The sequence below is a fragment of the Triticum urartu genome, chromosome 1 (assembly GCF_003073215.2).
Source record: "Triticum urartu cultivar G1812 chromosome 1, Tu2.1, whole genome shotgun sequence".
NCBI lineage: Eukaryota > Viridiplantae > Streptophyta > Magnoliopsida > Poales > Poaceae > Triticum > Triticum urartu.
In genome coordinates, this window is record NC_053022.1 from 526,351,838 (window position 1) to 526,423,158 (window position 71,321).

The 71,321-nt window shown below is 46.9% G+C and overlaps 5 protein-coding genes across 5 annotated transcripts; 2 read left to right on the forward strand and 3 right to left on the reverse strand.

The window, feature by feature from the left end:
- The first annotated feature begins 16,895 nt into the window (after positions 1-16,895).
- Positions 16,896-19,062, forward strand: LOC125525707 (anthocyanidin 5,3-O-glucosyltransferase-like). The gene has a single exon (XM_048690713.1). The coding sequence runs from the start codon at positions 17,518-17,520 to the stop codon at positions 18,973-18,975; it is 1,458 nt and encodes a 485-aa protein (XP_048546670.1). The 5' UTR covers positions 16,896-17,517; the 3' UTR covers positions 18,976-19,062.
- A 164-nt stretch (positions 19,063-19,226) lies between these two features.
- Positions 19,227-27,854, reverse strand: LOC125525699 (respiratory burst oxidase homolog protein A-like). The gene is made up of 14 exons (XM_048690702.1): positions 26,941-27,854; positions 26,696-26,855; positions 26,556-26,604; positions 25,741-25,854; positions 23,417-23,839; positions 21,958-22,341; positions 21,788-21,883; positions 21,597-21,712; positions 21,284-21,451; positions 21,047-21,206; positions 20,640-20,837; positions 20,429-20,557; positions 20,178-20,256; positions 19,227-19,979 (listed from the first exon to the last, which is right to left on the reverse strand). Exons 1-14 carry the CDS (start codon positions 27,638-27,640, stop codon positions 19,870-19,872), a joined length of 2,886 nt encoding a protein of 961 aa, XP_048546659.1. The 5' UTR covers positions 27,641-27,854; the 3' UTR covers positions 19,227-19,869.
- A 6,280-nt stretch (positions 27,855-34,134) lies between these two features.
- Positions 34,135-35,043, reverse strand: LOC125525724 (serine-aspartate repeat-containing protein I). The gene has a single exon (XM_048690731.1). It carries the CDS (start codon positions 34,913-34,915, stop codon positions 34,451-34,453), a length of 465 nt encoding a protein of 154 aa, XP_048546688.1. The 5' UTR covers positions 34,916-35,043; the 3' UTR covers positions 34,135-34,450.
- A 9-nt stretch (positions 35,044-35,052) lies between these two features.
- Positions 35,053-40,104, forward strand: LOC125525713 (probable DNA replication complex GINS protein PSF3). Its single transcript, XM_048690723.1, has 7 exons — positions 35,053-35,186; positions 35,850-35,935; positions 36,010-36,081; positions 36,441-36,544; positions 36,673-36,765; positions 39,480-39,619; positions 39,726-40,104. Exons 2-7 carry the CDS (start codon positions 35,891-35,893, stop codon positions 39,854-39,856), a joined length of 585 nt encoding a protein of 194 aa, XP_048546680.1. The 5' UTR covers positions 35,053-35,186; positions 35,850-35,890; the 3' UTR covers positions 39,857-40,104.
- Positions 40,105-40,824: 720 nt separating this feature from the next.
- On the reverse strand, positions 40,825-41,844 carry LOC125537543 (early nodulin-like protein 1). Its single transcript, XM_048700861.1, has 2 exons — positions 41,560-41,844; positions 40,825-41,439 (listed from the first exon to the last, which is right to left on the reverse strand). Exons 1-2 carry the CDS (start codon positions 41,741-41,743, stop codon positions 41,033-41,035), a joined length of 591 nt encoding a protein of 196 aa, XP_048556818.1. The 5' UTR covers positions 41,744-41,844; the 3' UTR covers positions 40,825-41,032.
- Between the last annotated feature and the right edge of the window lie 29,477 nt (positions 41,845-71,321).

Consider the following 71,321-nt stretch of genomic DNA (forward strand, 5'->3'; position numbering starts at 1 on the left):
TAGACATGACCGAGACACCTCTCCGGTCAATAACCAATAGCGGAACCTGGATTCCCATATTGGCTCCTACATATTCTACAAATATCTTTATCGGTCAAACCGTTATGACAACATACGCAATTCCCTTTGTCCATTGGTATGTTACTTGCCCGAGATTCGATCGTCGGTATCTTCATACCTAGTTCAATCTCGTTCAGGCAAGTCTCTTGACTCGTTCCGTGATACATCATCCTGTAACTAACTCATTAGTCACTTTGCTTGCAAGGCTTCTTATGATGTGTATTACCTAGAGGGCCCAGAGATACCTCTCCTATACTCAGAGTGACAAATCCTAATCTCAATCTATGCCGACTCAACAAACACCTTCGGATATACCTGTAGAGCATATTTATAATCATCCAGTTATGTTGTGACGTTTGATGGCACACAAGGTATTCCTCCGGTATCCGGGAGTTGCATAATCTCATAGTCGAAGGAATATGTATTTGGCATTAAGAAACCAATAGCAATAAACTGAACGGTCAATATGCTAAGCTAACGGATGGGTCTTGTCCATCACATCATTCTCCTAATGATGTGATCCCGTTATCAAATGACAACACATGTCTATGGTTAGGAAACCTTAATCATCTTTGATCAACGATCTAGTCTAGTAGAGGCTTACTAGGGACACGGTATTTGTTTATGTATTCACACATGTATTTTATTTTCCGATCAATACAATTATAGCATGAATAATAAACCTTTATCATGAAAAGGGGAATATAAAATAACAACTTTATTATTTCCTCTAGAGCATATTTCCTTCAGTCTCCCACTTGCACTAGAGTCAATTAGTTCACATCGCCATGTGATTAACACCCATAGTTCCATCGCCATGTGACTAACACCCAAAGAGTTTACTAGAGTCAATAATCTAGTTCACATCGCCATGTGATTAACACCCAAAGAGTACTAAGGTATGATCATGTTTTTCTTGTGAGAGAGGTTTAGTCAACGGGTCTGCCACATTCAGATCCATATGTATTTTGCAAGTTTCTACGTCTACAATGCTCTACATGGAGCTTCTCTAGCTAATTGCTCACACTTTTAATACGTATCCAGATTGAGACTCAGAGTCATCTGGATCGGTGTCAAAACTTGCATCGACGCAACCCTTTACGACGAACTCTTTATCACCTCCATAACCGAGAAATATTTTCTTACTCCTCTTAGGAAACTAAGGATAATTTTGTCCGTGTCCAGTGATCTACTCCTGGATCACCATTGTATCCCCTTGCCAAACTCATGGCAAGGTACACAATAGGTCTGGTACACAACATAGCATACTTTATATAACCTATGGCTGAGGCATAGGGAATGACTTTCATTCTCTCTCTATCTTCTACCGTGGTCGGGTTTTCTGTCTTACTCAACTTCACACCTTACAATACAGGCTAGAAGTCCTTCTTTGACTGATCCATTTTGAACTCCTTCAAAATGTTGTCAATGTATGTACTCATTGAAAATCTTATCAAGCGTCTTGATCTATCTCTATAGATCTTGATGCCTAATATGTAAGCAGCATCACCGAGGTCTTTCATTGAAAAATTCTTATTCAAGTATCTTTTATGCTATCCAGAAATTCTATATCATTTCCAATCAACAATATGTCATCCACATATTATATCAGAAATGCTACAGAGCTCCCACTCACTTTCTTGTAAATACAGACTTCACTGTAAGTCTGTATAAAACCATATGCTTTGATCACCTCATCAAATTGTATATTCCAATTCCGAGATGCTTGCACCAGTCCATAGATGGATCATTGGAGCTTGCACACTTTGTTAGCACCTTTAGGATCGACAAAATCTTTTCGTTGCATCATATACAACTCTTCTTTGAGAAATCCATTAAGGAATGCAGTTTTGACGTCCATTTGCCAGATTTCTTTATTACTCGGGTTTTTTGTGGGGGTATTTTTTGGACGTTGGATAAATGTAAAATATATACGGAAAAATACTGAAAAATATATGTGAAAATTATACTATTATATGATTACTTTTTGCATACTACAAAAAAATGCAATTTTTGTGCAAACTTATGTGCAAGTTCTCCTTTCTTTCTTTTTCAAGTGTAATACCAATGCCACTAATTAATTGTTTCATATAAGAATTATACTATTAATTTTTCTTATTAGGTGAAAGAAATTGAAAGGTTCAATTGAATATTCAATACACTATCTCATCTCCAAATAGTAGTAGCTACTTTGCATACAAATTAATAGTGTTGAGAATGTCTCAAAATCAAAGTCATATATCCGTAACCATTAAAGTATACTCTAACTCAGTGTTCTTATCAAGCTAATGACTGCCCCAAAATGCAAGCCTTGAAGTCAAGAACTAAACCAACGATAATAAACCCAAGATATAACATTAAACACACGTGCAACCAAGTCCATCACTTTTCAACAAGATAAAAGTGGAGCACAAAAGATTATAACAATTACACCCCACTTCTAATACTCTAACAGATTTACATGAAGCACAACAAAGAGTAATCAACCAAGCCAAGCAATCTCTCTCCAAAATGGTTCTAATGACTAGAGGTGATGGTTATATTTATTCAAAAGCCAAAAACTACGGATTGGAATTTTGAAAGGAGAATTGAGGATTGGAATGTTGCCCCTCGGCACCACCAAGCCCCACCACGTTGGCAACCGGAAGTCAAGGACGAGGCGACGAGGGGAAGGGTGTGCATTTAGGGCCTTTTTGATTCGTAGGATTTTGAAAACATAGGAATAGGAAAAAAATATAGGATTGGAGTGGCATGCCCACTTGAATCTTATAGGATTAGCAATGAGTGTTTGATGCCACAGAAAAATGCAAAGAGAATGTAAAAGAAGGTTGGAGTGGATGTTAGATTTCCTATAAAATGTAGACCAACATAGGAAAAAATCCCAAGTACTTCAATCCTGCAGAAATCCTATCAAATTCCTTTGAATCAAAGGAGCCCTTAACAATCATGCTATGGAATCGCAGCAACTCCTCGCGTCACGCCAGGATGTGGTAACGAGAGGCAGACGAGAATTGCGTGGGGAGGAAGAGGGAGCATAGAGGAAGGATTGTATTCCAGAGAATAATGTTTACAATTGTCAGTTGTCTTTCCTCCCTCCACACGCTAGCTATATAAAAGATCTATTACAGGCCACATCGGGCCGGCCCAACGGCCACTCACACACTTAGGGTACGGCAAGGCCCAGGTCGTTGCATACCCCTCCCCTTAAGCAATAGGACGCCCTCGGACTGTTCACTATCATGCTTGTGTCGTCCTTGCCACATCCGACGCCCATTCCCAAGTTGCCATGGACACAGGAAGACCTCTCCATGTAATCTTCAGTTGCTGTCGCGTGTGTCCACTGACCTGCACCAAACGGGATTGTAATACCTGCATCGGCGTCAGAGATGTTGACAGGAGCAGTGTATCAAGTGTCTCTGTCTGTACTGCAGTTTGGTCTGGAGGCTTGGCCGGCTTCAGCAGTGACACGTGAACTACAGGATGGATTTTGCTTGATGCTGGAAGATCCAGTCGGTAGGCCACAGTTCCAATCTTTTCCACGATCCGGTAGGGTCCAAAGTATTTGAACCCGAGCTTTTGGTTGGAGCGTCTCACCACTGATTGCTGGACATAGGGTTGCAGTTTCAGATAAACCCAATATCTCGCTGCAAACTGTCGGTCAGACCTGTGTTTATCCTCTTGCGCTTTCATCCGATGTTGTTCTCGAAGGAGGTGTTCCCGAATCAACCCTTGCATCATTGTACGTTCAGCCAACCAGCTGGAGAGATCTGAAGATAGGGAGCTCTGCAGATTGGAAATGCCCAAATGTCAGGGTTATATCCATATAACACCTGGAATGGTGTATGTCCCAGAGCTGAGTGGTAGTTTGTGTTATACCAGTACTCGGCTTGAGGCGGCCAGTACGCCCATTTCTTGGGGGCCGAGTGTACCATACACCTCAGGAATGTTTCCAGGCACTGATTGAGCTTCTCTGATTGGCCATCAGTTTCTGGGTGACTAGCAGAACTCATGTTCATCTTCGTATCAGAAAGCTTGCATAACTCTTGCCACAGCGTGCTAGTAAAGATAGGATCTCTGTCCGTTACCACTACTTGAGGAAGGCCATGTAGTTTATACACATGATCCATATATAGTTGAGCTACTTGGAGAGCAGTGAATGGATGGGACAATGGAATGAAGTGAGCATACTTGCTGAATTTATCAATGACAACTAGTACAGTGTCAAAGTTTTTGCTCTTGGGAAGACCACCAATGAAGTCCATGGTGACCATGTTCCAAGCTTCTTTTGGGACTGGCAAAGGGCTGAGCAGTCCAGGTTTTTTTACATGCTCAGCTTTGGCTTGTTGACATACAGTGCAGTCCTTAACATACTTCTGAATATCTTGTTTCATAGCTGGCCAAGCAAACAGTGCCTTAATTCTCTGATATGTTCCTTGAAATCCAGAATGACCCCCCACTCCACTAGAGTGGAGAGACAACAGAATAGCCTGATGAGCTTCAGTATTGTGACCAAGCCATACTCTGTCTTTGTATATGATGATCCCTTAGTATAGCACATAGCCTTTCTCATTGGAGCCAGTCAGGGCCAATTCTTGTAACAATTGCTTATCTTCTTGATGTTGATGATACCCTTCAGCTACCACACTCAACCATTTAGGTGTGCAGAATGATATGGTGTGCAGTTCAACAGGAGCAGGTGATCTGGACAATGCATCCGCAGCTGTATTATCCTGACCTTTTTTATATGTGATGGTGTATCTTAGTCCAAGCAGTTTTAAAAGAGCCTTCTGCTGCATGGGACTAGTGATTTTGTGATCTTGTAAGTGTTTCAGACTCCTGTGATCGGTTGACAGTGTAAAGGGGGCATGCTGTAAGTAGCTTCTCCACTTGTCCACTGCAAGGATGACAGCCAAGCATTCCTTCTCATATGTGGAAAGAGCCTGAGCTTTAGGGCCCAATGCCTTGCTCAAGTAGGAGATAGGGTGTCCTTCCTGCATGAGGACTGCTCCAATGCCATTGTTACTAGCATCTGTCTCAATCATGAATGTTTTCTTGAAATCAGGTAGAGCTAGAACAGGGGCTTGAGCTAGAGCAGTTTTAAGGCTTTGAAATGCAGCTTCTACAGTAGGTGTCCACTGGAATATCACATCCTTTTTCAATAAGTCAGAGAGAGTTCTGCTGATAATTCCATAGTTTTTTATGAACTTCCTGTAATAACCTGTGAGTCCCAAAAATCCTCGCACTTGCTTGACATTGGTTGGTACAGGCCAGTTCTGGACTGCTGCAATTTTAGCTGGGTCAGTCTGAACTCCAGCTCCACTTATGATATGTCCCAAGTACTCTAGTTTTTGTTGGACAAAAGAACACTTGCTGAGCTTCACATACAGTTGATTTTCTTGCATAATTGTAAAGACTTGCTCCAGATGTTGGAGGTGCTCCTCTAGGATTTTGCTGTAAATGAGTATGTCATCCATAAAGACTAACACACACCTCCTTAGTAACCCTGCAAACAGGATGTTCATTGCAGCTTGGAATGTTGCAGGTGCATTAGTTAGCCCAAAGGGCATAACCTTGAACTCATATAGGCCATGGTGAGTTTTAAATGTTGTCTTGTGCTCCTCACCTGCTACTAGTCTGATCTGGTGGTATCCTGATCTCAAATCCAGCTTTGTAAAGTATTTAGCTCCTGTTAATTCATCCAATAGTTCTTCTACTATAGGCATGGGATATTTGTGCTGGACTGTGACAGAATTTAACATCCTATAGTCCACACAGAACCTACAGGTTCCATCCTTCTTTCTGACCAACAGAACATGGGAGGCAAAAGAGCTGCAGCTATGCTGAACAACTCCTTGTTGAAGCATAGTAGCTACTTGTTGTTCAATCTCTTGTTTCTGCATGGGATTGTTGTTGGAAATATGCCCTAGAGGCAATAATAAAAGCATTATTATTATATTTCTTTGTTCATGATAATTGTCTTTATTCATGCTATAACTGTATTATCCGGAAATCGTAATACACGTGTGAATACATAGACCATAATATGTCCCTAGTAAGCCTCTAGTTGACTAGCTCGTTGATCAACAGATAGTCATGATTTCCTGGCTATGGACATTGGATGTCATTGATAACGGGATCACATCATTAGGAGAATGATGTGATGGACAAGACCCAATCCTAAGCATAGCACAAAGATCGTGTAGTTCGTTTGCTAGAGCTTTTCCAATGTCAAGTATCTTTTCCTTTGACCATGAGATCGTGTAACTCCCGGATACCGTAGGAGTGCTTTGGGTGTATCAAACGTCACAACGTAACTGGGTGACTATAAAGGTGCACTACAGGTATCTCCGAAAGTGTCTGTTGGGTTGACACGGATCGAGACTGGGATTTGTCACTCCATATAACGGAGAGGTATCACTGGGCCCACTCGGTAATGCATCATCATTATGAGCTCAAGGTGACCAAGTGGTTGATCACGGGATCATGCATTACGGTACGAGTAAAGTGACTTGCCGGTAACGAGATTGAACAAGGTATTGGGATACCGACGATCGAGTCTCGGGCAAGTAACATACCGATTGACAAAGGGAATTGTATACGGGGTTGATTAAGTCCTCGACATCGTGGTTCATCCGATGAGATCATCGTGGAGCATGTGGGAGCCAACATGGGTATCCAGATCCCGCTGTTGGTTATTGACCGGAGAGTCGTCTCGGTCATGTCTGCTTGTCTCCCGAACCCGTAGGGTCTACACACTTAAGGTTCGGTGACGCTAGTTGTGAAGATATGTATATGCAGTAACCCGAATGTTGTTCGGAGTCCCGGATGAGATCCCGGACGTCACGAGGTGTTCCGGAATGGTCCGGAGGTAAAGAATTATATATAGGAAGTGCTGTTTCGGCCATCGGGACAAGTTTCGGGGTTATCGGTATTGTACCGGGACCACCGGAGGGGTCCCGGGGGCCCACCGGGTGGGCCACCTGTCCCGGGGGCCACATGGGCTGTAGGGGTGCGCCTTGGCCTATATGGGCCAAGGGCACCAAGCCCCTAGGCCATGCGCCTAGGGTTTCCACCAGGAGAGTCCAAGTGGTGGAAGCACCCCCGAGTGCCTTGGGGGAGGGAAACCTCCCCTTGCCGCCGCACCTAGGAGATTAGATCTCCTAGGCTGCGCACCACCCCCCCCTTGGCCCTCCTATATATAGTTGAGGAGAGGGAGGACTTCATACCTCAGCCTTTGGTGCTTCCCTCTCTCCCTGTTACGTCTCTCTCTCGTAGTATAGGCGAAGCCCTGCTACTGTGACGCCCTGCATCCACCACCACGCCGTCGTGCTGCTGGATCTTCATCAACCTCTCTTCCCCCCTTGCTGGATCAAGAAAGGAGGAGACGTCATCCGTTCCGTACGTGTGTTGAACGCGGAGGCACCGTCCGTTCGGTGCTAAGATCATCGGTGACTTGGATCACGTCGTGTTCGACTACATCATCCCCGTTCTTTGAACGCTTCCACTCGCGATCTACAAGGTACGTAGATGCATCTAATCACTCATTGCTAGATGAACTCCTAGATGGATCTTGGTGAAACGAGTAGGAAAATTTTTGTTTTCTGCAACGTTCCCCGACAGTGGCATCATGAGCTAGGTCTATGCGTAGTTCTCTTGCACGAGTAGAACACAAAGTAGTTGTGGGCGTTGATTTTGTTCAATATGCTTGCCGTTACTAGTCCTATCTTGATTCGGCGGCATCGTGGGATGAAGCGGCCCGGACCGACCTTACACGTACTCTTATGTGAGACAGGTTCCACCGACTGACATGCACTAGTTGCATAAGGTGGCTAGCGGGTGTCTGTCTCTCCTACTTTAGTCGGATCGGATTCGATGAAAAGGGTCCTTATGAAGGGTAAATAGCAATTGGCATATCACGTTGTGGTCTTTGCGTAGGTAAGAAACGTTCTTGCTAGAAACCCATAGCAGCCATGTAAAACATGCAAACAACAATTAGAGGACGTCTAACTTGTTTTTGCAGGGTATGCTATGTGATGTGATATGGCTAAAAGGATGTGATGAATGATATATGTGATGTATGAGATTGATCATGTTCTTGTAATAGGAATCACGACTTACATGTCGATGAGTATGACGGAGACAGGATGATCATGGAGCCCCAAGATGGAGATCAAAGGAGCTATGTGATATTGGCCATATCATGTCACTATTATTGTTTGATTGCATGTGATGTTTATCATGTTTTGCATCTTGTTTACTTAAAACGACGGTAGTAAATAAGATGATCCCTTACAACAATTTCAAGAAGTGTTCTCCCCTAACTGTGCACCGTTGCTACAGTTCGTCGTTTCGAAGCACGCCGTGATGATCGGGTGTGATAGATCCTTACGTTCACATACAACGGGTGTAAGACAGTTTTACACATGCAAAAACTCTTAGGGTTAACTTGACGAGCCTAGCATGTACAGACATGGCCTCGGAACACAGAAGACCGAAAGGTCGAGCATGAGTCGTATAGAAGATACGATCAACATGAAGATGTTCACCGATGTTGACTAGTCCGTCTCACGTGATGATCGGACACGGTCTAGTTCACTCGGATCATGTAATACTTAGATGACTAGAGGGATGTCTAATCTGAGTGGGAGTTCATTAATAATTTGATTAGATGAACTTAACTATCATGAACTTAGTCTAAAATCTTTACAATATGTCCTGTAGATCAAATGGCCAACGTTGTATTCAATTTCAACGCGTTCCTAGAGAAAACCAAGCTGAAAGACGATGGCAGCAACTATACGGACTGGGTCCGGAACCTGAGGATCATCCTCATAGCTGCCAAGAAAGATTATGTCCTACAAGCACCGCTAGGTGATCCACCCGTCCCACAGAACCAAGACGCTATGAACGCTTGGCAGACACGTACTGATGACTACTCCCTCGTTCAGTGAGGCATGCTTTACAGCTTAGAGCCGGGGCTCCAAAAGCGTTTTGAGAGACATGGAGCATATGAGATGTTCGAAGAGCTGAAAATGGTTTTTCAAGCTCATGCCCGAATCGAGAGATATGAAGTCTCTGATAAGTTCTTCAGCTGTAAGATGGAGGAAAATAGTTCTGTCAGTGAGCACATACTCACTATGTCTGGGTTACATAACCGCTTGACTCAGCTGGGAGTTAATCTCCCGGATGACGCGGTCATTGACAGAATCCTCCAGTCGCTTCCACCAAGCTACAAGAGCTTTGTGATGAACTTCAATATGCAGGGGATGGTAAAGACCATTCCTGAAGTATTTGCTATGCTGAAATCAGCAGAGGTAGAAGTCAAGAAGGAACATCAAGTGTTGATGATGAATAAAACCACTAAGTTCAAGAAGGGCAAGGGTAAAAAGAACTTCAAGAAGGACGGCAAGGAAGTTGCTGCGCCCGGCAAGCAAGCTGCTGGGAAGAAGTCAAAGAATGGACCCAAGCCTGAGACAGAGTGCTTTTATTGCAAAGGGAAGGGTCACTGGAAGCGGAACTGCCCCAAATACTTAGCGGACAAGAAGGCCGGCAACACCAAAGGTATATTTGATATACATGTAATTGATGTGTACCTTACCAGTACTCGTAGTAACTCCTGGGTATTTGATACCGGTGCCGTTGCTCATATTTGTAACTCACCACAGGAGCTGCGGAATAAACGAAAACTGGAGAAGAACGAGGTGACGATGCGCGTCGGGAATGGTTCCAAGGTCGATGTGATCGCCGTCGGCACGCTACCTCTACATTTACCTACGGGATTAGTTATAAACCTCAATAATTGTTATTTAGTGCCATGTTTGAGCATGAACATTGTATCAGGATCTCGTTTAATACGAGATGGCTACTCATTTAAATCCGAGAATAATGGTTGTTCTATTTATATGAGAGATATGTTTTATGGTCATGCTCCGATAGTCAATGGTTTATTCTTAATGAATCTCGAGCGTATTACTACACATGTTCATAGTGTGAGTACCAAAAGATGTAAGGTTGATAATGATAGTCCCACATACTTGTGGCACTGCCGCCTTGGTCACATAGGTGTCAAACGCATGAAGAAGCTCCATGCAGATGGACTTTTAGAGTCTCTTGATTATGAATCATTTGACACGTGCGAACCATGCCTCATGGGAAAAATGACCAAGACTCCGTTCTCAGGAACAATGGAGCGAGCAACCAACTTATTGGAAATCATACATACTGATGTGTGCGGTCCAATGAGTGTTGAGGCTCGCGGTGGCTATCGTTATGTTCTCACCCTCACTGATGACTTGAGTAGATATGGGTATGTCTACTTAATGAAACACAAGTCTGAAACCTTTGAAAAGTTCAAGGAATTTCAGAGTGAGGTTGAAAATCAACGTGACAGGAAAATCAAGTTTCTACGATCAGATCGTGGAGGAGAATACTTGAATCACGAATTTGGCACACACTTAAGAAAATATGGAATAGTTTCACAACTCACGCCGCCTGGAACACCTCAGCGTAACGGTGTGTCCGAACGTCGTAATCGCACTCTATTAGATATGGTGCGATCTATGATGTCTCTTACCGATTTACCGTTATCTTTTTGGGGCTATGCTTTAGAGACTGCCGCATTCACTTTAAATAGGGCTCCGTCGAAATCCGTTGAGACGACACCGTATGAATTATGGTTTGGGAAGAAACCTAAGCTGTCGTTTCTAAAAGTTTGGGGATGCGATGCTTATGTCAAGAAACTTCAACCTGAAAAGCTCGAACCCAAGTCAGAAAAATGCGTCTTCATAGGATACCCTAAAGAAACTATTGGGTATACCTTCTACCTAAGATCCGAAGGCAAGATCTTTGTTGCCAAAGACGGACTCTTTCTGGAGAAAGAGTTTCTCTCGAAAGAAGTAAGTGGGAGGAAAGTAGAACTTGATGAAGTATTTCCTCTTGAACCGGAAAATGGCGCAACTCAAGAAAATGTTCCTGAGGTGCCTGCACCGACTAGAGAGGAAGTTAATGATAATGATCAAGATACTTCTGATCAAGCTCCTACTGAAATTCGAAGGTCCACAAGGACACGTTCCGCACCAGAGTGGTACGGCAATCCTGTCTTGGAAATCATGTTGTTAGACAACGGTGAACCTTCGAACTATGAAGAAGCGATGGCGGGTCCGGATTCCGACAAATGGCTGGAAGCCATGAAATCCGAGATAGGATCCATGTATGAAAACGAAGTATGGACTTTGACTGACTTGCCCGTTGAACGGCGAGCCATAGAAAATAAATGGATCTTTAAGAAGAAGACAGACGCGGATGGTAATGTGACCATCTATAAAGCTCGACTTGTTGCTAAGGGTTATCGACAAGTTCAAGGGGTTGACTACGATGAGACTTTCTCACCGGTAGCGAAGCTAAAGTCCGTCCGAATCATGTTAGCAATTGCCGCATTCTACGATTATGAAATATGGCAAATGGACGTCAAAACGGCATTCCTTAATGGTTTCCTTAAGGAAGAATTGTATATGATGCAGCCGGAAGGTTTTGTCGATCCTAAGAATGCTGACAAGGTGTGCAAGCTCCAACGCTCGATTTATGGGCTGGTGCAAGCATCTCGGAGTTGGAACATTCGCTTTGATGAGATGATCAAAGCGTTTGGGTTTACGCAGACTTATGGAGAAGCCTGCGTTTACAAGAAAGTGAGTGGGAGCTCTGTAGCATTTCTCATACTATATGTAGATGACATACTTTTGATGGGAAATGATATAGAACTCTTGGACAGCATCAAGGCCTACTTGAATAAGAGTTTTTCAATGAAGGACCTTGGAGAAGCTGCTTATATATTAGGCATCAAGATCTATAGAGATAGATCAAGACGCCTCATAGGTCTTTCACAAAGCACATACCTTGATAAGATTTTGAAGAAGTTCAAAATGGATCAGTCCAAGAAAGGGTTCTTGCCTGTTTTGCAAGGTGTGAGATTGAGCTCGGCTCAATGCCCGACCACGGCAGAAGATATAGAAGAGATGAGTGTCATCCCCTATGCCTCAGCCATAGGTTCTATTATGTATGCCATGCTGTGTACCAGACCTGATTTAAACCTTGCCGTAAGTTTGGTAGGAAGGTACCAAAGTGATCCCGGCAAGGAACACTGGTCAGCGGTCAAGAATATCCTGAAGTACCTAAAAAGGACTAAGGAAATGTTTCTCGTTTATGGAGGTGACGAAGAGCTCGTCGTAAAGGGTTACGTCGACGCTAGCTTCGACACAGATCTGGATGACTCTAAGTCACAAACCGGATACGTGTATATGTTGAATGGTGGAGCAGTGAGCTGGTGCAGCTGCAAGCAGAGCGTCGTGGCGGGATCTACATGTGAAGCGGAGTACATGGCAGCCTCGGAGGCAGCACATGAAGCAATATGGGTGAAGGAGTTCATCACCGACCTAGGAGTCATACCCAATGCGTCGGGGCCAATCAAACTCTTTTGTGACAACACTGGAGCTATTGCACTTGCCAAGGAGCCCAGGTTTCACAAGAAGACAAGGCACATAAAGCGTCGCTTCAACTCCATTCGTGAAAATGTTCAAAATGGAGACATAGAGATTTGTAAAGTACATACGGACCTGAATATAGCAGATCCGTTGACTAAACCTCTCCCTAGGGCAAAACATGATCAACACCAGAATGCCATGGGTGTTCGATTCATCACAATGTAACTAGATTATTGACTCTAGTGCAAGTGGGAGACTGTTGGAAATATGCCCTAGAGGCAATAATAAAAGCATTATTATTATATTTCTTTGTTCATGATAATTGTCTTTATTCATGCTATAACTGTATTATCCGGAAATCGTAATACACGTGTGAATACATAGACCATAATATGTCCCTAGTAAGCCTCTAGTTGACTAGCTCGTTGATCAACAGATAGTCATGATTTCCTGGCTATGGACATTGGATGTCATTGATAACGGGATCACATCATTAGGAGAATGATGTGATGGACAAGACCCAATCCTAAGCATAGCACAAAGATCGTGTAGTCCGTTTGCTAGAGCTTTTCCAATGTCAAGTATCTTTTCCTTTGACCATGAGATCGTGTAACTCCCGGATACCGTAGGAGTGCTTTGGGTGTATCAAACGTCACAACGTAACTGGGTGACTATAAAGGTGCACTACAGGTATCTCCGAAAGTGTCTGTTGGGTTGACACGGATCGAGACTGGGATTTGTCACTCCATATAACGGAGAGGTATCACTGGGCCCACTCGGTAATACATCATCATTATGAGCTCAAGGTGACCAAGTGGTTGATCACGGGATCATGCATTGTGGTACGAGTAAAGTGACTTGCCGGTAACGAGATTGAACAAGGTATTGGGATACCGACGATCGAGTCTCGGGCAAGTAACATACCGATTGACAAAGGGAATTGTATACGGGGTTGATTAGTCCTCGACATCGTGGTTCATCCGATGAGATCATCGTGGAGCATGTGGGAGCCAACATGGGTATCCAGATCCCGCTGTTGGTTATTGAATGGAGAGTCGTCTCGGTCATGTCTGCTTGTCTCCCGAACCCGTAGGGTCTACACACTTAAGGATCGGTGACGCTAGGGTTGTGAAGATATGTATATGCAGTAACCCGAATGTTGTTCGGAGTCCCGGATGATATCCCGGACGTCACGAGGAGTTCCGGAATGGTCCGGAGGTAAAGAATTATATATAGGAAGTGCTGTTTCGGCCATCGGGACAAGTTTCGGGGTTATCGGTATTGTACCGGGACCACCGGAGGGGTCCCGGGGGCCCACCGGGTGGGGCCACCTGTCCCGGGGGGCCACATGGGCTGTAGGGGGTGCGCCTTGGCCTATATGGGCCAAGGGCACCAACCCCTATAGGCCCATGCGCCTAGGGTTTCCATGTGGAGGAGTCCCACTAGTGGAAGGCACCCCTGAGTGCCTTGGGGGGGAGGGAAACCTCCCCTGGCCGCCGCACCTAGGAGATTGGATCTCCTAGGCTGGCGCACCCCCCCTTGGCCCTCCTATATATAGTTGAGGAGAGGGAGGACTTCATACCTCAGCCTTTGGTGCTTCCCTCTCTCCCTGTTACGTCTCTCTCTCGTAGTATAGGCGAAGCCCTGCTACTGTGACGCCCTGCATCCACCACCACGCCATCGTGCTGCTGGATCTTCATCAACCTCTCTTCCCCCCTTGCTGGATCAAGAAAGGAGGAGACGTCATCCGTTTCGTACGTGTGTTGAACGCGGAGGCACCGTCCGTTCGGTGCTAAGATCATCGGTGACTTGGATCACGTCGTGTTCGACTACATCATCCCCGTTCTTTAAATGCTTCCGCTCGCGATCTACAAGGTACGTAGATGCATCTAATCACTCGTTGCTAGATGAACTCCTAGATGGATCTTGGTGAAACGAGTAGGAAAATTTTTGTTTTCTGCAACGTTCCCCAACAATTGTATCTGTAAGGTTTTACATTCACAGCTTTTGTTCCAGGTATGAGAAGTATCTGGTGGTCAAATTCTCTATGAGGAGGCAGGGTAGTAGGGGTATTGAACAGCTGTTTGTGTTGGTTGATCAGAGGTTGCACTGTCGGTGGTATGTCAGTTTCTGACATAGGTCTTTCTGCCATGTGGCAGAGATGAATAACTTGCTCAACTGCTCCAGTGTTCAGCAGTCCTTGCAAGTGTTTCCCAGAGATGGCCTTACACACATTGAGTTGATCTTTAACACCTTGAAGTGTAATTCTTATTCCTTGATATTTGAACCTCGTGATTTTTTTTCCTCCAATTCACCCACATGGGGCTCAGAGTTTCAAGCCACTGCATTCCTAGTATGATGTCATAAGTGCCTAGTGGTAAAACCTTAAGCTGAGTGTTGAACGTTTGACCCTGACAGAACCACTGTAAATTGGGCACTTGGGTAGTGCAGGGCAGAGTGCCCCCATTGGCAACAGTAACAGTTGCTGCAGGAATATCTTCTGTTGAACATTTTAGTTCCTTGGTCAAATCTGCTCTAATAAAATTAGTGGAACTCCCAGAATCTACCAGGATCAGCAGTTGGCGTTTCCCCACCATGCCCTGCAATTTGATACTTTCCTTAGAAGATGTTCCAGTAGCTGCTTGCACAGATAGTTTCATACAATCATCACTCTCCTTGTCAGTTGGTTCAGTTGGTTGATGTTCACTGTCAGAGTCACTAACAGCGGAATCTTGTGACTGCAGGGCATCCCATAGCTCTTCCATTACATGTAGCTGCACTTTACTGGGACATTTGTGACCTGGTCCATATTTTTCTCCACACTTGAAGCATTCTCCTCTTGCTCTGCGCTGCGCCCTGAGATTGTCCACTTTATCTGATACCCTTCATTGCTCTTGAGGTCTATTGTCAGCTGGTGACGACCCCATTAAACCCTGATGTATATATGGCTTGGAACTGAACCGTGGTTCCCATTTCTTGCTGTACTTTGAGGTGTCCTCTGCAAGTAGTGCCTCTTGTGTTTGTGCTAATGAGTAAGCTATATCGACTGAAGTTGGTTGCTGTAACTTGACACGTGCTCGAATGGATGGTTTTAGCCCTTGTACAAAGCGATGGATGAAAAATGTTTCATCGTAGGCGTGATTGTACACCAGCAGCTTGTGCATCTGTTCCTCAAACACATGGGCATATTCATCCACAGTTTCTGTCTGCTTCAAGGCGAAGAACACATCAATGGCCCTCGTGTATTTGTTTCTGTTAAACTTTGCAAACACTGCTACACATAACGCTGCCCAACTGTCGATCGTGTGCATGGCTTCGTATGTCTAAAGCCAGAGAGCTGCATTGCCTACGAAGTGCATTGTGGCAAAGTCGACCCATGGTTCCTGTTGGACCTTATACATGCGAAAATACTTTTCACATTGCTGCTTCCACCATTTGGGGTCCTCCCCATCAAACTTGGGAAAATCAGAGTGAGGAATCCGTGGTTTGTATTGACTGTGATGTGCGCGGTGAGTATGAACTGGTTTGAATCCTCATCAGAGAAAACTTCAGCAGTATGGAACATGGACTGATTTTGCTCACCTCGTATTGCTGACTGTCGATTCTGACGAAGCCCTCTGTGCTCTGCAGTCGGAGGTACCTGGAGACTGCTCTGCCCTTCCGCACGAAGTGGAGGGAGGCGCTGCTGCGGCTGTGGCTGCTCTGGTCCTGATGGAGGTGCGTGCTCGAGTTGATCCACACGGCGCACGACACCGTCCAGTGCCTGCTTCATCTCGGCCATCGTTGTATCCAGCGAGGTGTTGGCGATGAGAACACGGCCGAGAGTCGCCTCCGTGCGCCCCAGCGAAGCGGTGGTCGTCTGCGCCAGCGCATCGAAGGCTTTGGCGGACGAGGCGACGTACTTGTCAAGCGAGTCCTGGAGCTCGCGTTCCGCCGTGGCCTTCCCGGCATCGGAGACCGCCTTGCTCTGCTGGATCGTGGCCTGCACCAGCTGATGCAGATCCGCCAGGGAGAGCTCTGTTGCTGCCATGCGAGCGGAGATCGTCGGTTTGTTGGATCGCGCCGTGGGATCCGATCGAATTACTCAACCAAACGCAGGTACACCGAGGTGTTTTGCGCGGAATCACCCGAGGGGATCCGCACCCTTGCCTGGAATTAGGAGCTGATCGATGGATTGATCGCGAGATCTGGATGAAAATTTTGGGGAAGAACAGGGGAAGCGGATCGATACAAGGCTCTGAATACCAGATGCTACAGAATCGCAGCAACTCCTTGCGTCACGCCAGGATGTGGTAACGAAAGGCAGACGAGAATTGCGTGGGGAGGAAGAAGGAGCACAGAGAAAGGATTGTATTCCAGAGAATAATGTTTACAATTGCCAGTTGTCTTTCCTCCCTCCACACGCTAGCTATATAACGGATCTATTACAGACCACATCGGGCCAGCCCAACGGCCATTCACACACTTAGGGTACGGCAAGGCCCAGCTCGTTGCAAATCAACACCACTTGTATTGACTTTTAGTGCCACATCAACGCTTACAAGCGGGTCCAACCACTCAGGATCGCGTTTAAAATGAACCGACCGTCCGTCCCACTAGTGTTTTTTGATAAAATTTACGCCCACCTTGGTGATGATCTGTAACCATCACTCAATGTGACGGTATTTGAAAGCCTTTGTTTTTAGGATCGATATTTGAATTTTGAAAGCCCTAACCCTAAATGTTGTGGGGTCCAACTAAAAAAAAAGTTGTGGTTTTACTCTGCTCACTCCAAAATATCCCGTCTCGTCTCTTGGAAATTTGCAGCCACCGGAATACAAGTTTCAGACCGCGTGCCGCCCGCCGCAAGACTCTGTTAGTTAGTTTAGTACAATCGGCGAACCTATTCTCGGTTCAAAAACACAATCTTGGATGGTGAAGATTTAAAGAGGGTTTACTGTTAGTATCTCACCGCGAATACCGATCGTGTCATCTGGCATACATGGAATCTGCACGGCGGCGTCCGGCCATGGGGGACACGGTGGTGCTCAACCCCGGGCTCGGCGTGGGCCACCTGGTGCCCATGGTGGAGCTGGCCAGGCCCTTCCTGCGCGGCGGCCTCGCCGTCACCGTCATCGTCAACGTCCCGCCGGGCAAGGCCACGGACACCTCGGCCGCCGTCGCGCGCGCCGCGGCGGCCAACCCGTCCGTCCGCTTCCACGTGCTGCCCACGCCGCCGGACGCCGACGCCGACGCGGTGGCCCCGGACGCCGCCGAGGCGCCCAACCCCTTCGTCCTCCTGCGCCGCATGAACGCGCCGCTCCGTGACTACCTCTGCTCGGTGCTGCCCTCCGTGCGCGCCCTCGTCCTCGACATGTTCTGCTTCTGCGCGGACGCCGTCGACGTCGCCGCCGACCTCGGCGTGCCGGTCTACGTCTTCTACACCGGCAGCGCCAGCAGCCTCGCGGTCAACCTCTACCTCCCGCGCATGCAGGCCCAGATCGGCGACGCCAACCTCGGCGAGATCGGCGACGCGCCGCTCTCCTTCCCCGGGAACCGCCCCTTCAAGCCCACCGACCTCCCCGGGCTCGCGCTCGACCGCCACAACGAGGTGTACAAGAGCTTCCTGCACGCGTTCCAGCGGATCCCGGAGTCCCGGGGCATCGTCATCAACACGTTCGAGTGGCTGGAGGGCAGGGCGCTGCGCGCGCTCCGGGACGGCGCGTGCGTCCCCGGCCGCGCCACGCCGCCGGTGTACTGCGTCGGGCCCATGATCTCAGCCGGCGGCGGTGGCGGTGGCGGTGAAGAGAAGAAGCACGAGTGCCTGGCGTGGCTGGACGCGCAGCCGGAGAAGAGCGTCGTGTTCCTCTGCTTCGGGAGCATGGGCACCTTCCCCAAGACGCAGCTGGAGGAGATCGCCGACGGGATGGAGCGGTCCGGGCAGAGATTCCTGTGGGTGGTGCAGAGCCCGCGCAGCGCGGACGGCGGGCCGGACCTGCTCGCGGACGCGCTCGCCGAGCCGGACCTCGCCGCGCTGCTGCCGGAGGGGTTCCTGGAGCGGACCGGCGGCCGCGGCCTGGTCGTCAAGTCGTGGGCGCCGCAGGCGGACGTGCTGCGCCACCGCGCGACGGGCGCCTTCGTGACGCACTGCGGGTGGAACTCGACGCTGGAGGCGATCGTGGCGGGCCAGCCGCTCATCTGCTGGCCGCTGTACGCGGAGCAGAGGCAGAACAAGGTGTTCGTGGTGGAGGAGATGGGCGCCGGCGTGGAGATGGCCGGGTACGACGGGGAGGTGGTGGCGGCGGCGGAGGTGGAGGCCAAGGTGCGGTGGGTGATGGAGTCCAAGGGCGGGGAGGCGCTGCGGGAGCGAGCCATGGCGGCCAAGGAGAAGGCGCTCGAGGCGCTGCAGGAAGGTGGAGCATCCCGGACGGCGTTTGCTGAGTTTCTTAGAGATCTTTAGAGCCTGTTTAGAACATAGATTATCGTCGTGTTACAGTTTTGTCGAATCATATCACGTGAAATGAAAAAACCAGAACTTAGATTATCATCGTCGATGAATTCTGACGGCGACGACGGCGATGCCATTGTCGTGGCGGAGGAAGAACTTGACCCCTTCTCAATTATGATCATATTCCACACATCAACAGCAACATATACACACACAGAAGTCCAAACAAAAACGAGCAACGGTCTCAACATCACACAGCCCCATGAAAAAGAATGCATGTTATCCTATGGTGGCACAAGAAACAACACAAGCTCGAATGTAGTCCATTCATGTCCTCAATCCGGACCCAATCACTACCAGCCTAAACTTTACATACAAAGAGAAGAAAAGAATCAAACTGTACTGTACTCTCCCTGCCTGTGTTTCCGTCTGTGTATAATTACAATGTGAGAACAAACAAACTTGTGGCCTGACAACTCAGCTACAAGCAAATATACACAGTTACTTAGCCTTGTGCCTCTGGTGGCCTTCCCTATTGTCCTACATCACATCACCCAGCATGTAGTCAAAACCATAAACCATATTCAGGAGATCAGCGTCTTTGTGTCGACTCCGCATCCGCATATAGGAGATTTTACAGAGGGGCTGCCCTGGCCGGCGCGACCGTAATATATACTTCTGAATCCATGATTGATGTGTAATGTATGTACTACCAGCTGATCCCCAGCTTCCTTTCTCGAGTATCTTAAGCAAAGCAGTGTGCATTGCCTAACTGGCGACCGGTGCACCGAGAAAGCACTAGGTGATTCTTTCCCTTGCTCTCCAAAGTCAGGCGCGCAACAAGCAAAGACGACATACATACAACACAATCCTGTGCTAATTTCCTATTGCGCGGTTTACCTGGTTTCAGAAATGTTCCTTGTGGAATTCGAATTTTGTCGTGCATTTGCCATTGAACTCATGGCAAAGGTTGCTTAGTTCCTGCGCCAGAACTGGAGCTCCGCAATAGAACACTCCTGCAAGCAACAGTAGCAGTTACCTTCTTTGCAATGATCGGATTATATAAGTTCATACCCAAATTACTTGGACAGCCAGAACTGTGCTATTTATGTTGTTGTATTGCATCTTGCCTGAAGTATAACTAAAACGTGGTGATGGGTAGGAGTATTTCGCAGCTAAAAGCATGAAAAGGCAAGCTTTAATTAGTATCTTACCTATCTTGGCATAAGGATGTTTGGAGGCTACCTTAGACAGCACCCTCTTAAAATTTGGTCTTGCAAAATGTGTCCGCACCTGCGAAATCAGTATATCAGTAAATAGCGAGCACATAAAATTAACTCAACAGGCATGCTAACATGTTTCTTTTCCACATCTCACTCTAATAATATAGCAAAATTCAAACATTAATACTGCTAATACTAAGACTGGCATGAGGCCAATTGGTATGTCATAACTTGCAACTTACTCGAGTTCCAGACACTACATCGACGCCGTTTTTGGCATGGTTGAGAGCTTGCAGCATTGTGATGAGTGCTGACCGGGCATCCCCTTCCTCATAAACACTTGTGAGATAGTTGTGCATCTCAATGATATTCTAGTATTGAAGAAAGACAGTTGTAAGAACTAAATTGCGAGCAAACAGTGTGTCACTTGAAAAAAGTGTAGCTGATAGTTACCCTTTGATCTAGTTCAGCAATCTCATTCATGATTCCTTTAAACCAATCAAAAGAGCCTTGTTCGCGTGTAACCCAATAAAAGTAAGCATTTGTTGTCTTAAAAACCCTCTTTGGTTTTGACGTAATCCTCATAAGGGTGTCAAGGTCAACAGATGCCTTACTGGGTCCAATTGGTGGGTAAAGATCAGTTGAGGCTTCCTGCAAATATAGGTTGATGAGTTAATTAATTAGACTAGTTTTTCATAGTTTTGGCAAAATGTAGCACAAATAGAAGGATAAATAAATCACTGAATATTGTAGTTCTTCATGCGGTTAGGGCATAAGGAATATGATATAGATTGCAGTCTAGTCTGTCAAGAATCAATAGTAGTTCTAATTGTAGTAGGGTACATGGAAAATTCGCTTACATCCTCTTCCTCCATTTTGATGATGTTGTTAATCAGATCTTTCAATATGCTGATGAAAGGAGTTGCACCAATTCCTAACCCAACAAGTAGTAAAACATCATACTTGCTATAGTCTTGCGCAGGAGAACCATACGGTCCATCAATCAAAAGTTTTGGGAAACTGCATTTTGAAAATAATTATCAAGATCCCGATTGCACAAACATATTATTGCCTCTGAATAAGAAGGATAGCCATACGTTTTTTTGGTGTTCTCGTCTGCTCTAAGGAGGCCACTTTTCCCATTCATAGGTGGCTCACAGGCTGCGGAGAATACACGCTTGAGCTCTCGTGTCCAGTCACCAAGTTGTCGGACATGGATACTGAGAAACTCATCCCCGGGTGCTGAAGTTATCGAGAAGGGATGCCTGAAAAGGGTAAGAGTATTTGAGATTGAATGAAGTGCAATGCATACTTATTCTACAAATAAACTGTACATAAACATACTAAATAGTGTAAAAGCGGGTTTTTTTTGCTCCAATTGTAGTTTATTTACAATTAAGAGGCATGTACCATTCAAATGGTGAAACATCTGGACATTGAACAAACATATACTGCCCACTCTTGTAACGGAATGTCGGTGGCTTAGACATTTGCAATGTCAAAACATTACCAGGATATATGGCCACCTGCAAAGCAAGTGTATGTGTCAGCGTACCAGACATGGAAATAGAACTCAAATTTCAAATTTTATGTGGGTTGACCTTCAATATCCGGACAGAGTAACTGCCAGACCTGAAGAACCTCAGAGTCCTCTCCCCTACATATAACCCAACAGGGACTGCAAGATACATCCATGTCTGCAAAAGAGATTAGGCGCTTACAAAATTATTCAGGTAAAGAGAGTAAAGGAGAAGGAAAGATATAAACTAACCGTTCTTTTGTACCAATCCAGGATAAGGTATAGACGCTCTCCATGAATAACAAGTGATATGTATACAATGATGAACAGATGATGAGAGTACCAGAAGGCATTGAAGCCAGTTAGCTTGTCAAATGGCTTGGGAAGCTTCACCAGGCTACGACGGAACCACCTGGTTGCTAGAGTAAAAGCAATGAGCATGCAGACAACCATAATAACTCCTGTTACACCCTCCACTCCTCTGACTAACGCCAAATATGTTGGCTTGGTCTCCCCGAAGTACTTGCGCAGTGGACCATACGTCTCATCTGAGGAATCTATAAGCCGTGGAAAATCACATGCAAGATGGTTTCCTGCATGAAGGATAACACCAACCACAATTGCCGCCGCAATAGTCTGCCATGGCAACACAAAATGTTCAGTGTTAGCTGTAACCATTATAACATTATGTGTAAAATTAGCCTAGAGTGCGAATTGTAAGTTGATAACAGACACATTAGGCACAACTAATGATCACATTATATACCTGGATTGTTTCTGTTTATTAAATTATTTTCATTTTGTGCGTTCAAATGAAAATGAGCTGGACCACAGCTTGTCCTTGTATTAGTTAGCTGATGAGAAGAGCTTCGGATGAGCCGGCTTTACAGACCAACTATTACTGTCAGCTGACAGCTGCATTCTAATCATGGCCCATCCGACTTCTGTATGGTACCAGGTTTCAGCTTCTCTCATCCTCTTAATTTAGGTGGGTACAGAGCTTATATACTACTCCTTCCGTTCCAAAATAAGTGTCATGGTATTGCTTCAATTTTGAACTAAAACCACAACAATTATTTTGGAACGGAGGGAGTATATGTGACCAAAGGTTGTTTCTTTAACACTCATATAAAAGCATGCCTTCAGGATCTGAGCTTGCATGACTAGCTTGTGTAAGTCAAATACTGCTGATGGAAAACAATGACTATCACATAGCTTAATTTAAAAACAAAACATAAGATAACAGGAGCCAATAAAAAGATTTTAAACAGCAACCAGGCAAAATATGATTGTTACTTCAAGTTCACAACCCATTTTCTAACTGCGCCAATTATCGGGACGTCAGAGAAAGCTTTCAGACAGAAAGTATGGGGGAGTCGTCTATTAACTAAGCTCTATTATGTCCCCTCCATAGTGTTGGGCACATGTGATGTCAGACCCACATGTAGGAACCATCAACCATGCGAAGGACCATGTATTTAACCAAATTTTGTTGCATCACATGTATTCAGATCAATCACTGCGGTCTACAGAAACTAGGTACAGATAACGAAAGTGTGGAGAGATATCTTTTCCAACACATACAAAAATATATCCTGGGCCTGTTCAGAACACAGGAATTCTGCAGGAAATTTATTGGACGGTTGGACATGGATTAATTTCGCAGAAATCAACAAACAATAACAAAAGCAATGAGGGTCTAATGTCTAACCTTATGGAAGTTGATGTTGTCATCGAACGGTAATGCCCGTGCAGCTCTTGTATTACGCAGCCAAGTAATGGTGTTGCGGCATACAGGTAGGAGGATGAGTGCCATGTTCAGCTTAAGGGTCTCAGCAGCCCCCTTTGCAATTGTTACACAGTAGCCCATCACACTAAATACGTACCGGTTGCGGTACTGGATAAATTTCCAAATGAACAATCCAACCATTATCCCAATCCACAGTGCAAGTACCCAGAGGCGTTTCCAATTGTCCTCCAGATAATAGCTTAATTTGCTGCTCATTTTTCGGATTGGGCTCTTATGCCTTAGGCCAGCAAGGTTCTGGCTCAGTGCCTGGCTTGTGTAGCTCAACGCCTGGCTATAGTTCACGTATGTATCCTTCTGCAATAGCAACGTCTCCAACTGCCAAAGCTGCAACGACAATCACAAACAGTGTTTTTAACGTGTCCCAACATTAAGTAGAATATGGCCTCAAGAAACACTGGCACATTTTTCTACAATATTTGCTGGTAATATGTCCCATCAATTTGGCCTATCCACAAACCAAACAATTATAAAAATTATAAAAATTTAAAGTATAACCAAATGATCTTATGATATATCACTTCAATGTGTGAACATTTCAATTTTAAAAGCACAGAACACACTTTTATCCAACTACCATAATTTTATCGGTTAATTAACTGTAGTGGAGTTAACAATGAAAGGCCATTTTGTTGTCTAACTAAAACAGCATATGACCCAATCAACAGTCGGAAAATAAAATCCATAGTTATACTGATCACGAAATACACGGCAGGTTAACGGTGCACATCAGTCTGAGAACCGAAAGTCAAACAGCCCACCAAACTGTAGAAGGCCCCACAAGATTATGATTGTATCTGGTGGCACACATGGCTCCCATATGAGTGCACCATACCTGCTAAATCTTGGGGAACATGCATGCAATAACTCCATCCTAAGAAAGAGGGGCATCGTATTGAATATCCACCTGTACAAGTGCTACACTTCGACAGTCTCCCAAACAAACACAGCCTAGCAAAGACTCGTACACACATAAGAAATAAAAATGGAACTAAAGCATTGCATATAGGGTATAGCACAGAAGTGAGGCTGCTGCAGTATTTGATGTGGATATAATTACTTTGTCCACTAAATAAGACAAATAAGACTTGGCGCCTAATGAAAGGTCAAAAGTAATTGTAACCCTGGCGATACCAGAACAACAATTCTACAACATATGATACTGGGCACTGAGCCCTGTATTTGATTAGGGTAATGTGCCGTCGCTGTCTCACAATTGCAACATCAGGCGGGACGGTGGATATAATTTGACTATGAAAAGTTCTACCCAAATATAACTTGCTTGAGAGGAGAAAATGAGGCAGCAAAGGCTCCTGCAAGCAACAGCCTCTATTCTTGATAGGATTAAAAAAAATCTGTAAGATTTCAGTGTGGATGGCAAAGATAAACTACATCTTTCTTGCTAGAATTCAGCAACATACAGTCAGATGTGCAATGTGGAAAATCTCATTTGAAGAAGGCAAATTATGAGAAGATTCAGACTGAACTACACTTGATATTCTGCTATACAGGTGCTCACCAGCTTGAAGCACAGGTGGTCGTCAAGGGAAGCATGCTCAGAATTCTTTGTTAATATTCTATTTTGGTTGTGTCAATTTTCAGCATAAACGTGTCAATCACCACAACATTTTTACTGCATCTACTAGGTTGATGTTGCTTAAAGAGGAAGCTCCTTCTTCAGCGAACCAACATATATGACTTGCAAGTACAGTTATTAATGATGTCTCTTTTCTGAAGACCTAAGGGCTCCAAGCCCATGGTTTCCTTTATTACGAATAACTGCAATTTTGCATATGTTTGGAATGTAGCTAGAGCTCCAGAAAGTGAACCGATAGCAAAGCATTGACCATTGAGAGACACACGACGGGAACTTGTATCCCAGACTGGCCAACAAGTAAGATGATTATTGGTTCAACCTTTGGGTATGTTAAAACAGATATGTGGAGGATAGAAGTAGAAACAAAAATAGAATGGTAGTATCTAGGATATTTGCTGGAGGAGATCAGTGGCAGGCTGGCAGCATTTGACTCACAGGAAGAAAAATAAACGGACCTTTGTTTTTCAGTAGTACACCCAAGATTTGGAGGAAACCAGAGGATAGTGATGGAATAGACGGAACTTTGTTTTTCAGTAGCAATATAGTAATAGTGTTGTTGTCTTGAGAAGCAAAATTTCAAGGAAACCAGAGGATAGCGACGGGAAGCCAGAAGGAATCTATAGTTTTATACCTCAATGTAGCCGAGGCCTTCGGGGTCTAGCTCCTCCATGATCAGCGCGGCGTATTCCTCTGCTTGCTCCTTAAGCCTCGCCAGCTTATTCGCGGACGCGCTTAGCATGATGATCTGGAAACACAAAGCAAATTGCCACCTTTAATCATCAGGATTCAGGAACCATCCTTTTCACAGCTTGGAAAAAGGCACGATGAACAAACAACACAACCTGGCTGGGCCCTTTACACAATGTCACCATCACAACAACGGAGACAATAGATTAGATCAAATCTGTAATTAAAAAGTCCCCCCTGTTGAACGGATTACAATAGCTGGCCAGCCTGACGGGAACGCCCCCCCACCAACTACTGTTGCGTTCGATCTGGCCTTCCCTTCACGACTGACTTCCATCGCCATCCGTGGTAAATTTACGTAACCTCTTCCTCCCGTCCCGTGTTTCTAGAACGAAAAAAGCTCATGTGGAAAGAGATTGGTGCGTGGGCGCCGGCCACTGCCAGGGATGATGGTTTCTTCCCCCGCCGGTCTCGCTGGGGGTGGGGGGCCTTGATTAGTCGGCAATGTTTCCCAATCCACACATACGGTTCTCATGCGTGAATCCTGGAGCGCAAGCTTGCAGACAACCAGCAGACAAGGACATGGCGAGAATGGACGGCCCAATCATGAAAATATACTGGTCCGAATATTCTACCACTACCAAAATGGAAGAATTTGTACTGTCGCAGCGGCAGAAATGCCGAGCGCGACCGGGGTGAAAAGGGAAGGAAATACTACGTATGAAGAACAGCAGCAGTGGTAAGTAGTAGTGGTGGTACCTCTTTCACCTCCGCCTCCGTGATGTGGCCGTCGGCGTCCTTGTCCACCCTGCGATTGGATTGAACCGTACCACGTTAACGGAGCAAAAATGGTGCGCAGAATGATTTAGCTGTTGGTTGGGGATTGTGGGGGTTGTTACATGTCGAAGAAGATCTGGAGGCGCGAGTCAAAGCTGTTGTCGGTGATCTGCGACCAGATCTCGCGCAGCTCCTCCCTGTTGATGTGGTCCGACTGCATCTGCCGCCGCCGGCACAGCGTGTCGAAGAGCTCCATGGCGAACTCCTTGGACTCCATCATCCCTGCAACCAAATGCGGCTAGGGATTAGGGGAGCGATTGTTCGGTTGTTGGGTGGAGTGAGATTGGAGGTGGGCAACCAAGCTGACCTATGCATTGCGGGAAGTCGGCGCGGGAGAGGCGGCCGTCGAGGGCGAGGCGGTCGAAGTTGCGCTGGACCTCGATCCAGGCGTTGTTGCTGGCCTTGGCGTTGCCGCTGATGAAGCGGAGGCCCTTGATGGCGCGCTGCGCGGTGGACTTGGTGCGGTCGAGCTGCGCGCGCTGGCGGCGCTCGGCGCGGGCGGCGAGGGCGGACTCGATGCCCGACGGCGGGTGCGCCGGGGGCTCGGCGAGGGCGGCGCGGCTCTGGGTGCGCGTGAAGCGCTTGGTGAGGTCCTGCGAGATTTGCTTGGCGCGGGACACCCCGGCCTTGAGCTCCTGCGAGAACTGCAGCAGCCGGTGCGACGAGGTCCGCCGGATCGCCGGCGACCGCGACCGCGACGGCCCCGCCCCGGCCCCCGGCGGCGGCGTCGGCTCCGCGCCCCACCCCATCACCGACGGCGACGCCCCCGACGAGGCGTTGGCGCTGGCGTTTGCGGCGGCGGCCGGCTCGACGCTGCGCAGCACAATGGTGTCGTCCTCCTGCAGGTCGAGCGTGACCTCGACGAGCTCCTCGCCGTCGTCGGAGCTGCGGTCGGAGCCGCGCGGCGAGGAGCCGGTGCTGAGCGAGCGCGGCGTGGTGGCGCCCGACCCGCCCCACCGCGCCCGGCCCGGGGCCCCCAGGCCCCCGCCGCCGCCGACCCCCCGCATCTTCCCTTGGGCAGAGCAGTCCGTCCACCCGACACGGCCGCGCTGCGACCCACCAAACTGGGTTGACGATTTTGGGGAAGGGGTGGGAGCGAGGCGAGGGGTGATATAGCTCACGCAACAGTCCAACCAAGGCGACCTAATGCTACGCGCTCCAGTACTACTCACTGGCTGGCTCGCTTCGCTAAGCGTAGCCTAAAGCTTCGTGCTCACCAGCCAGGCTTTACCGTCCCACCGCGCGTGTGGACGGGGGCTGCGGCGAGTCCGGGCCGGGGAAAAGGAGCAGACATGAATATCCCGGCCGTAAAAGATCGGTTAACGACACAGCCAGGCTAGCCGCGCCGATCTCCAGGAAATACGAGAGCGCGACCCGACTCCCGGCGCTGCTGACCAGCACCACGCAGCGGTAACGAGTCGTAGTAGCAGCTGAGGTTTCACTTTCACGCCGTGGTAAGTAAAGCTGGTCAAGGCGGAGACCCGACGGTGCGACGTGGCCGCGTGAACCGCTCGTGGCCATGCATTGCGTGTCCCCGCGCGCGCCGTCACGCCGCGTATCGTCGAGCGGCACCTCGCGCCGTGGCGTGCGACCGCGACGCTCTCGTTTCATTTTCGTTGCGTGCCCCGGCGGCGACTTGAGCGAGCGAGCTGGTTGCCGGTCGGTTGGGTGAGTCTGAGTGGGCGGGGAGCGCGCGCACCTACGGGTTCGAGGACGGTGGGGTGGCGCATCGCATGCGCTGCCTGCCAGGATAGAACCGATGGATAGAGAGCAGGCCATGATGAGGGCGAACATGGGGGCGAGCTGAGCAGCGGCTTTGGTGGCCACGATTGTCGCCGCGGTCTCCAGCACCGGATCATTGGCTTTGCCTCCGCCAAAACATTCCTGGCCCCCAGCGAGGTCTCGCTCTCTCTGTGCGTGCACTACGTACGTACGCGGTGACGGCACCATATGGTTTCCTGAGGGATATGTGGTGCTTTGCTCGCTCTCAGACGCTCCCGGGAACAAAAGCTGCGGCCGACGACCACCACGGCTGGCCGGTGAAGTGGTGAGTGAGTGATCCACGGAAAACCATGCAGGCCTATGAACACAATCGCAACAATGCGGCCGGGCTTAATTGTATTTACAGCGTGTTTTGGTGGGATAACGAGCTAGTATTATGTAAGTGAGTACTAATAAGTAAGGGCATCTCCAACGCTGGCTCCAAAACCGAGCACCGCATCCGTCTAGCACAGGCACTGATATGTGGCACTCGGGACGCCAGAGTAGGTTCCTCGTCACGCGCGCTAGTTCAATGAAGATATGCGGGTAGATGGATGTCGTTTAATGCAAAGAGAAGGCGTGCAACAAGCGACGCTCTCGGCAGGCGAGCCACTTCAATGTCGACTCTAGTGACCTGTCGCGTCTGCTCTTGGCCGGAATGAACGCGGAGCTAACGCTCTGACGAAAGCGTGCGGACGAGGGAGAGGGGTTTTGGGTGGTTGCGTGGCAGCAGTCCAGGCTCCTACAGATAAAATGCTGCTGAGAATGTGTTTCTTTTGCGGGGAAATGCTGAAAGTACAACTCAATGTTGTTGAAAAAGCAAATGAGTTGTTGGAGGTACGAGCAACTTTACCATGAAGCCGTAGTGGTCCAGTCGCCATACAAACTATCAATGTGGTGATTTTGATCCAAAATGACACTCTAACAGAGTGATCATATGCCTTCGAGTCGGCATAGTTTATGGAGCTCGCTTCAAAACAGAGCTCATAGACTCCATATTTGGAGGTTGTGGAGGTCCCGTTTGGAGCTCGCTCAAATCAACAGTCAGTGTGGGAATCAAGTTTCAGCTTCTTTCTCATCACGCCATGTGCAAGATTTGAAGCAGTCCGGCCTTTCACACACCAACGGGGACGAGCATGACGGTGCCATAACCTCGAGGTATAGATATGGAGGACAGAAGAAGCCTAACGACAATAGGGCGCTTGTGGTGACGACGCCATGGTATCCTGGAGAATAAAAGAGTAACTCCAGCGCGGACCGCCAAATCTCTTGCAAATGTTCGGACCTGCAGGTCTCGACATTTTTAGCCATTCAACACGGAGCATAAAAAATGTCCGGACCTGTCCGAACATCCGAATGGATCCTCCAAAGCCCTTGGAGAGGTTCATGGTCCCTCCAGACCCGGATCCTCCTATGCGATTGGTCGTGGCCGTGGGACGGCAAGGCCGATGAATGAAGGTGAGGGAGAAGAAAAAGGCGGAGACGGAGAAAGTCCTACAAAGAAGGTGACCGCATCACCCAAGCAATAGTCGTCTCATCCTGTCCCATGACATCACGTCCCTCCGATATTGAACATGTGCGGAGTTTGGGACGTGGCGCGGGTGGCGGGGTTGGTTTCTTGGACGCCACACCGATTCAATGTTGTCCAGTGATGGGTCACATCCGCTCTAACCGGCATGAATGTGCTGCTCTGGACCGGCATAAATGCAGTGCAAAAAGCAGAGGAGCGTTCACGCGAGAGAGGACATGCGCACGGGCAATGTTTTTGGGTGAGACCAATGTATCAGACGCGTATGTGGCGGCTCCCCGAACACCCGCAAAGCTCCCTTGGTTTGCGAGATTTTGGACAATCAAACGCGTACACGAACAGATGAGTATCGTGTTGGATGGTAAAATGGATGCGAACAGCTTGGTCCGACGTTTACGAGTAATTTGAGGGAGAGTGTGAACACTGAACCACTTGAAACGAGTGGTTAGGAAAACAATCAACGACGTAGTACAAGAACACTGAAACAACACGGGAGCAAAGAAAAACCATGCATGTGTGTGTGTTCTTTTTTTGAGGGAACCATGCATGTGTTTTTTGTTTTCTCTGTCCACGGCTCTTGCTGTCCATTTGTGCGGGAAAATAGATGGCGATTGGATTGAAACAAATGAGACTTTTCCTACTGTTTTTTCCTTTCAAAAATAAATATAAATACATGATCACAGGAGCCAGAAGAGCCTAATCACAGGCGTACTTTCTCTGGCTCTTGATCCTTCTGCCCGTGCGGAGTGACTGCGACGGAGAAAAAAAGCGAGGAGATTTGTGTGCCAAGACACGGGAAATCTGAGTTGTTAGCACCTTGTGATCTGCCGATTCGACGAGGAAATGTTCAACGAGCTCCCCATGACTAGGCTCTGCCAGCTCATGAACCATATACGTGCGTCAAAATAAAGATGGTGTTCGTACGCCACCAGCATCGCTCAAGATTCTCCAGAAAAATAAACATGGCAGTTGGGCATTGACATTTTGACAAGCACGGTCAATGCATCCCCATGTCAAATCCTCTCTGCTTTATCAAAGCTAGTAGGACAAATTCTAGCTAGCTAACAGAGACGCACGTTGGCGGATCGCCATGTCAAATCCTCTTCGCGTCTCTTTGCAATAAAGTTCTACCCCTTTGTCTCATAATATAAGACATTTTCTGAAAACTTGACAGAGGAAGTAATGACCTGGTTCTTGCGACTGAAAAGACAGTAAAGCCAGGGTGGATGTTTTCAGAGGAGCAAACTAGTACTCCCTGATTTAAACGATCTTATATTTCTTTATTTACAGAGGGAGTAAGTAATACTTCTTCTGTCTCAAAGTAAGTGTCTCAGTTTTAGTACAAAGTTAAGATAGTTATTTTGGGACGTAGAAAGTATCAAACTGCATGGATCTAGGCCATGTAGAAGAACAGGAGATGATGTACGGGGGGCATAATAACACAAAGTAGAGTTTCTAGTTGACCTGGGTATCACTAGCAAGCAGAGTAGCACGCATGTTCCATGTCTGACTTTGCAACGGGGAGATCTTGGATCAAGTCATGTGCGAGTGCATCACCATGAGAAGGGGAATTCTGGATCCCACTACCCCTTCATCACCCAACAGCACGCACATTCCACCATTCACGACAGATTTGTTCATCGTAAGTAGGCTCAAGTGCTCTTTATATCCTCAGATGAAGAGGCCTGAACCTGCACAAACTAGCAAACACCTTGTGCATATTTCCCCCGCGGCTCACCTTGGACGTATCAGCTTACGTTTGGGCATTTGGGTGGGTTTATTATGATAATGCCGTCCGCAAGACAATCTTTTGTCTGTATTACGGTTTGGCAACCAACCTTTAGCATGTCTCTACAAACCTACCATCTCATCGCAGATTATACAATGCCGGGCCTAACAAAGTTTGTCGACGCTCGACTTTCCAGTCGCCCGCTGCCACCAAGCTCGACCGGCTTGTTCGACGACGCGCATCAACCAAATCTAGAAGCACAACCAAGTCCATCATCAGGTGCCCCTCTTAGATAGGCAAATTTTCGTGTTTTGACCTTTTTTAAAATCTATTCGAGATTTGACCCTAGTTTAATTTTTTTTCGAGATCTGACCCTTTTGCTACCGTCAGACTCCATGGCGATAGGGTCTAACAGCCTACCGCCAGGGACTTTGGCGGTAGGAAACATCGCTACCGTCAACCGGACTGGCGATAGCCTGCACAACCCTACCGCCAAGGTGTTTGGCGGTAGACACAAACACGCTCTGTGTTTAATACTTAGGAGGTTTTTGGCGGTAGGGCATGCAACCCTACCGCCAGGGACCTTGGCGGTAGGCTGTTATACCCTACCGCCATGATCCCTGACGGTAGCAAAAGAGTCAGATCTCGATTTTTTTTAAAATTAGGATCAAATCTTAAATAGCTTTCAGGAAAAAAGTCAAAACACGAAATTTAGCCACCAAATCTAGAAGCCGTCATCGGGTGCCCCTCCTAGAGACGCTTCTCATCAGCAACAACCTGAGACGTCCGTCCGTCCGTCGGAGGGTCCAACTCAGGCAGCCGAGGTTACGTACGCATGCTTTACACGATACTACACGATACAGTATACCACACTGCACCGGCCTACTACCGGCTAGGCGTGTGATCAGTCTGAGCACTCAACGGCCGGCCTAGCTAAGTTTCTTTGCATGTAGCAGCGCACTGCATCCCGTGTGACAACGATCAAGCAACAGATCGGCCATGCTGGGGAGAAAACGACGGTCACAAGCCGTGTCCGGAGGAGATCGCTTTCGGCCTTGCCGTCGATCTAGCTAATCTACCTAACGGCAGTGTGAACCCGAGAGAAACCTAACCCGGTGAGAGTGCTTCCGAGGTGGTGATGGATAAAGCAACGGCAACCAAGGATGACGCCCTCTGCCAACTGCTGAAAGATGCTAGTGCTTCGGGTTTAGGGTTGGCAGAAGGAAGATCATGCACGATTAGCTATGCGTTTTTCAGTTAAATTAAATTGGAACAAGACCATGCATAATTTGATAGATCGAAAGGATGAACTCACTGTGTGTATTGGCTGATTCATTGAATCCATGTTGTCTGACTGCAGTTTCTTTTATTATTAGAAAACAAAATTTATCTTCTTTTAGTAATTATAATGTGAACCTGATCTGAGGGCTCCTTCGATTCAAAGGAATTCTTCGAAAATTATTTTTTTTGGAATTCTATAGGATATAGAATTTTGGAGGATTAAAATCCTTCGAAAATTTTCCTACGTTGGCCCTTTGACTCATAGACTGGATACCATAGAAAATTTTCCTATGGAATATTTTGTACTACATTTTGTAGGAAATCTAACATCCACTCCAATATCTTTCTACAGTTTGAATTTTTCCTATGGAATATTTTGTACTACATTTTATAGGAAATCTAACATCCACTCCAACATTTTTCTACAGTTCCTTTGTTTTTTCTATGGCGTAAAACGCTCCTTTTGTAATCCTATAGGATTTAAGTGGATATGCTATTTCAACCCTATCCTTTTCCTATTCCTGTATTTTCAGAATCCTGCGAATCAAAGAGACCCTAAGCATGAAAAGAAGAACCCAATCTTTTGGCCTCACCTTCCTATGTAATATATGTCCCCGTTTGCACATTCTTTTCTCTGTTTATACATGGCATGATTTTTTTTATTTGCGAATAATATACATGCCATGATTGTCTGAATTTTATGCAGGTCTTAGGGTTTTGTTTTGCTTGGTGATGTTGTGTTGCAGCAAACAATATAATCATTTGTCCTATAGGTTGGTTTCCCTTCTATTTACTTGCCTGTCTTGATCAATTAGCAGTAGAGCTAGTCCATTCGCCGGTCAGCAAAAAAGAAGCACGAGCTTGGTCCTGGGATAGCATAGAGCTAAGTTTAATTTCTAGCTCGGCGTTTACATCGGGCGTTGCCTGTCGTGTAGGCGTGGCGATCTGCCTATCATTGATTGTGTTCGAAAGAGTGCTGTTTTGCGATGATGCGGATCTGTGCTTGAATCTGTACTTGTTTCCATGAATACCAATGAGATGATCACTTTCTCTGCACTTGTTGCCGTGGATACCAATTACATGATCACTTTTTGTACTACTCCTCTGGAGTACATGGCTATGAGATGTTCAGAGTCTGTTCCATACTCTAGCAAACAAGGGCACAAACAAATAAAGCGTTTGCTGATTCATACAACTGAAAATTTCACAAGCCTTTTGATCGCATTTATGCCCACGGAGAGCAGCAGCAACAGCATTCGGATTTCTCCACAATCAAGAAGACAAGCACGCTCTGAAAAATAAGACGAAACCGCCATAAAATCCACACACAAGAACAGCATCCAGTGTCGATCACTGAGACCTCATCGGCGATGATCTGCACACGAATTGAATTTCCGAAGCAGCGAGAGGCAATCCTACTGGATCTATGGCGACAGAGGAATGTTCATCCGTACAAAGGCAGATCACAAGCTCTCACAACTCACAGTGATTTGTGGGTCGAGAACTCATCTGCTCTGTCTAGTCGCGGCCGCCGCGGAGGGAGCGGAGGCGCTCGAGCCACTGCTCGTCGGGGACGGCGCCGGCCCACGGCGGCGGCGCGCCGGGGAACGCCACGCCGCGCATCGCGTCCACGATCCGGGCCGCGGCGCCCGCGGGCAGCTGGGCGCGCCGCCGGCGCTCGTCGTCCAAGGCCGCCGCGGCCTCCGTCGCGCCCGCGCCTTCTTCCTCGTCGCTTTCTTCGTCGTCGGAGGCGAGATCCAGCTCCGAGACGCCGTTGTCGACCGCGTCGAGGCGATGCCGAGATGCGAGATCGGGGTCGGGGTCGGCGTCGCTGTCGCTGTCCGACGCGGCGCCGGAGATGGGGAGGTAGTCGGCGTCTCCCTCGACCTCGACCTCAACCTCAGAGTCTGAGGAGGCGGAGGAGTGGTCCGGTGGGCCGGTGGAGGCGGCGGCGGGGAGGTGGCCGTTCCCGGAGATGGACATTGTGGGGAGGAGAAAACAGAAAACAATTCCAGAGGTGCGCCACTCGCTTGGGGAAGAATACGGGTGGGTGGGTACCCGAAGCCCGGATGTTTGGTGATGCCTTTGGGCCTTTTGGGCCGAATCCGCAGTGCCAGCCTCCACATTTTCTTTTTTTAGAAGATCCTCCACATATTTGGCGATCCCCTTCGCCCGCGCTCCCGAAAAACAGAAGCGAAAAGCGCGGGAGGAGACGGGTAGCGGCGGCGGGAAGCAGGCCTCGACGGCGGCGCAGGTCAGCCTCCTCCTCCTCTCATCTCTCCGCCCGTCCCCCGCCTTTCTCCCTCTCTGCGGCGTTACGCGTTGCCCCATCTGTTCCTCGGGACGGCGGCCTCCATCTCGGATGCGGCTTGTCCACCACGGCCAGAAGCCCATGCCGGCCGCTGCCTCGCCCCCTCACCCACCACGGCCGGGACCCCATGGGAGCCGCTTGTCCTGCTCCCCTTACCCGGTTGCCCCCCGTGGCGGCTGCGATTGTACAAGTGCTGTTGTTTTTGTATATGTGCTGCTGCTGTTGTGTTCTTGATATGTAATCCTTCACAACTATATTCACATGTTGCATACTTGCATACAAGTTAGTTTTAAACATTACATCATAGTACAATGTTCATCCTATTAAAAATGAGCAATTCCAATCTGGACAAGAAAAATCCAAACAACATTCAGAATTGAGTCTTTCATGTGAGTTCCAAGTGTCAATTCTTGAACATCCAAACAACATAATTCAGGTTCATTTTCAATATCAATGCCCGGGAGATTTGGTATTGGGACCAATTCAATTCCATGGCCCTCGATATCATCCAGACGGGGCATTAGAGTATTTACCCCATATATGAGACCAAATTTGGTGAGTGAGTTGGACTTCCTCTGACCGGCATAGTGCAAATTGTTCATGCAGGGGTTGAGAGTAAGCAACAGCGACCTGTCCCACTTGGCGAAATGCCTTGTTACTACAACGTTGATGACATCCTCATGGAGGAGGAGGTAACCATGCTCGTGTTATCCTCTGCCCCATTTATGATTGTACAAATGACATGAATACTCTACTGTGACTGCAGCTTATTTCGGTTGTTTTCCAAGTAACTGCAAATGGCGTTGGTATGCTAGATCCTGGCGCCGAGAGAAACAGTGTAAGCATCTATCCAATGGCATTTGTGCATATATGTTTAACTGCTGTTGATGGGCAACTGCTGCCAATTCTTTCTCTGATCTGTTTGTTCTTGAGCAAATTACTTATGAAATACACACACTAGTTAAATGATATTTGCCTGAGATAGACGCATCATACATTCTTGCTCATTTTAGTTTGCAAAACCGATATGGACTAGGTGTTTTCTTTATTTCCCTACGTGCCATGTTTCTTGGTGAACACTAACTGGGAGTTAGATGCTTTGTTTTTTAGCACCTTTTCTTGCTACCATGGAAAATGAAATGGCGTATTTTACCTGGTTCCAACAAAAAGAGAAATGATCTTATTCTTTATGTTCAGGTTGAAAAGGGTGCTAAGGTAGACCTTCCATTTTGGCTTGCTCATGGGATGCTGTCTCTGGAACAAGCGGTGTCGATAAATGTACCTCCTTGCTTCACCCAGAAGTAGGTTTCTTTGTATTCTGTTTTGCATCTTTAGAAATTCTTAAGAGGGACATCAAAATATACTGTATGCAGTAGTATATGTAGTTGTCGTTCTCATTTCAACATATTTACACATACTTTGCTTGCAGAACTCGGAAGGAGATCCAAGCTGATGCAGCCTGTGTTGATTTGAGGGTTCGGTGCCCTCACTTTTATGAGCTAGGATGCAAGATTGTTCCTCTGTAAGTTCTGAACGACCTCAGTTACACGTACTATTTTATTTCCTTTTTCTTCCATCTCATTACCTTTCTCTATGCAATCTTAAATTTGTAACTTCTTATGAAGATGCTTCTATATCATCTTTGGTAGAAATACATTACCCACTCCATTGCTTTGCAGAACTTTGATGAGCCTTAGACATGTTATAATCTCAGTTACAATAACCGGGCAATTGTGTAGGCATACATCACCATAGTACATTATCCTTTCTGCATGTATTCTGTTTTTGTAAAACTTGGAATGCTTCCATCTCCACGAGCAAGATAGTTTCAGTCATCAGTCATATATGAAGTTAAAATAGGAGGAACTTCTGTAAGTTCAAGTAGCTGTAATCTTGGGGAGAAGATGCAGTTGATACTATGAATTGTGTATAGGCAAGTTGATTTCTTGCGAACAGACATGCAATCATATGGTTTTCTTTTCTGAGGGCCCAGACTAAAACATGCTTTTAACCACACTCGCAGTGTATCTCCCATCTCAGTTTAGCCAAACTATGTTCAAACTGGTGTTCTACTGTCCTAATTTCGGCATTTTGCATTTTAGAAAGCTCCCCTCTGTCCACTCCAACAAATGATTTAATAAGTCATAAGGAGACATGCCTTCTTGCTTTAGTTTTTTAACTAGTAAATGTGTACGTGCAATGCACGTTGATATTAGGTAATATATTAATTACACGTAAATATTAGGTAGGATATTATTTGCCTATTAATTATGTGATTAGCATTGACATTAATATTTGGCATGATATTAACTGCACACTAAACGTGTTGAGTGCTCACCATTGGAGCAGCCTGAGTCATTGGATTGACCTGATTTGGCGGCCAGGATTTGTTGGATCTGCCCCTTTGGGTCTTTTTATATTGTTATAGATTATAGATAAAGAGTCAGTTTTGATTCTAACAAGATTCAAATGAACCGCACCTTCTTAAAATCCAATTGATTGCTGTTGGTCCTCTTCTTTCATTTTAAGAAGGTATTATATGGCCGCCTTGAAATGATCAAATATATTCCCTGCTGATTCTACCATTGTTGCCAAGACCAAACTAGTATCATTCTAGGAAATTTAATCATACACCTAACAAATGACCTCTGATGCCACCAGGTCAATTTGTGCTTGTGACACATGTTGATTCTGTGTTGACATATGGTGATATGAATAGAATACACCATAACTAAGTCTTCCTGAATAAATAAGTTATGATTATTTGAGGTCTGTCCCTTTTCAAAGGCATACTCTGGACTCTGCACTTAATGAGGACAAGAGCTGGCTGCAATCATCATAATCTGAACAATTCAGACTTAGATCTCAATGGTTTTTGCCTTTAATTTTAGTGCCCACTACATCAGAAATAGGGAAATGTTTATCAGCCACCTGTAGCAAATATTGTGAGCAACCGTGTGAACTTGTAGAGGTACCACTTGATAATGAATTGGTTATACTCTTGAGTGATCCTAATTGGGATTTGAGTTCCTTATGATGGTTCATGGGATTTGGTTGAAAAGGTGTAACTATTCTCAGATTAGATATGATCTATGTCAGTTACAGTGCCAATGTGTCATTCCATGGCATGCATTATGTGACACATTCTTTTGTGGTCGGTTTAGAGGTCTGAATATCCTTGTCAAATTGGCCCAACCTGGTTACTGTACATAATCAGTTCGAAGACCCCTGCAGTCACTGCTGTAGTCACAATTTTGTCAGTTCTGTGAAATATTGTTATGTGTTGCCTTTGTAGTCTATATACTGAAGTTAGGGATCCCATGAAGTTATTATGTAGTGATGTCTGGGCGCCATATATATGACTCCCTCCATTTCTAATACATTTCACTATAGCATTTTTGCTCCTTAATGCATATCATTTAACTATTTTGAGGCAACTTTACACCATTTCCCCCTTTTGTCTATTTTCAAAGCCATTTATTAGTATGGACTAGACTGTGTGACTAGCACAAAACCCTGAAAGGTAATAAGTGGTGTAATAGAGGGGGGATTCAATCTTTAACCCCACTTTTGCTGGTACTATGATAATTCGTTCTTGCATCGTAATGGATTATTCCCCACCTTTCGTTTGCATTTGATCTTTTGCCCTCTAGCAGCCTGCACTCACACTCAGCAGTGAACTAGGAGTAGGACTGGAGACCATTTCTGTGTATCAGATTTAGAATTCAGCCCTCTAGCAGCCTGCACCCACAGTCAGCAGTGAACTAGGAGTAGGACTGGAGAACATTTCTGCATATCAGATTTCAGATTTCAGAACAGACCACATCCGACATTGACTAGGAGTAGTAATTCAGAATTCAGGACATGGTTCCATCAATATTTAATGCTGTTAGCCTGATAAGTCGAGTTGAAGATGTCTGGCTGAGAACCAAGTGTTGACTCGTAAACTAGTCGAGTCTCTTAATCATTGGGATGAGACATGGTGCATGTGTACAGGAATGGATCCAGTAATGAGTAGGAATGTCCGAACAGGGGCGAATGCACCTTAGGTGTCTAGACGCTTAACCAGAATATTGGCACACATAGTTGATGTATTGGAACATTTCAGATAACCGAATGACTAATAAAAATTTGAGGTTGAATCACGACTGCTGCACAATTTTTTATTTGAGTTACTATCTATAATGGTCAGTCTAAATTATACCGCTCACTGATTTATTATGTTTGAATTGACAGGGTGGGTGACAAGAGCATCGGCCAGTTCTTGCGCTACGCGTTCACCAGTAGGTACAAGGAGGTACTAAGCAAGGCACACAGCTCTTCGACAATGACAGTGCCCAAGTTTGCAACACGCCTTACAAAAGAAGAGGCTCAAGGTACAGACACATCTCCTCTGCACTTACTCATTCCCCCCTTTGTTTCCCCCTACCATATCAACTACTCTAACTTGGGTTAACTTTTTTCTTTTTCTGCCGTGTCAAGTGTTTGAATCTGCTAGGGAATCGATGTCCGCCTTCAGGAAGTGGCGCGTCGGGGGTGCGAGGCTGCAGAAGGCGTCCATTCTTGGAAGGAAGAGGAAGACAAAGCTGCCCGACGATCCTTCGACGCCCTGAACCGTCTTGACCGTGAAGCGGAGTACTCCGGCAGGAGAGCTGATGTATGCGCACTGATTGATCCGGTGCTGTAACTGTAAGGAACGAAAAAGGCAATTCTGATCCGTGATCAGACATTCATGTATTTCAATCTGGTGCACCTGATGTGTTTCACTCTGCTGTTAGATGCTTATTGACTGCAATTTTTGAGGAGGTTTTGCTTGCTACCAATCAATGCAAAACATTTTAGATGCACTCATATTGAACTACTTGTGGTATCTCTTTTAATAACGGGTTGTGCCTTCTCTGCAAACAAACTTTCTGCGTAGATAAGCAAGAGGATAGGAAAAGCAAAAGCATATTTGAAAAACCCTTGTTTGGGTGCAATGCCATTTGGTGGTGAAATTGTCAGCTTCATTGTGAGTTAGGTATACTTACGGGGTGCTCGTAAATTGAAACCGAAAATTCCCTTTTTAGCATGATGCTGCTACAATCGGAAGGAAGGAAACATGATATATGTACTCCCAGTGTGAATATAACTGCATCATCAGACAATTAAAAGTCCACCCAAAAGCTACCTTTCCTTTTTCTTTTCCTGGTAGGGAAATGCTAACCAGAACAACTTTTGTATTAAAAGTACAAAAAGTGTGTGGTAAAAGTTCTTGAAATTGGAGCAGGATATCTCTGAACTCTGATTAAATTCGGTTATTTCTGCAATTACGTTTGGGATGTTTCTGCAAATAAATCTTTGGGTGATAAAATTGCCAACTGGATGGAATGGTGGAGTACTCAAATTTGTACCACACTGGCGACCCTCTTCTCCATCACTGCTGCTGCTGGTGCTCTGTGGTAGCGCCAGCGTGTCTGCGTCGTTTACTTGTATCAATTGATCAGTTACAGACTTGTACAGTACAGGTGCAGCCAAATAACTTGCTGGATCCATACTCGCGATCACCTTATTTATCACGAAAATAAACAGCACGCCCAAGTTAAGAAATCTTGAAATCTCAAAGATTGCTTTATCAGATCGAAGATATTGCCATTTATGATCGATGATTTTGCGCCAGAAAGAAATCATCTTCTCTTCTTCTACAGACAGAAGAAGCACATCTGTCCACTAATCTTAACAATGCCCATAATAACTTGAGCCTAATCAAATAATCCTCCCTAAGATCGATCCTAAGCAACGACAGGAACTCAGAACCCAACGACGAGCAGCGCTCCGAGGAGAGCGCCGAGGACCACGGAGCCGCTGCCGGACGCCGTCCTCCACGCGGCGCCAGTGGCCGGCGCGGGCGCGGGCGCGTGGGCGGGCGCCTCCACGAGCCCCGCGGAGGAGGAGGGGGAGTGCGCGGGGGCCGGCGCGGCAGGCGGGACCCGGCTGCCGTGCTTCTCCGACATGACGAGGACGATGACGCGCTCGCCCTTCTGGCAGTTCCCGGGGGCGCCGCTGATGAAGTAGCGGAAGCGGGCGCCCTTGGGCGGCAGCGGCACGACCGCGCCGCTGGCCTTGTAGGTGGCGATGGGGCTGGCCGTGTTGCACCGGTCGTAGTCCGCCCGCGTCACCTCCAGCACCGAGTCCGTCGCCGCGTCGAACTTGAACACTGCGCTCGCGCGCGGGGATCCAAAGAAAGCGTAAGAAATCAAGGAACAGATCGATCGAGGAAGGCGATAATTACACACAAACTGAAAGGATATGTATACAAGTCGGAGCGGTTTGTTACCGAGGTTGTCACCGACGTGGAAGCGGGCCTTCCCGGCCCAGTCGTTGAGCGCGTCGGGCTGCGCCGGGGGCGGCACCCTCCACGCGCCGTCCTTGCCGCCGCCGACGACGTGGTCCCTGGCGTCGGAGCCGGCCGCGAGGGCGAGGGCGACGAGGGAGCAGAGGAGGAGCGCGCTGGACGCCATCGGAAGAGACGGGACGAGCTCGGGATGGATCGACGGGTTGAGGAGGCGAGGAGAGGGGAGCTGGGAGGTGCCGTGCGGGGTTGTGGGGAGGATGGGTGAGGCGGAGGGGCGGGGCTTAAGTAGGCGGCGGGTGGGTGGTCAAAGTAGCCGTTGGATTCGAACGTTCGGGAGAGCCGCGGCGGGCGGCGGCAGCAGCTGGCGAAGCGATCTTCTGTTTTGGAGTGTACCGTTGCCCTCCCCTCGCCCCGAGAAAGAGTCGACGGGAAGCAAGCAACGGATGGACGCCTGGGCCGGGACGCGTCGTGGGGCCCACGGGCATTCAGAGCCCAGAGCCCAAACGCCAGCAAGAACAGCCGCTGGCTCGTCAAGTGCCGAGTGAGCCATCCATGCAACACCATTGAATCTTCTCAATAAAAAAAATGTAGCACCACTGAAACCATTGAAAGTCCGAGGATTCAAGTTCAAACAAAAATGGCCACTACTAGGCGCCGATCGACTGGCCCAAACTGAACCATCTCTCACGCCGACCCTCTCGGTCAATGCACAGGGAAAACAAAATCCCCAACTACGCATGCATCTCTCGCCTCCCCTGCTACAACACACGACTAGATCGCCGCCAGCCATGGATGTAGCATGGAAGGCCGAAGTCCCCATCGGCGCTGGATGATGCATCCACCCCCGCCACCGGTTGCAGTCTCGCTCGTCGCCGTCCCCTAGCGCGGGTGCTCGTCGCTGGTTGCAGCAAGGGCGTCGGTTGCAACTCTCGCATGCTCATGCTTGCAGCCTTGCCGGCGTCGAGTCGGTTGCAGCACCGACATACATGGTTGTAACATCGCCGAAACGGTTGCAGCTCCGGCGAACGTGGATGTGGCTTTTGCAGTGTACGTTTGTAGCATTCGCCGATGATGGCGCCGCTGGTTTCGGCTTGGCGAACATGGATGAAGCTTCTGTAGTGTGCGGTTATAGCATTCGCGACGATTGCGTCCCCGGTTGCAGCTCCTGTGTGAAGGGTTGCAGCTCTGCGCGAATGTAGCTTCTACGGGGTATGGTTACAAGAAACAGACGATGATCGGATCGCCGATTGCAGCTCCGGTGGCAGCAAAATTCCAAAATTCGTCGCCGGATGCAATATCTTCCACCGTGGTTCCAACATACATTGTAGTTGGTTCCAACCATCTGCACCCTCGTCGGGTCCAGGAAACAAAAACCATTGTCGGAAGCTGTGAAAGAGCGACTGTGGTTGCAGCACGCTGGTCGCCGTCGTCAACACCGGTGGCCTGCCGGCGCGCAACAACCGTGTCGTCGTTTAGCAGGGGAGATTGGAGTTGAGCCGACATGTGGAGAGAGGAAAGGTAGAAAACGAGGCCAGGCAGGAGCTCCATGGTTGTCATTGAGAGCATAGGCGGCGCCCCCCCCCCAAGCCCAATCCGAATTGGACTAGGGTTGGCCCCCCCTTTCCTTCTCTTCTCCTCCTCCTTCCCTCCTTCTCCTAGTGGGAATAGGAAGGGGGGGGGCGAATCCTACTTGGACCGGGAGTCCAAGTAGGACTCCCCCCATGGCGCCCCCCTTGGGACGGCCACCTCTCCTCCCCCCTTTATATACGTGGGAGGGGGGCACCCCAAAGGCACATCAAGTCTTCTCTTAGCCGTGTGCAGTGCCCCCCCCTCCATAGTTACACACCTCGGTCATATCATCGTAGTGCTTAGGTGAAGCCCTGCGCCGGTAACTTCATCATCACCGTCGCCACGCCGTCGTGCCGACGGAACTCTCCCCCGGCCTCAATTGGATCAAGAGTTCGAGGGACGTCATCGAGTTGAACGTGTGCTGAACGCGGAGGTGCCGTACGTTCGGTGCTTGCATAGGTTGGATCGCGAAGACGTTCGACTACATCAACCGTGTTACTAAACGCTTCCGCTTTCGGTCTACGAGGGTACGTGGACACACTCTCCCCGCTTGTTGCTATGCATCTCCTAGATAGATCTTGCGTGATCGTAGGTAAATTTTTTGAAATACTGCTACCTCTTGAGCACTGAGTTGGTTTTCCCTTGAAGAGGAAAGGGTGATGTAGCAAAGTAGCGTAAGTATTTCCCTTGGTTTTTCAGAACCAAGGTATCAATCCAGTAGGAGACTACACCCAAGTTACCTCGCACCTGCACAAACAAATAAGAACATCGCAACCAACGTGATAAAGGGGTTGTCAATCCCTTCACGGTCACTTATGAGAGTGAGATCTGATAGAGATAATTGATGACCCACAAGTATAGGGGATCTATCGTAGTCCTTTCGATAAGTAAGAGTGTCGAACCCAACGAGGAGCAGAAGAAAATGATAAGCGGTTTTCAGCAAGGTATTCTCTACAAGCACTGAAATTGTAGGTAACAGATAGTTTTGTGATAAGATAATTGGTAACGAGCAACAAGTAACAAAAGTAAATAAAGTGCAGCAAGATGGCCCAATCCCTTTTGTAGCAAAGGACAAGCCTGGACAAATTCTTATATAGAGAAAAGCGCTCCCGAGGACACATGGGAATTATCGTCAAGCTAGGTTTCATCACGATCATATGATTCGCGTTCGGTACTTTGATAATCTGATATGTGGGTGGACCGGTGCTTGGGTGCTGTCCTTACTTGGACAAGCATCCCACTTATGATTAACCTCTATTGCAAGCATTCACAACTACAACAAAAGTATTAAGGTAAACCTAACCATAGCATGAAACATATGGATCCAAATCAGCCCCTTACGAAGCAACGCATAAACTAGGGTTTAAGCTTCTGTCACTCTAGCAACCCATCATCTACTTATTACTTCCCAATGCCTTCCTCTAGGCCCAAATAATGGTGAAGTGTCATGTAGTCGACGTTCACATAACGCCACTAGAGGAGAGACAACATACGTCTCATCAAAATATCGAACGAACACCAAATTCACATGACTACTAATAGCAAGACTTCTCCCATGTCCCCAGGAACAAACGTAACTACTCACAAAGCATATTCATGTTCATAATCAGAGGGGTATTAATATGCATATAAGATCTGAACATATGATCTTCCACTAAATAAACCAACTAGCATCAACTACAAGGAGTAATTAACACTACTAGCAACCCACAGGTACCAATCCTAAACTTGGAGACAAGAATTGGATACAAGAGATGAACTAGGGTTTGAGAGGAGATAGTGTTGGTGAAGATGTTGATGGAGATTGACCCCCTCCCGATGAGAGGTTCGTTGGTGATGATGATGGCGATGATTTCCCCCTCCCGGAGGGAAGTTTCCCCGGCAGAACAGCTCCGCCGGAGCCCTAGATTGATTCTGCCAAGGTTCCGCCTCGTGGCGGCGGAGTCTCGTCCCGAAAGCTTGCTTATGATTTTTTCCTCATCGAAAGACCCCATATAGCAGAAGATGGGCATCGGAGGGCCACCAGGGGGACCACGAGGCAGGGGAGGCGCGCCCAGGGGGTAGGGCGCGCCCCCACCCTCGTGGGCAGGGTGTGCCCCCCCTCCGGAACTTCTTGCGCTCAGTATTTTATATATATATTCTGAAAATGACTTCCGTGAAGTTTCAGGACTTTTGGAGTTGTGCAGAATAGGTCTCTAATATTTGCTCCTTTTCCAGCCCAGAATCCCAGCTGCCGTCATTCTCCCTCTTTATGTAAACCTTGTAAAATAAGAGAGAATAGGCATAAGTATTGTGATATAATGTGTAATAACAGCTCATAATGCAATAAATATCGATATAAAAGCATGATGCAAAATGGACGTATCAATAATAAGATAAATATTTTTGGTATTTTTATGATATAGATTGAAAGTAAAGGTTGCAAAGTAAAATAGATTGGAAACTTATATGATAAAAGATAGACCCCGGGGCCGTAGGTTTCACTAGTGGCTTCTCTCAAGATAGCATAAGTATTACGGTGGGTGAACAAATTACTGTCGAGCAATTGATAGAAAAGTGCATAATTATGAGAATATCTAGGCATGATCATGTATATAGGCATCACGTCCGTGACAAGTAGTCCAAAACGATTCTGCATCTACTACTATTACTCCACACATTGATCGCTATCCAGCATGCATCTAGAGTATTAAGTTCATAAGAACAGAGTAATGCATTAGGTAAGATGACATGATGTAGAGGGATAAGCTCAAGCAATATGATATAAACCCCATCTTTTTATCCTCGATGGCAACAATACAATACGTGCCTTGCTGCCCCTGCTGTCACTGGGAAAGGACACCGCAAGATTGAACCCAAAGCTAAGCACTTCTCCCATTGCAAGAAAGATCAATCTAGTAGGCCAAACCAAACTGATAATTCGAAGAGACTTGCAAAGATAAAAAATCATACATAAAAGATTTCAGAGAAGAATCAAATATTGTTCATATATAATCTTGATCATAAACCCACAATTCATCGGATCTCGACAAACACACTGCAAAAAGAATTACATCGAATAGATCTCCAAGAAGATCGAGGAGAACTTTGTATTGAGATCCAAAGAGAGAAAAGAAGCCATCTAACTAATAACTATGGACCCGAAGGTCTGTGGTAAACTACTCACACATCATCGGAGAGGCTATGGTGTTGATGTAGAAGCCCTCCGTGATCGATTCCCCCTCCGGCGGAGCGTCTGAAAAGGCCCTAAGAAGGGATCTCACGGGTACAGAAGGTTGCGGCGGTGGAAATAGGGTTTCGTGGTGCTCCTTGATGTTTTCGGGGTATATGGGTATATATAGGAGGAAGAAGTACGTCGGTGGAGCTGCGAGGGCCCCATGAGGGTGGGGGCGGGCCTTCCTGCCTCGTGGCCTCCTCGCTTCTTTCTTGACGTAGACTCCAAGTCTCCTGGATCACGTTTGTTCCAAAAATAACTCTCCCGAAGGTTTCATTCTGTTTGATATTCCTTTTCTGCAAAACACTGGAATGGGCAAAAAACACCAATTTGCATTGGGCCTTTGGTTAGTAGGTTAGTCCCAAAAATAATAATAAAGGTATATTAAAGCCCATTAAACATCCAAAACATATAATGTAATAGCATGGAACAATAAAAAATTATAGATACGTTGGAGACGTATCAAGCATCCCCAAGCTTAATTCCTGCTCGTCCTCGAGTAGGTAAATGATAAAAACAAATTTTTTGATGTGGAATGCTACCTAGCATAATTCTCAATGTAATTTTCTTTATTGTGGCATGAATGTTCAGATCCAAAAGATTCAAGACAAAAGTTTAATATTGACATAAAGATGCAACGATACTTCCCTAGGGGAGGTTTTTCTCCCCGGCCAGATCTTCGTATTCGGCGGCTTTGCACTGCGGGCCAACTCGCTTGGCCATCTGGAGCAGATCGACAGCTACGCCCCAGGTCACCAGATTAGTTTTGGAAACCTGGATTATGTCACTGACATCCGAGGAGACTTGATCTTCCAAGGATTCACGACCACAACCTCCGCTCCGGCCTTAGATCCGGAGCCCCTCGCCAGTACCGAAAACGGGATTTCTAAACCCGCCGGACTATCTGTGGCCACTAAGCCCAGTACGGGAGAGCCGAAGGAAGCAGTGTCGCAGGCATACATCACCAAGCCGGACTCTTCCTCGGACGCTGGCTCCGAACCCTTGGAGTCTGCATCGTCTGAGCTCGGCCGAGGAATTCCCTTCCCGCCATACTCCACGGATTCTTTCCTCCCTCAACAAACCTTGCCTTTAAGCGAGGCTCTCGACTTGATGCATCTCTCGTGATTACGGAGGAGCAACGTCCGAACTATGCCCAGCCCGGACTAGGGGCTGAGAGCAGGGAATTTTACGTCCCACCCACCACCCACTTCATCGCCACAGTAGAGGACTTAACTGACATGCTTGATTACGGCTCCAAAGACATCGACGGTATGGACAACGATGCCGGAGAGGAGCAAGCCGAAAACCCGCTGTTTACCGGACGCTGGACGACCACCTCTTCGTACGATGTGTACATAGTGGATACACCCAAGGAGGGTGACAGCGATAATGGGAAAATACAGTAGGGGATAAACCTCCCGAGATACAACCAAAGCGCCGACGACGCTGCTCTAAATCACGCCGTAGCAAAGACGACAATACTGGCACGAGAGACAACAACACTCCGGATGATGCCGAAGACCAAGAAAACCCCGTCGAGCAAAACTCTGAACAAGACGATCGGGAGGATGGGCAAGTTAGCCCTGACGAATAGGCTCCAAACGAAGACTCGGAGGACAGTAATTACCTTCCACTCTCCGAGGATGAGGTGAGCCTTGGCGACAAAGACTTTATCGTGCCTGAGGAACCTCTCGAGCAGGAGCGCTTTAAGCAACGGCTAATAGCCACTGCAAGGAGCCTGAAAAAGAAGCAACAGCAGCTTGCTACCTCTTGAGCACTGCGTTGGTTTTCCCTTGAAGAGGAAAGGGTGGAGCAGTAAAGCAGCGTAAGTATTTCCCTCAGTTTTTGAGAACCAAGGTATCAATAATCCAGTAGGAGACCACGGCGAGTCACCTTGTACCTACACAAACAAATAAGAACCTCGCAACCAACGCGATAAAGGGGTTGTCAATCCCTTCACGAGCACTTGCAAGAGTGAGATCTGATAGAGATGATAATAATAAGATAAATATTTTTGGTATTTTTATGATATAGATTGAAAGTAAATAAAGCAAAATAAATGGCGCCAGAAATAGCTTGTTGACGGGAGATTAATATGATGGATAATAGACCCGGGGGCCATAGGTTTCACTAGTGGCTTCTCTCAAGATAGCATAAGTATTACGGTGGGTGAACAAATTACTGTCGAGCAATTGATAGAAAAGCGAATAATTATGAGAATATCTAGGTATGATCATGTATATAGGCATCACGTCTGAGACAAGTAGACCGAAATGATTCTGCATCTACTACTATTACTCCAGACATCGACCGCTATCCAGCATGCATCTAGAGTATTAAGTTCATAAGAATAGAGTAACGCCTTAGGCAAGATGACATGATGTAGAGGGATAAACTCATGCAATATGATATAAACCCCATCTTTTTATCCTCGATGGCAACAATACAATGCGTGTCATTTCCCTTTCTGTCACTGGGATCAAGCACCGCAAGATTGAACCCAAAGCTAAGCACTTCTCCCATTGCAAGAAAGATCAATCTAGTAGGCCAAACTAAACTGATAATTTGAAGAGACTTGCAAAGATAAACCAATTATACATAAAAGAATTTAGAGAAGATTCAAATATTGTTCATAGATAAACTTGATCATAAACCCAAAATTCATCGTATCTCGACAAACACACCGCAAAGGAAGATTACATCGAATAGATCTCCAAGAGAATCGAGGAGAACTTTGTATTGAGATCCAAAGAGAGAAAAGAAGCCATCTATCTACTAGCTATGGACCTGAAGGCCTGAAGTAAACTACTCGCACATCATCGGAGAGGCCATGGAGTTGATGTAGAGGCTCTCCGTGATCAATGCCCCCTCCGGCGGAGCTCCGGAAAAGGCCCAAAGATGAGATCTCTTGGGTACAGAAGGTTGCAGCGGTGGAAATTGGGTTTCGTGGTAGTCCTGGATGTTTTCGGGGTATATGGATATATATAGGAGGAAGAAGTAGGTCGGTGGAGCTACAAGGGGCCCACGAGGGTGGGGGCGCGCCCAGGGGGGCAGGCGTGCCTCCCTGCCTCGTGGCTCCCTCGTTTCTTTCTTGACATCCACTCCAAGTCCCCTGGATCACGTTTGTTCCAAAAATAACTCCCCCGAAGGTTTCATTCCGTTTGGATTCCGTTTGATATTTCTTTTTTGCGAAACACTGAAATAGGCAAAAGAACAACAATTTGGGCTGGGCCTCCGGTTAATAGGTTAGTCCCAAAAATAATATAAAAGTGTAAAAATAAGCCCAATAACATCCAAAATAGATAATATAATAGCATGGAGCAATCAAAAATTATAGATACGTTGGTGACGTATCACAGCTTCAAGCTGATCAAGATCTGCTCAACGATAGATGGACTAATGTCCTGGCAGCAAAGGAATACGGCTTCGAGCGCCCAACCAAAAGCTACCCGAAGCGTAAACTGCTACCTCAATTCGATGACGAGGCACTTGAGCCTGTACCATCAGCGCGTAATGCGGCTGATCGACCACCATGTGGCCGGGACAAAACGGCAACTCAAGCCGAACAACGGCCCGTCCTACCTCGCCGTAAAGGCAGAGACAAAACAGCTCAGGGATACACGTATGACCTGCGGCAGGACCTGAAAAATAAAGCAGGTCCGGCCAGATCGATCTACGGATTGCGGGGGCGTGCCCCGACACGCGACGACGGCTATCAAGCCGAACATGGCAAGCACAATCACGGCCGGGCCGAAAGCCGCAGACGGACTCCATCCGAACTACGTCACGATCTGGCCCGATATAGAGGCGCCGCACACCCCCTCTGTTTCACGGATGAAGTAATGGAACATGAATTCCCAGAAGGGTTCAAACTCGTGAATATCGAATCATATGATGGAACCACATATCCCGCGGTATGGATTGAAGACTTTATTCTCCATATTCATATGGCCCGCGACGATAATCTTCATGCCATCAAATACCTCCCCCTAAAAATCAAAGGGCCAGCCCGGCACTGGCTGAACAGCCTGCCTAAAAACTCTATTGGCAGCTGGGAAGACCTGGAAGGCGCCTTTCACGACAACTTCCAAGGCACATACGTCAGACCTCCGGATGTCAATGACTTAAGTCACATAGTCCAACAGCCCGGAGAGTCAGCAAGGAAATTCTGGACTAGGTTCTTAACTAAAAAGAACCAAATCATCGACTGTCCGGATGCCGAAGCCCTAGCGGCCTTCAAACATAGCATCCGCGACGAATGGCTCGCCCGACACCTCGGCCAAGAAAAGCTGAATTCCATGGCGGCCCTTACGACACTCATGACCCGCTTTTGCGCGGGCGAAGATAGCTGGCTAGCCCGTAGCAATAACAATGCAAGCGAACCTGACACCTTGGAAGCCAGAAATAGCAACGGCAAGCCCCGATGCAACAGGCACAAGCGTCGAAACAATGGTGACAATACTGATGACACGGCGGTCAACACCGGATTCAGTGGCTCCAAGTCTGGTCAGCGGAAAAAGCCATATAAAAGGAATAATCAGGGCCCTTCCAGCCTGGACCGCATACTCGATCGTCCATGTCAGATCCATAGCACCCCTGATAAACCAGCCAATCATACCCACCGGAGTTGTTGGGTCTTCAAACAGGCCGGCAAGTTAAATGCCGAAGACAAGGAGAAGGGGTCGCAAAGCGAGAATGACGATGAGGAGCCCCGTCCACCGAACACAAGGGGACATACGAAGTTTCCCCCTCAGGTCAAAACTGTGAACATGATATATGCTACCCATATCGAGCGCAAGCATGCGCTCAGGGACGTCTATGCGATAGAGCCAGTCGCCCCAAAATTCAACCCATGGTCGTCATGCCCGATCACCTTTGATCGCAGGGACCATCTGACCAGTATTCGGCATGGCGGTTCTGCCGCACTGGTTCTCGACCCAATAATTGATGGATTCCACCTCACACGAGTCCTCATGGACGGTGGCAGCAGCCTCAACTTGCTCTATCAGGATACAGTGCGCAAAATGGGCATCGATCCATCAAGGATCAAGCCCACTAAAACTACCTTTAAAGGAGTTATACCAGGTGTAGAGGCCCATTGCTCGGGCTCAATCACATTGGAGGTCATCTTCGGATCTCCGGACAACTTCCGAAGCGAAGAGTTAATCTTCGATATCATCCCCTTCCGCAACGGCTATCACGCACTGCTCAAACGAATCGTGTTTGCTCGATTCAATGCGGTGCCACACTATGCTTATCTCAAGCTCAAGATGCCCGGACCACGCGGTGTCATAACAGTCAATGGAAACACAGAGCGCTCCCTCCATACCGAGGAACACACCGCGGCCTTAGCAGCGGAAGTACAGAGCGGCCTTTTAAGGCAGAACTTTAATTCAGCAGCCAAGCTCCCGGACAGTGTCAAACGAGTCCGGACTACTCCACTGCATGACAGTCCGGCTCGTCAGGAGTTAGACTAACAATTCGACCTCCGTCTCAGCCCCGACCAAGTGGCGGCATACGTACCGCGCGTACATAACTACGCACTAAAAATACCATGGGCAGAGACAGAGGCATAACCATACTGTGGTCCACAATACGGCTCGACCTTCCCGGGACACACATACTTTTACTTTTCTTTTTCAGGTTTCTTTTCGCAGGTCCCTCTCGACAGCCTGATAATCGGTCCTTTCGAAGGATGGACATACCAAGGTGGCAAGTAGCACAGACGCATGGGGGAATCTCTAGATGTTCTTCTTAACGATCATTCTACCTGTTTTCAGGAACAGTACACAGCTCCCCCTTGGTCATGGCATGTGATACGTCTCCAACGTATCTATAATTTTTTATTGTTCCATGCTATTATATTATATGTTTTGGATGTTAATGGGCTTATTTATACACTTTTATATTATTTTTGGGGCTAACCTACTAACCCAAGGCCCAGTGCAAATTGCTGTTTTTTTGCCTATTTTAGTGTTTCGCAGAAAAGGAATATCAAACGGAATCCAAACGGAATGAAACCTTTGGGAGAGTTATTTTTTGGAACTAACGTGATCCAGGGGACTTGGAGTGGATGTCAAGAAAGAAACGAGGGAGCCACGAGGCAGGGAGGCGCGCCTGCCCCCCTGGGCGCGCCCCCCACCCTCATGGGCCCCTCGTAGTTCCACCGACCTACTTCTTCCTCCTATATATATATCCATATACCCCGAAAACATCCAGGAGCACCACGAAACCCTATTTCCACCTCCGCAACCTTCTGTACCCAAGAGATCCCATCTTGGGGCCTTTTTCGGAGCTCCGCCGGAGGGGGAATCAATTACGGAGGGCTTCTACATCAACACCATAGCCTCTCCGATAATGTGTGAGTAGTTTACCTCAGACCTTCGGGTCCATAGTTATTAGCTAGATTGCTTCTTCTCTCTCTTTGGCTCTCAATACAAAGTTCTCCTCGATCTTCTTGGAGATCTATTCGATGTAACTCTTTTTGCGGTCTGTTTGTCAAGATCCGATGAATTGTGGGTTTATGGTCAAGATTATCTATGAACAATATTTAGTTCTTCTTTGAATTATTATATGTATGATTTAATTATCTTTGCAAGTCTCTTCAAATTATCAGTTTGGTTTGGCCTACTAGATTGATCTTTCTTGCAATGGGAGAAGTGCTTAGCTTTGGGTTCAAACTTGTGGTGTCCTTTGCCAATGACAGCAGGGGCAACAAGGCACGTATTGTATTGTTGCCATCGAGGATAAAAAGATGGGGTTTATATCATATTGCTTGAGTTTATCCCTCTACATCATGTCATCTTGCTTAATGCGTTACTCCGTTCTTATGAACTTAATACTCTAGATGCATGCTGGATAGCGGTCAATGTGTGGAGTAATAGTAGTAGATGTAGAATCATTTCGGTATACTTGTCTCGGATGTGATGCCTATATACATGATCATGCCTAGATATTCTCATAATTATGCACTTTTCTATCAATTGCTCGACAATAATTTGTTCACCCATTGTAATACTTATGCTATCTTGAGAGAAGCCACTAGTGAAACCTATGGCCCACGGGTCTATCTTTTATCATATAAGTTTCCAATCTATTTTGTTTCACAATCTTTACTTTCAATCTATATCATAAAAATACAAAAAATATTTATCTTATTATTATTATTATCTCTATCAGATCTCACTCTCGTAAGTGACCGCGAAGGGATTGACAACCCCTTTATCGCGTTGGTTGCGAGGTTCTTATTTGTTTGTGTAGGTATGAGGGACTTGCGTGTAGTCTCCTATTGGATTGATACCTTGGTTCTCAAAAACTGAGGTAAATACTTACGCTACTTTGCTGCATCACCCTTTCCCCTTCAAGGGAAAACCAATGCAGTGCTCAAGAGGTAGCAGCATGTTAAATAGCCACTGTTGCTTATCACACTATTTGTACAAATATGCTTTGACGTATTAATCAAAATTATAATGGAAACAGTTTGCGGCCCAACTTATGCGGCACTAGCTTACTACTTCATTTTTGTTTCGCAATTCTTATTCGCATCCGTACACTTTGGTACGCCATAATTTGCCAGGGGCTTTATTGCGCCCCATACTATGGCAACAAGTCCGAATACTTTTACAGTATAGTTTGGCCCCCGAATTTAGCATTATATGCATTGGCTCCGAATCATGTCTTTGGTCAATAGTTGGGTTGCCCGGCTCCTGTGCTTACTACCTTACATTCCGCTCTACCGGCTAGGGTAGTAAAGGGAGAACTATTGCGATTGTGTCATGGTTTATCCGGATGAGCACCTCAGTAGAGAAAGCCGAAAACTGACTGTCATGATGCGGCGTGAGCCGGTCAGCTCTTCGAAGGTTAAATCTCTTGCGATTTTTCCGCATTATGCGACGGGTCGGCCTTCACCCGATCAGGTGTCTACAACACCCTAGTTTGGACTAACGAATACTAGGGGCTGCACCTACATTTCTATTGTCAAACTCCTATGGCTAAGTGGGGGTGATAAAGACACATAGTCCGATTGCCTGGTTCGTTGTGCTAAACACCTCCTTCAAGGACCAATTTCTTGGATCAAGAGTGTTTAGATTCCATCCCGAACACTCCCATACTACCTACGTGGGGGCTGAAGCCGACGACTGGCCAACTCTCAGATTTAATAAAAACGGCCGCACATGAGGTAAAATTTCAAAATAAACAGCAATCACTATATTACACATTAGTCTTATTTTTATCATACAGGGCGGGATAACATGAAGGTACTTATTCAAAGATAATGTATTTTGAGCACTGGCCCTTGAGGACATCATCAAAATACCGCTCCGGAGTGCGGTGCTCCTTGCCAGCGGGCGGTCCCTCGGTTGCGAGCTTGATGGCGTCCATCTTCGCCCACTGTATTTTGACACGGGCAAAGGCCATCCGCACACCTTCGATGTAGACCGACCGCTTGATGACGTCAAGCCGGGGGCAGGCATTGACCAGCCGCTTCACGAGTCTGAAGTAGCTGCTAGGTATGACTTTGGCAGGCCATAGCCGGATTATTAAATCCTTCATGGCTAGTTCGGCCACCCTATGCAGCTCGACCAGCTGTTTTAGCTGATCGCTAAAGGGCACCGGATGTTCTGGCGCAAGGTACTGCGACCAGAACAGCTTCTTTGTCGAGCTCCCCTCTTCGGCTCGGAAGAACTCTGCAGCATCGGCAACACTGCACGGCAGACCCGTAAACGCTCCTGGAAAACTCCAAATCCGGGTTAGTAAGAGATACCTCTTCTTCACATATTTGCTCTGCATAATGAAGGCCTTACCAGCCGCTATTTTTCTGGCCTCTTGGATCTCCTAGAGGGCGCCTTGGGCTTTAGCCCGGGCATCTTGTGCTCTTTGGCGGGCCTTGGCGAGTTCAGAATCTTGATCCGCAACGTGGCGCTCCAAGGACTCGTATTTCTTCACGACGTCCTGGAGCTCCTGCTGGACCTCACCGACCCTGGCCTCATGCTTTTCACGGGCGGCTTGTTCCCTTGCCGCTCTCTCCTCTGGTTCGGCCAGCGCCTCCTTGAGGGCCTCCACCTCGGTCACCGCCTCTAACATATATCATGGCACTATGGTCAGCATAAATCATTCATTCTTTCTGGATATATACAAGGTCACTACATACCTTGATTGTCTTCTAGCTGTGTTTTTACACGGCCGAGTTCTTCCTCGGCCCGCACCAGACTCTGCTTTAGTCCGAAGACCTCAGCAGCATGAGAGGTTGCGACCAGCAACGACGCCTGCTTATTCACATAAAACATATTTAGTTAGTCTCGTGCGAAAATTACATGATCCTCTGTCCGGCTTTTCTTTTCGAACACCGGACAGTGTCTCAGGGGCTACTGTCTATACTATGACATTCTTTTTATACAATTGCGTCCCTTACCTCAAAACCTCTTAGAAGGCTTGTGCAGGCTTCGGTTAGTCCGCTCTTTGCGGACTGAATCCTCTCAATCACCGTACCCATGAGGGTACGGTGTTCCTCAACAATGGAAGCACTTCGCAACGCTTCCATTAGAGTATCCAGTGCCTCTGGATGGACAGAGGTCACCGGTGGAATTGGCGCACCTCCTTCCTTCGAAGGAGGCTGCCTGCCGGATTCCGGAGCTGTATAGGTCTCCGGGATCGTATTCGGCTGGGGGACGAATTGGAGATGGCCCCCATCGCCAGTCTCCATGGGATCTGCTCCCCCATGTGTCCGGCGGCCGAGGTGTTATCCTCTGGTGCCACCGTGACGGCCTCCTGTGCCTCCCCCTGAGCTGGAGATGTCCTTCGGGACAACACTTCAGCGTCTTCCACCATCTTGGGAGAAGAGGCCGCCGGAAGGGACCCGCTGTCCATCACCTTCGGATCCAGCGAGTTTCTCGAAGATGAGGATCGCTCGAGGTCGGAATGAGCCGGACTGCAAGTGCGTGATTCAACATGTTAAAACTATAAAGTAAAGGAGCTGGATATTTGAGTGTGTCTTTGAGTACTTACGATTCGGCCAGGGGCTTATCCTGGGGCTCCACTCAAAGCTGCTGTCAATATCCCACGTGGGGTTGTCCACGGCGGAGGCCTTCCCCTTCTTGGACGCCTCTGCCTCCAGATGCGTGGAGGCCGCCCTTTTCTTCCATGCCCCCTCAGGGGAAGAATCGCTTTCCTTCTCTTCCTCGTCATCGGTGGCGGGAGGGGAGTGGGTGTCGGCGTCTTCGGACGTCACGTCTGAAGTGCCCTTATGGCGGAGACCACCCCTGGTCCCTTTGGACTTCTTCTTGGCCTTCTTCTCCGACGCTTGATAGAGCGCCGAAACCAGCATCTTCGTCAGATGCGGGATAGCTGGTTCTTCGGGCAGCGCAGCAGGACATTGAATCCGCTCCGCCTTCTTTGTCCAGCCCTGAAAAAACAAATAGGGAAGTTTAGACATCTTTCTTGACTATGCAAGTAAAGGGTCACTACAAAAAAATACACTTCTGTGATGATACGTGTTTGTCACAGTAGGTCGCTTTTTTGTCATGCATGTACATCCATGACAAATTTATGACAGAATCAAGATAGTCATACCTGTGCTGTCGTAGAAGTGTTCCATGACATTACCAAAATTATCATCACGGAAGTGTCCACTTCCATGACGATAAATCGCCCGTCACAGAAGTGCTTTCGTCAAGGGTGACCGACACATGGCATCCACCGTAACGGAACGCCGTTAAGCTATCGGGTCGGGTTTTGGATCCGATAACCCGTTAACAGCCCTGACCAATGGGAAATTTCCACGTGTAAAATTCTTATTGGCCGGACGAAACACGTGTCAGCTCGTTAGTGGGTCAGATAGGCGCCTATGATACGTCGACACGTGGCACGGCCCAACAGAGGCCCATTCCTGTGTAAAGGCTGGCCCGTTTGACTTGGTCAAAAGCTGGCGGGCCGGCCCATGGAAAGCCTGTTAACGGCCTGTTCGAATATAGCCCATTTACAGCCCGCTAACCCAAGGCCCGTTACGCCCTATCCGAATTAGGCCCAGTAGCGTCATTTGGGCCATCCAATATGATTCCAGCCCGTTTTCACTTCTGGCCCATGTATGGCCCATGACGTCTTTCGGCCCATATGAGGCCCTATGTAACTCTTGGCCTATTAACGGCCCGTGGTGAAACTGGCCCATAATGAACAATGTATCACTTTACACCCGTTAACGGCCCGTGGTGAAACTGGCCCGTGATGAACAGTGTATCACTTTATACCCATTAACGGCCCGTTATACCGTTGGGCCGTTTCCAGCCCATGTTATCTTCCGGCCTTCTTCAGAGCCCATTTATTCTTGGGCTCATTTCCAGCATTCGTTTACTTACGGCCCGTTACTGTCATTTTCTGCTTGTGGGCCAAATTCAGCCCGTGGTTACAGTCGGCCCGTTTGTGGTCCGTTAATACGTTGGGCCATTTTCATAGCGTCATCAAATATGGCCTATTAACGATGGCCCGTTATGGTCGGCCCATGAACGGACGATTCCAACTCTAGCCCGTTTACGGCCATAATGCGGTCTGTTCGGCCCATGTTTGGCCAATCGATCATACGGCCCGTATAAGGCCCATTGATGATACGGTCCGTAGAAGGCCCATTGATGACACGGCCCATAGAAGGCCCATTGTTTCTACGGCCCGTAGAAGGCCCACTGTTTATACGGCCCGTAGAAGGCCCACTGTTTCTACGACCCGTAGGAGGCCCAGTGTCACTACAGTAAATATTAGCCCATGGTTATTGTGGCCTAGTTTTAAAAAATAGGTTATTGCAGCCACTAGCAAACCACAGAAAAAGAACTGCACTGACTACAAGCAAACAAATAAACAAGACAACAAGGAAATAAATAAGCAAGCAACTTACACTAGGCTATGACGGCTATTACACATATTACATCCACTGGGCATCAAAGTTCGCCACCAGTGCAAATATAGGGAACACAGCAGCATATAAACGCCGCAGCAAAACAAGTCTAGAACTGAAACCACTTCATAAGAGCTCAAGAAACAATATCCTGGGTACCCATAATGCTGGCAAGATGCTTAGCAAGCTTATTAACTTTCTCTTGTTTGGCGCTTAAGTCCTCCAGCGCTTGCTGTTGCACCAGAAAGTATGCATCTGAATTCTGCAGGGACTTCCTCAGTCCTTCGGCTTCCTGTCGCATAACATCTGATCGATGTCTTTCAACTTGAAGTTGAGACTCAAGAAGCCGAACTGATTCAAGCAACGAGTTCGAAGAGCTGGTGCCAGCAGTGGTAGCCAGTAACACGAACACTACATCAAGACAGGACTTTGGGGTTGTCTCAGTGTCTTCAATATAGTTTTTATCAGTTTTCTTGGAGACCAACAGGGATGTCTCACTATCTTGAACCTTATCTGCATTACTTCCTTTACCATTGCATAACAGGGTACTCTTCTCCAATATTTTATCCGCGTTCTAAAAGAGAAACAAACAAACACATCTCAGGTTTACCAGTTCAGTAGTAAGGTGGAGAGGACAACAACATGAAACAAACATATATCTATGTAGTATGGTCACTGTATGGTCTATATCATTCTAGTTTATGTTGCCAAATCAAGATAGATACAGTTCGAATCATATCTATTTAAGACAAAGCAGCATAGACAGAATATAAGTGTGGGAAACTACACAACAATAACAACACTTGTAATGTGCATGGCATGAGAACATAACTGTTTTATTCAATTGAAACTGAAATCAACATAGAGCAAGTTACAACAGCAAACAGCCAAACACATTGAAGAAACAGGTTTAAAACATACCTGTTGCGCCATTGGAGTTTCAATTGCATCCTTCAAATTTGAAATTAGTTGGTATCAGTAAATACAGTGATGCAAGAGCAAAGTAGTATGAACCATAGCTACGGAACCTGACCTGAGAACAATTCTTCTTCTGCTTTAAGCATTGACTTCGGGTTCGGAGTGGTGGTCCTCGTGATTTGGGCACTACAGTTGCCTTACTAACTGCTCGTGTTTGGGTGCTCTGTGCTGGAGACGGTGCTGTGACAACGGGAACTGGGTGTCTATCTGCTGGGCTTGGGGTTAGAAGGGGTGTAGCTGGTTCTCTGTCCAACTGGGTAGGGGTACAATCTGCATGAGTGTGGGTTATGTGTGGTGGGGCTGGTTCTTGGGCAAGTACAACCGTGGTTCTACCTACATCGACAGGTAGCACGATCTTTTCTGAAGACCGTGTTTTTACTCCCACAGATACTGCCATCACTCCCTCCAATTGAAATGGCTGATAAACAAGAAAAGTAATTGAATGTACAGACATTGTAAGATAGACAGGTGCAATGGATAGTAGGGAAGAAAACAGGGCATGAAATAATTCACATTTATGTTGTCTAAGCAAACAGAATAGCAGGACATAATTTCACATATATGATGGCTAATTAAACAGGATAGCATGACACAATTTCACATGTATGATGGCTAACTAAACAGGATAGAATGACATACTTCAAAATATGATGACTATGTAAACATGATGACATGATATAACTATACGATGTGTCTATTAAAGTGGTTGGCATGCCATAAATCACAAACATGCCGTCGATGGAAACATGATGGCATGATATAATTCACGGATAGAATGACATAATTTAAATATGATGACTATGTAAACAGGATGAGATGATATAACTATATTATGTCTTTAGAAAATGGGTTGGCATGCCATAATTCAGATACATGCTGTCTATGTAAACATCATAGCATGACATAATTCAAATATATGATTTATATACTAAGGAAGTGAGCAGAGGGCAATCGCATATATGATGTGTCAACTAAGGAGATGGCATTCAATATTGTGTATATGATGTAAAACTAAGCATTGCAATACAACATATGCATTATATGAGTAATATAACCCTGCCAAGTTTGAGCATACACCTCAGGGGGATAATAGGACTGGTCATCTGCCTCTGAATCCTCCTCTGAAGAGCTATCTGTAACCAGCAAGATATCTGCTTCAGCAGGTAGCATTGTCTGCTCTGAAGACCTTGTTTTCACTCCAGATTTCTCCATCACCAATTCAAATGGCTGATGCACAGGAAGATCAGTTGAATATACAAACATTGTCGACAAAAGCAATGAGAAATACAAAAAAGGACGGCATGATATAATTCACATATATGACGCTTGCCTAAACAGCATGACATTGCATAATTCACATACATAATGCCTTGCAACAAGATAACATTGCATAATTCACATATATAATGTCTTGCAGCAAGATGTCATTGCATAATTCACATATATGGTAATTAGACACTAAACAGGTGGCATTCACACAAAGCATGTCTAAACTAAGCAAATGACATAGCAATGCAAGATACCATACACACGATATGAGCAACATAACCCTGCCAAGTTAGGGCATGCACCTCGGGTGGGGGGGGGATATGACTGGTCATCTGTCTCTGAATCCTCGTCTGAGGAGCTATCTGTAACCAGCAAGACATGCGCTTCGTCAGATAGAATTGTTTGCTCTGAATACCTTGTTTCCACTCCATATTTTTCCATGACCGTGCCAAATGGCTAATGCACAGGAAGAGTAATTGAATGTACTAAAATTATTGACAAATTTAACACGTAATAAAAAATGATGGCATGATATAATTCACATATAAGATGACTAGCTAACCAGGGTGGCATTGCAAAATTCACATATATGATGCCTGGCTAGACAAGATGGCATTGCATGATTCACATATACGATAAAGAAACTAAACAGATGGCATTGACACAAAGCATGTCTAAACTAAGCAGATGACATCTTTAATGTATGCAATAAGCAATGCAAGGCACCATATGCATGATATTACCAAGATCAGCATGCCAAGTTAGAGCGAAGACCTCATGGGGTAAATAGGAGTGGTCTTCTCCTTCTGAATCCCCCTCATAACAGTTATCTTCCTCTTGATTACGATCCAAAATGGGTGGAGGGGGGCTGCCTTTGCGCCCACCATGGAACGACGTCTGCATGAAATTTTATTGCCACGCAAGGCTCGTCTCTTTTGCTCTACATGATCCAGTTCCATTGTGTACAATAACTGGCATGCATAGGAATAAAACATAGTGAGATTATGTAAGGAGTGCATGCACAAATCTAGAGTGATGGTAGCAAACTGTGGATAGACCCAAAACCAATGATAGCAGGCAGATAATAGCTTTAGTTAAAAAATACAGATAATGGCTCCTTTAATGTTTGTTTGCACCCAACATGAAATTCATAGTAGACACCGGAGATTAACTAGATAGTAGACAGATAGTATTGATTGCTGCCCCAATATGTACCCCACAACCATTTAAAAACTCAAGTTTCAGCATTAGTTTGGAACTGACTCGGAGTCTAATAGGTGAACACGACGATAATGTAGCATGTCATCATATTAAGCGACGCATAACGTAAGCAGACACGGAAGAGTGCGACCTCTCTTGCGGACCCGTGTAGTCCTCAAGGTCATCTGCTCAGTTGATGATGGTAATGCAGTTGCCGTGGCTGCCGGCGGCGGGGAAGAAGATCTGAGGCGGCGAAAGACAGTCTGGAGAGCGGATCCCTGCTGTGGTGAACCCTTCCGTCATTGGAGCAGCTGAGCTGGGGTGGAACACAGTGCCGCAGGAGCAGGACAAACCACACAAGGTTTTCTTTGACACATATCTGTAACAGAAGTAATTGAGTAAGGGCTTGTTTGAATTTGAGGATTCTAACAATGCAGGGATAGGAAATAGACAGGAATAGGATAGGAATGCACGTGCAAAACAGAGAATTTAAAAACACAGAATTTTTGCCAATCTGGGTGTTTGATTCACAACAATTGGAAGATCACGGGATGCAAAAAAGCATGGTGAGGTTAAGTCAAACCACAAGAAAATGTACGATTATAATGCTATTATGCTACTATCTCTTAGTCTTGTGCTTGATGAATAGGAATATGAAAAGGAGGAGAGGTGAAAATTAGAATTCCTACGGTTTTTCTTTCAAGGAGACACTAAAGGAACAAATCCTACAGTTTTCCTTTTCTCCATTCCTTCGCACCAAATTCATGAAAAGTAGTACCACAGGAAACTTTCCAATTCCGATGTTTTTCATTCACTTATCCTTTCAAGCACTGGCGATTCTAGTAGGCAGGCTTGAGTAAGGAAAATCCTACACTAAAAAAATGTTTTTGTGCTACTTCTATCACTTTGGACCCAGGCCACTACCATACTAGCTCAACTCCCAGGCCCATCGACAAATGCACAGCTGAAACGCGCAGAGATAAATAATGATGGCGTTCAAGAGAGTCCATCACGGATAGCTAAGTTGCCTGGTACCTCATTGCTTGTCATATAGTAGGATAAAATAATCGTATTTCCCGTTACTACGAGTGCTTAGTGGACAATATATATAATATGTAGAGTAAAAAAGAGATGCAACAAGCGTAGAACCTCTTTGGCGAAGCCATGTCGATCTCAGCATGATTGGGTTGGCCGGTGAGGATGCTCCGGCTGACTTGGCTGTCGGAGGAGGGGAAGAAGATCTTAGGCATCTGGAGATGGAGCCTGAGGTACTGCTCCGCTGTGATGGAGGGTTTCATCGTTGGAGCAGCTCCGGTGAGTTGTACGACGCTGAGGCTGAAGCAGGACAAGAGAGACAATGAACAACGTTAACCTGAGTGGAATTCTAATAGCATCTCCAATACATGACGTAAAATACATAACCACAAAGTGCTAGATGTAAAATACATCAGCCGCTCATCTCTGAACTTAACTGTCGAAACTGAACTTTACTGTCGAAACTGAACTTAACTGTCGAAACTGAACTTAAGTGTCGAAACTGAATTTTGCTGTCGAAACTGAATTTTGCCGTCGAAACTGAACACACTAGCAAGGTGAGGCTACACGTCGGTCGACTGACTTTTTCATCTCTGGTCAGTCAATTTTGCAGCCGTTGGATACGAAATCAAGGGCCTGCGGTTCATCTTCAACCTCCACTCCCCTGAGCCGGCCAAACAGCAGCCCCCCGCCGCCCGCGGCCGGCGGTGCGCCGCCCCGCCCGCCCCGAAAACACTTCCCACCGCCGGTCCGCCGCCGCCCCGGCCATCCCTCTAGGCCACCCTGTGCCGAGCTTTTTCTCCGGTGATCCCCACACCACCGCCCCGCCAATGCCCCGCCACCGCCGGCGACCACCGTCCCCATCCTGAACCCTAAGATAGATAGTGGAGTATATCTCCAGCGAGCCCCCTTCCCCGCTGCGGCTGGTTCTTCCTTCACCCCGGCGAGCCCCCACACCACCTGAAAATCGACTGACCCAAAATTCGATTCAGTCGACTGAAGTGTAGCTAAATCGGAGCAGCATCGCAAGCAAGAGCAAGAGCGAGAGCAACAATGCAAGCAAGAGCAATAGAAAGAGCAGACCAGGTAGGGAACCAAGAGCAAGGGCAGAGCAGCAGCGCAAGCGAGAGCTAAAGCAACAGCAGGTCCTACTGATGTGGATGTTGCCGTCGAGGGAGCAACGCTGTGGAGGAAGTGGCCGGCGACGCCGCCGTGGATGGAGCCGCGCCGTGTCGGCTCGGGACCGGGCGCCGGCAGCACCGTGAGATCGAATCAAGAAGAAAATGTGGCGATTAGTGTACAACCTCTTTGGTGGCGCCGATTAGGCCGCAGCTTCATCCGAGGAAACAGTGATGATGATGCTCTTCCGGTGGTGCAGGTGAAGACGACGGTGTGGGAATGGAGGTGGCGCGAAAGACGAGGGGAACATTGGGGCAACTCCTTGGAGGTGGAGGACGGGGTGGCTGAACCGGCGGGACGATGAGATCGACGACGGATCCTCATCCAGTACGGTGGATGAGGGACGTCGAGGTGTTGCTGTGGATGACATCGTCGGGGAAGAGGCTCCGGCTGGGTGGCGGACGAAGCAGGGTGTGGGGTTTCGTCGCGGGTTTTCGCGGCCTCGGTGTACGAATGGGTGGGCGGATGGGATGGCAGTGGGGAACCATGGCTTAGAGACGCGCTTGTCCGAAATGTGGGGTAAGTTACGGAAGTACCCCCACCGATTTGAGGCGGTTCTTTCGGTTCAGGGGTACCACGGGCATTTCGCATGTCTGGATTTCACAGGAGGTGGGAGTTTTCGCGCGCGTTGTAATTTCGGAATAGTAAGGCGCAGGTTGAGATGGAGGGAGTTGTCGGAGCACAATGAGACAAAGATACATCTTAAATATTTCGGGCTAACAAGGCGTGGGTTCAAGAGGCAGGAGTTTCGCAGCACGATAGATAGAGACGCTAGCTTGAATTTCCGGCATAACAAGGCGCGGCTTGAAATTTCGAAAGAACAAGCTTAACGTGTACCCAAAAAAAGACAATTTGCACCTCAACACGCACAACACACACAAACACCATTTAGACAAGAGTAAGGTACACGTGCATTGCACGCATGAGATTTGGCAACCAAATTATGAATAAATACCACATTATAGCATGCAAGCTTTGAGTCATATATGCATGATGTAGATGTTCGTTTAATTCTTATAGTTCATTTCATTCAAAATCATCTAGTTTTTATAATAAAGCTAATCTATTTTAAGATTCATGGAATTGTGCGTCGTAAGACATAAAGTAAAAATAAATAATGGCAAATCATGTAGAAAAACATTTGGGCAATTCTGATACAGAAGATTCTAGAACAAATAAGAAGTGATTGTGTTTTGATGTTTGTGCATTATGCTTAAGTTCAACCATGGAGTCTTCTAGATTATACATGTGGCGAAATCTGGTGGAATCTAGATGATATTCAATGGCCAGTAGTGCTCAAATTTGCCATCTTTGGACCATTGGATTCGCCTCATCCAACGACCATCTTTCAAAGTTAAAGTTACCCGCACACAATATATATATATATATATATATATATATATATATATAGGGGTATAGATATAGATATGTGATGCAAAAGCCGCCCATCATCTCCAATTAGAATAGTGTGTCCATGCACGGATGCGACGTGGCCAAATGATGTGTGCCATCGGTATCTCAAATTCAAACCAGTCTGACCTTGTTCAATGTGTATACATTACAACATGCTCGTTTCCAAACCACACCGCGCAGATCTCCGTTATATTCATGCATGCATGGGTTTCAAACATCAGGATCTCTTATTCAAATATTTGAATTCAACTTTACATTGATTGTGACCTCACCTATTCAGCTATTCTTTTACACCCACACAGTAGTCTTCTCTTTATAATTGTACCACTAACTTTCTCTCGTGCATGCATGCACACACACTACCAGTCGGCATTATCCATCGCACGCATGCAATCTTTTTCTTCAGGTCGGTCTCCCATGAAGGCACACACCAACACACATCCCCCTCTCCATCATATCGGGCATTCTTTATCTCTCATGCGTGCATGCGTAACAATCGATGTTCCTCTATGTATGTGTGTATATAGCTAGGTCTTTCATAGTTTTCCACACAAATCGATCAATCTATATATCCAGTGAGGTCTCACCCTCTTTCCCACGTCCACATCGATCAATCTATATCTCTCTATATAGGATTAACATATATAGCTAATACACCCACATTAATTATGTATCTGACGTCCCCCTCTCATCATCCATGCCTTCCTCTTCATCTCTCAGACGCGTGCACAATGGCGAAGACAGGGGCAGTAAGGGCCTGCCCCCCTCCACCCCTAACACCACTATATATCAAGGCTAATATGAATGTGATCATTAGACAATTGCTGCTAAAAATGGTTTAAGTTCATGAATTGACCCTCCTGGTAAAGGATTAGCAATGCTTGGCCCCCTAGCTCATTTATTTTTCATGGCTCCGCCACTGCGCGCATCAGCGCACGTGTTCGCCCCCTCTCTCTAAATATCAATCTCCACTTATGCATTCCTTCATAGTCTCCCTCCACTCGGCCCCTCGCACCATCTTCTAGCCCACCCACCGGATTTTGCCACATGTACAATCTAGCAGACTCCATGGTTGAACTTAAGCATAATGCACAAACCTCAAAACAATAGTGGTTCTCTTTTGTTCTAGATTCTTCCGTATCATAACTGCCCAAACTTTTTTTCTAGTTGAATTGCCATTATTTGTTTTTACTTTATGCTTTACAATGCACAATTCCATGAATCATAAAATATATTAAGGGCTTCTTTGATTCAAAGGATTCTCAAAGGAATTTTGGAGGATTCTAATCATTAGGAATTTTTCCTATCTTGGTTGTTTGATTCGTAGGATTGTAAACCATAGGAATTTTTCCATATGATTCATTTGCACTAGATTTCATAGGAAACATCCCATTCACTCAAACCTCTTTGAAAGAATTCTGCATTTTTTCTATGCACAATCAAACACTTGTACAATCCTATAGGATTCAAGACGACATTCCACTATAATCCCATGTTTTTCCTATTCCCGCGTTCTTAGCTTTTTTATAAAAACTAATTGATTTTGAATGAGATGAACTATAAGAATTAAACGAAGGGCTACATCAGGCATATATGACTTAGAGCTTACATGCTATAGTGTGGTATTTATTCATAATTTGGTTGCAAAATCTGATGCGTGCAATGCACGTGTACCTTACTAGTATTTCGAGTTTGTCCAAAACACGTAAACTAGAATACCAATGGCACGCTACACAATGTCTCTCTTACAGTTCATGAAGCCACGTGGCACATGTGTAGGCGTTGTCGCGACCTCCTTGCATGGATTGATCACAGTGACGTGCTGCTGGTTCCAGAAGAATGTACTCGTCCTCCCTGAGCCATACTGGCGGTACATGCACGAAGCGAAGATGTGCACGCACGCCATGCACGCACTCATTCCTCGCACGCACACGTGGGTACACGGGCGGCCGCAATTTTGTATCAAGATCCACCCCATGTGATAATTTGACGCATGTAAAGTCGTTCACTTCATTGATGGTCGATTAATACAGCGCATGCAAATTGAGTGGACGTGAGGGCGGAAGAAAGACATTATTACTCCACTGTGCGCATGCGAGTAGTTAAATCGTGGGTTGCTAGTAGTACTTCCATTGGTCTCCTTCGTATTTTGTGCCAATTTTTGACAGTAACATACTACTCAATATTTACGCATTTGAGCAGTGTAGTACTTGAAATTTATGTTCCGCTAAACTCATCGGGAGCCGTTTCGGGCCTCGAAACCAAAACCATCAATTAATCTTTACCTTGTTCCCATCACATTCGAAAGCCTTCTCACACCTACTAGTAGTACGTACCAAACCTGAATGTGTTCCCACTATGCAGGTATTAGTACTAGTGCTAGTACTTAGGTTATAAAAAGGGGAACTACCTAACCGAAAATCACTCTACCTTTCCTCCTCATAAGTGCTTATCCTTCGTCCGTCGTTGCCATGGCCGGTGAGCAGAGCTCTAGGTCGAGAACTACTCGTAACAAGGGAGCGGCAACCAAGGCTGCGGAAAAAAAGAGAGGGCTCGCTGCCACGCAGAGACCTCGAAAGATCTCTCACGGGCAGGCAATGGCTCCCAGGAGCGCCCTAGCCATGGAGGCGAACATGCCGAGCTGGCGGAGCTGGAGTCGTTATCCCTCGACGGTATGCCCGATCAGCTCAATAAGCAGAAGGAGTTCATCCAAGGCTTGATGGAGTTGCTGAAGGAGAGCCTCAGTGACATGCCCGCTGAGCTCAATCAGTAGGGGAGTTGACCGCCGGCTTGGTGATGCTGCTAAAGAAGAGCATTGCCTCGGAGAAGAAGGCGACCGGCGAAATCATGCGACTTCGGGAGGACAATGCGAAGCTCTGCCACGAGATCGACCTGTTGAAGGAGAAGAACGCCGGCTGGAAGAAGCTGCATGAGAATAGTAGTTCCTCGATGAAGATGCTGCAGGCCCTCGCCATGGAACAGAAGGAAGAGTTGGCGAAGCTCCGCATCGAGCACCCGGCTGCTGTCAAGGTACGTAATATGGCCGTGGAACAGATGATGAAGGCTCACGTCGAGAAATGCCACGTCATGGACACAATGATGAAGATGGCGGAGGAGACGCGCAAGGAGATGGAGGTCGTGCAGGAGATGAAGAAGCAGTTACGACTCCGCGGCGAATTAGATCATTTGGGGTGATAATCTTCCTTCTTCTTTTGCTCCTGTGTTTCATCTTTTGCTTCGGGTGTTTCGCCGCACGTGTCATGTTCTCTGCGAGGCATGAATAGAACAATGTTTTTTTGAGGGAATGAATAGAACAATGCTAACAATGAGATGACTAGCAAATTAGATCATTTTTTATTGCCATATGGCACTGGGCTGCCGTGTTTCGTGCTCCTCCGTCGCAGTACTACTCCAGTGGAAAACTTGAGTATATCGTACGGTTCTTTGCTCCTCCTCGATCAAGTCGTCGACGCATTTATACAAGCAGTCAAATCACAAGGCCCCGCCTTCCATCAGTAATGAGCCATCAAATCACAAAGGCCCTCACCTCTCGTGAAACCGACCAAGCTAGACTGCCCCGCCCTCTAGCCTTTTAAAAAATGTATACTTTTGTACAACAGTAGTATCGATGGATTGCGCCTTGGAGCAAAACTTGAAATTAAAAAAGGTGGTACATATAGAGAGCACTTGTCGCCAAATTATGCATATAGTACTATTAAAAAGGCTAGTCACAATAATGGTGTCCAGCACAACCCACCCCTCAAATAAAACTAAGAGGGTGCGTGGATACGTTTTAGTCCCATGACTAAAAGTAGTGGGACTAAAACATGCTAGCCTCACCCATGCTTGGATCCAAATACTAAAAAGGCTAAAATCAAGTTAATGAGCATTTATTATCCTCCAAACCTTCCAATCCAGAACTCGCCTGTGTTAAAGGAGAGGAGTTAAATGAGTAGAGAGAGGACTAATCCACATTTTAGTAGGGGTACCCCTGACTTAAAAAATTTAGTCTCAAGACTAGTTTTAGCCCCTCTTTAGTCAGGGGTGCTTGGAACTTTAGCCTCTTAAAGAGACTATTTTTAGTCAGACTAAAATAAGTCCCTTGGATCCAAGCACCCTCTAAGCATCCTGGAATTCTTTGACAAAACTAAGCACCCTGAAATTCTTTGACAACTAAACTGCTGGCTATATGATGTTGGCCATATATATTGTACGTATATAATGTGAAGAAACGAGTGGTAGTACTATACCAACTAAAAGATGAAATGTAAGAAATACTAGTATGTATGTACTGAAGAGTTAAAGTAACGAGAAGAAACATAACATAGTTCTGCTGGGGGCTCAGCACAACACACCCCTCAAATTAAATTAAGCACACCTGAAATTAAACTTTGCAACTGTCCCGGTAGACACTGCATTAGAACCACCATGAGCAACAACACCGCCACCTTACTCGGAGTCCTCGTCCACGTCCTCGACTTCGTCCTTGTCCCTCTTCCTCTTGGCCGATACTTCTTTGCTTGAACCGCACACTTAGCTGTTGCTCTTCATCCAACCCTTGTAGATATTGAAGCAAAGGTAGCCATCCATTGCAGTGTACTGGATGTGGTCTATATCTAGTACATTCCGCTGCCATGCATGACAATGAAACGTGTATGGAGGTTTCACCAATTTACCGTACGAAGGATGAACCATGGCTCCTGCCAGGGTCAGCATTGAAGGCTAACGAGAGGGCACCAGCCGATTCTTCTGGAGGTCGAAGGGGTTGCCTACAACGAGGCCTATCCGACCCAGGATTTCTTTGTCGTTACCAAAGTCTACAGTAATGAATTTGACTAGGTTGCTCCCGAGGAAGTCCTTAAAATCCTGGCACTCAACGTCGGCATGTCATATGTGGTAGACCAAGCATAAGTCATGCACGCAAACCTGGATCACGGCGGGCTTCTTCCTCTCTTCGTCCTTTAGATCCTTCTCTCGTCCCAGGACTGTGGTGTACTCAACATCTAGCCCAGCGACCCACTCATCATTTGAGTTTTCAAACATGCGTTTGAAGCGAGAAAGGCATCCTTTCACCGTCGCGGAAGAACGGGTGTAGATGACGTCGAACTCATCGCCGGTGATGGTTCTAACCTTGTACTCACCGCCGATCATGGAGATTTGGGATGCCATGGATTTGGGAGGAGGGTTAGGATTAGTGGAACTGCCGTAATGTGAATGGACGGGACGACTAGGAGCGAACCGCCGTAGTATTAAAGGACGTGCGGGGACGAGTAGGAGCGAGCTGCCAGCGTGCGAACGGCAGGGTAGTGGCTTTCCATTCTCCCATGATACGGGCTTCCGAGAGCCCTTGGATCTGAGATTGAACGGTTGGCGTGATTCTAGACCTATGGGTGAATATCCTATCCTGGAGGGTTATTCTGCAAATTTTTAGCAACTTAGCATGCAACCGTTTGATGTCAGATCCAAGGGCTGCCAGTAGCCCGTATCATGGTCGCGCCTACCATGACCGTCGCGTCGCTCGCGCGGTCGCGCCCTTGGAGATTTAACACGGTGCGTTAGGCTATCTGATGTTGGCATGTCATACATAGTCATCACTTAGTCACTCATACTACAACAAGGTTGGCTATAAGTGTATTTTTTGTTACTCCTCTCTATCTCTTTCTTCATACTCAAGGATGAAACGGTGCTAGTAAGCGCGTGTATTTATTGCATTTGCCAAGGAGTGACCTCTTCCAATGAAATGGTGTTGCTAAGTTTGCTTCATTTAATTAGCTATAGACTCAAAATTGTCTTTTCACCTAGGTACACGTGCTTAGCACCATTTCTTCCTTGGGTCACCAAACTAGTCTCCCTCTTCACGAGTAACTTGCCACATCAGACTTTATGCCTATGTGGCAAGCTTGCATGCCTGCAGGTCGACTCTAGAGGATCCCCGGGTACCGAGCTCGAATTCGCAATAGTGAGCTTTACATGGCATTTTTACACATGTGGAGGAAAGAGAGGCAA

What these genes read in the sequence shown, in the direction of transcription:
- LOC125525707 (XM_048690713.1), top strand. Translation starts at nt 17,518, where the DNA reads ATGGAATCTGCACGGCGGCGTCCGGCCATGGGGGACACGGTGGTGCTC.
- LOC125525699 (XM_048690702.1), bottom strand. Translation starts at nt 27,640, where the DNA reads ATGCGGGGGGTCGGCGGCGGCGGGGGCCTGGGGGCCCCGGGCCGGGCG. An exon ending in AAGGCCTCGGCTACATTGAG is followed by an intron (nt 23,840 to 25,740) that starts GTATAAAACTAT and finishes TTGTCGTTGCAG; the next exon opens with CTTTGGCAGTTGGAGACGTT. An exon ending in ACATCCTTATGCCAAGATAG is followed by an intron (nt 19,980 to 20,177) that starts GTAAGATACTAA and finishes TGTTGCTTGCAG; the next exon opens with GAGTGTTCTATTGCGGAGCT.
- LOC125525724 (XM_048690731.1), bottom strand. Translation starts at nt 34,915, where the DNA reads ATGTCCATCTCCGGGAACGGCCACCTCCCCGCCGCCGCCTCCACCGGC.
- LOC125525713 (XM_048690723.1), top strand. Translation starts at nt 35,891, where the DNA reads ATGCCTTGTTACTACAACGTTGATGACATCCTCATGGAGGAGGAG. An exon ending in CTGGCGCCGAGAGAAACAGT is followed by an intron (nt 36,082 to 36,440) that starts GTAAGCATCTAT and finishes CTTTATGTTCAG; the next exon opens with GTTGAAAAGGGTGCTAAGGT. An exon ending in CCTCCTTGCTTCACCCAGAA is followed by an intron (nt 36,545 to 36,672) that starts GTAGGTTTCTTT and finishes CTTTGCTTGCAG; the next exon opens with AACTCGGAAGGAGATCCAAG.
- LOC125537543 (XM_048700861.1), bottom strand. Translation starts at nt 41,743, where the DNA reads ATGGCGTCCAGCGCGCTCCTCCTCTGCTCCCTCGTCGCCCTCGCCCTC. An exon ending in CCACGTCGGTGACAACCTCG is followed by an intron (nt 41,440 to 41,559) that starts GTAACAAACCGC and finishes GCGCGAGCGCAG; the next exon opens with TGTTCAAGTTCGACGCGGCG.